This window comes from Papio anubis, chromosome 8, assembly GCF_008728515.1.
Source record: "Papio anubis isolate 15944 chromosome 8, Panubis1.0, whole genome shotgun sequence".
Taxonomy (NCBI): domain Eukaryota; kingdom Metazoa; phylum Chordata; class Mammalia; order Primates; family Cercopithecidae; genus Papio; species Papio anubis.
Genome location: NC_044983.1, coordinates 138,718,192 through 138,783,089, shown reverse-complemented (window position 1 = coordinate 138,783,089; position 64,898 = coordinate 138,718,192). Strand labels below are relative to the sequence as shown.

Below are 64,898 nucleotides of genomic sequence, written 5' to 3'. Positions count from 1 at the left end.
GTGGTGTGATCTTGGCTCACTGCAAGCTCCACCTCCTGGGTTCACACCATTCTCCTGCCTCAGCCTCCTGAGTAGCTGGGACTACAGGCGCCCGCCACCACGCCCAGCTACTTTTTTTGCATTTTTAGTAGAGATGGGGTTTCACCATGTTAGCCAGGATGGTCTCAATCTCCTGACTTCATGATCCGCCCACCTCGGCCTCCCAAAGTGCTGGGATTATAGGCGTGAGCCACCACGCCCGGCCATGCCTGGCCAATTTTTAAAACGTGTTTGTAGAGACGGGGTCTCACTATGTTGCCCAGGCTGGTCTCAGACCCCTGGGCTCAAGCAATCTTCCTAACTTGGCCTCCCAAATTGCTGAGACTACCGGCATGAGCCACCATGCCCAGCCAACTGTCCTTTTAGAGTAGTGAGTTTTACTGTCCCATGGCCAAAACTTTAAAATCAAATCCTTAAAGTCTTTATTTGTGTCTATCTGCATTATATATACATGTATACAAGTTTGTATACTGTCTATATGGTACCATTGACTGATAAATAAAGGAGCACTCATCAATTAAATAATCAACCCAAATGCTTTTCAAGTTCATGTGACTTCAGAAATCTTTCATAAACGAAGATAGTTTTTAAATTATTGGTAAAATAAAATAGAAATGTGTTCAGAATTTAATTTAGACATTTTCCTGGGTCTATTGGTCAGTCCTGTTTATACTATTTCTGCTAGATGTTTTAAAATCATAAAGCTATCAGTTTTATGATATTTTTTGATACTTGTTTAGTTTGTGAACTTATATCCTTGGATTTGAGCCTTTAGATTTTGAGGTTTAGACAAGTGGCCATCATGAGGCCTGGGAACAATGCCTGGGCCCTTTCCTTTCTGATCCAGCTGTGCCTCTTGGCCATGCTGGGAGGGGTTGGAACCTTCAGGCTTTGTCTTTACAGCTGTAGTTTGATCTGCCTAGAATTCAAGTACATACTCAAAATTGCTTATTTCCTGTGGTTTTCACTGAAAACTGGGGTTACTAAGAATTAGCATTGTAATTAATACATGTAATTTTTGAGACGGAGTCTGCTCTGTCTAGGCTAGAGTGCAGTGGCCTGTGGATCTCCAGTTCACTGCAAGCCCGCCTCCCCGGTTCACGCATTCTCCTTGCCTCTAGCCTCCCCCGAAAGTAGCTGGGATTACAGGCTTCCACACTCGCCTGCAGGCTAATTTTTATATTTTCTAGAGACTGGCTCACTGCAGTTGGGGTTGTGATGGTCTCGATCTCCTGACCTCGTGATCCACCCGTCTCGGCCTCCCAAAGTGCTGGGATTACAGGCTTGAGCCACCGCGCCCGGCCAATACATGTAATTAAAACTACTAGGTATAAGAGAAACAATTTTAGGCCAGCCGCTGTGGCTCATGCCTGTAATCCTAGCATTTTGGGAAACCGAGGCAGGCAGATTACCTGAGCTCAGGAGTTCAAGACCAGTCTGGGCAACATGGCAAAACCCCGTCTCTACTAAAAATACAAAAAAAAAAAAATTAGCTGGGCGTGGTGGCACGTGCCTGTAATCCCAGCTATTTGGGAGGCTGAGGCACAAGAATTGCTTGTACCTGGGAGGCGGAGGTTGCAATGAGCCAATGTCATGCCACTGCACTCCAGCCTGGGTGACAGAATAGAGAGAAACAATTTTATGTACATAGTGTGTAAAGAAAGCAGAAAAGATTGAGCAATTTTTTTTCTTTTTCTTTTTTTTTTTTTTTGAGACTGAGTCTTGCTCTGTCGCCCAGGCTGGAGTGCAGTGGCACAATCTCAGCTCACTGCAACCTCTGCCTCCCAGGTTCAAGCAATTCTCCTGCCTCACCCTCCCAAGTAGCTGGGACTACAGGCACCCGCCACCACACCAGCTAATTTTTGTATTTTTAGTAGAGATGGGGTTTTACCATATTGGTCAGGCTGGTCTCGAACTCCTGACCTCAGGTGATCTGCTGACCTCGGCCTCCCAAAGTGCTGGGATTACAGGCATGAGCCACCGCACCCGGTGTCTCGTTCTGTTGCCCAAGCTGGAGTGCAGTAGTGTGATCTTGGCTCACTACAACCTCTACCTCCCAGGTTCAAGCAATTCTCCTACCTCAGTCTCCCGAGTAGCTGGGATTACAGGCACCTGCCACCAGACCCAGATAATTTTTTATATTTTTGGTAAAGGCAGGGTTTCACCATGTTGCCCAGGGTGGTCTCGAACTCCTGACCTCCCTGAACCACCCACATTGGCCTCCCAAAGTGTTGGGATTACAGACATGAGCCACTATAGCCAGCCAATTTTTTTTTCTTTTACATAAGATAATTTTGTGATTTGCCAATAAATGAAGCTGTAAATTATCAGTGAAAATAAATAATTCAAAAATCTAAGCTGTTGAAACTCTATTATTTTAAGCCTTAAAAGAATGATTATGAGCCCCCACTCAGTGCCCACTGCCCGTGCCTCTGCCACAAGGCGCCCACCACTCCATGGCCTATGACTGCCCTTTCACCTTTTGGTGGCTTTGCTCAGGCTGTTCCCTATTCCTGAAATCCTCTTTGCTTATTCTCTGCTTATAAGTCCAGGTGAAACATTCATGCTTGAGGGGTTTTCCCAAGGCTCCTTCCAACTCCCTTCTCTGGCCTCCCAGGCTCTCGGTGGCCACTGCATTATGGCCCTATTTCAGTGCAAGTGGATTGTCCCCAGCAGATCACGGTGGAGAGTGCACCCATGTTGGGGGCCAGCCTGAAGATGCAGCTGATGACTGTGAACCAGCAGCGTCAGTTGCTCAGGATAGACCTGCTTCAGTGCAGTGCACAAAGCACAGGTGGCAGCCTGACCATGCAACACTGGTGCCCACCCCACCTCAGGCAAGTCTGGCCCAGTCTCACTGCCCAATAAGACAGAAGAAGAAACGTGGCCAGGCACAGTGGTTCACGCCTGAAATCCTAGCACTTTGGAAGGCCGAGGCAGGCAGATCACCCGAGGTCAGGAGTTCAAGACCAGCCTGGCATACATGGCAAAACCCCATCTCTACTAAAAATACAAAAATTAGCCAGGCGTGGTGGCAGGTGACTGTAATCCCAGCTACTCGGGAGGCTGAGGCAGGAGAATTGCTTGAACCCAGGAGGCGGAGGTTGCAGTGAGCCGAGATTGCACCATTGTACTCCAGCCCTGGGTAACAAGAGTAAGACTCTGTCTCAGAAAAAAAGAGAATAAAAAATGTGATGGGGGCCGGGCGCGGTGGCTCAAGCCTGTAATCCCAGCACTTTGGGAGGCCGAGACGGGCGGATCACAAGGTCAGGAGATCGAGACCAACCTGGCTAACCCAGTGAAACCCCGTCTCTACTAAAAAATACAAAAAAAAACTAGCCGGGCGAGGTGGCAAGCACCTGTAGTCCCAGCTACTCGGGAGGCTGAGGCAGGAGAATGGCGTGAACCCAGGAGGCAGAGCTTGCAATGAGCCGAGATCCGGCCACTGCACTCCAGCCTGGGCGACAGAGCGAGACTCCGTCTCAAAAAAAAAAAAAATGTGATGGGAGTAGACACAAAACCTCGAGCCCCTCCAGGCAGGGGCCCTTCCACTGGCTCTTGCAAGATGAAGAGATGTTTGTCATTTGGATATTTCTGGGTCCCTTGTTAGCTAGTTCACATCTACTTTGGTGTTCTGCACGCAACAAGGGGCATCCTCTTTCTCTGCAATATAAATGCCCAGTGTTCTTGCGGCCCCTCCACGCTAAGTTTTGATGGAAGCTGGAGCTTCTCAGGACACAGATCAGGATTTCCCCAGCACAGTTCTCACCCATGCCTTAAAGATGACCTTCTCAGTAGAGAGAGGGGAGGGGAGCACACAGGAAGGGGGCTTACTGTCTGCAGAAATACAGTGCAAAACAAAAGCCAGAAAGCTTCTCAGTCTCTGAATGTAGTTTGGGATAGTGTAGATTCCTCCAAACTAAGTCCATTAGAATTTATTAGGCACCAGTCACAATGATAATACTTTGAGCTGACACGCCCTAATGGGGTAGGCACACCCAAAGGTGGCTCCTATGAGTCGCGTACCCATATAATCCCCTCCTGTTGGGTTTAAGCAGAACCTGCCTTGCTTCTAAGCCATGGAATATGATGAAGGTGATGGCATGTCACCCCTTGATGAGGCTATGTTATACAAGGCTCTGTCTCAGCACACTGGACAGAACCATTACCCCTCACTGGCTTTGAGGAACTAACCTGTTATGTTGTGGGAGGGCCAGATGGCAGAAGTAGGTGTGGCTGATAGTTGCTGAGAGTGGTCCCCAGCAAACCGCTAGCAAGAAATGAGACTCTTAGTCACACAGACACCTGGAAATGGGGTCTGGAAACAACCTGAACAAGCCTAGAGGTGGATTCTTCCCTAGTCATGCCTCCAGATGAGAACACAGCCCTGCTGTCACCTTGACTGCAGCTTTTTTTTTTTTTTTTTTTTGAGACAGAGTCTTGCTCTGTCACCCAGGCTGGAGTGCAGTGGCACAATCTCGGTTCGCTGCAGCCTCTGCCTCCCAGGTTCAAGCAATTCTCTGGCTCAGCCCCTGAGTAGCTGGATTACAGGTGCCCGCCACCACGTCTGGCTTTTCTTTTTTTTTTTTTTTTGTATTTTTAGTAGAGACAGGGTTTCACCATCTTGGCCAGGCTGGTTTTGAACTCCTGACCTCGTGATCCACCTGCCTCAGCCTCCCAAAGTGCTGGGATTACAGGTGTGAGCCACTGCACCCAGCATCTGCAGCCTTGTGTGACCCTGAGCAGAGGACCCAGCTAAACTGTCTCCAGACTCCTGATCCACAGAAACAAATGTGATAATAAATGTGCACCGTATTGGGAGCAAGCCCCCCAAAATCTGGCCATAAACAAAATCTCTGCAGCACTGTAACATGTTCATGATGGCCCTAACGCCCAAGCTGGAAGGTTGTGGGTTTACCGGAATGAGGGCAAGGAACACCTGGCCCACCCAGGGTGGAAAACCACTTAAAGGCGTTCTTTTTTTTTTTTTTCTTTTTTTAGACGGAGTCTGGCTCTGTCATCCAGGCTGGAGTGCAGTGGCCAGATCTCAGCTCACTACAAGCCTCCAGCCCCTGGTTTATGCTATTCTTTTCCTGCTCAGCCTCCCCCAGTAGCTAAGCTGGGATTACAGGCTTCCACCACCGCCTCCCTGCCAGTTTGTATTTTTATAGAGATGGGGTTTCACCAAGTGTTAGCTGCCAGGATGGTCTGGATCTCTGACTCCTCGTGGATTTCGCCTGTCTCGCCTCCCAGTGCTGGGATTACAGGCTGAGCCACCGCCACCGCCATTGGGGTGTGCTGGGGCATTCTTGTCATTGTAAACAATAGCAGAGGGATCTGTGCCTTGCTGACATGTCTGGCTGTAGAAGTAGAATCATCTAACCTATTCTTTTTAATTTGGCTCCATCTCTTCTTATTTCCTATTTTATATATCGTAATATCTGTAGAAAAATGTTGAATATTATTTGTTGTTACTAAATACATGGGTAAATTGTTTGGGGCTCTCAGTTTGAAGGCTGACCCTGATTTCCTACTTCATACTCTATATTTCTGTGTGTGTGTGTCTTTAGTTCCTAGCTAGCGCCACTGTTAGGTCTCCGGGACCGAAAATGGTCTCAGCACACTGTTTTGTTGTTAAGGTGTATGGTGTGTCCATCAGAGGACTCACCATTTGCTGTAGCTGTAGTCTTACATGTGTAGCCAGACTTCTTTCTTTTTGAGATGAGTCTGTTTCCATCCTCTTCAGGCTGGAGGCCAGGAAAGGATCTCTGGCTCACACTGTAAGTTTCTCCTGGGTTGCTTATAACGATTCTTCTAAGTTTTCAGCCTCCCGAGTAGTTGGGACTATAGGCGCCTGCCACCTCGGGCCTCTTCCTTCTGGCTCAGTTTTTGTATTTTAGCAGAGATGGGGTTTCACCGGTTACCAGACGGTCTCGATCTCTTGACCTCGTGATCCGCCCGTCTCGGCCTCCCAAAGTGCTGGGATTACAGGCTTGAGCCACCGCGCCCGGCCCAAAATGTATTTCTTAAATGTAAAGACTTGAAAGTCAAAATGACTCCTTGACCCACGGGCTGCAGAAGGGATGTTGTGTTAGGAGGTGTAAGAACAACATAAATCGGGGCCGGGCGCGGTGGCTCACACCTGTAATCCCAGCACTTTGGGAGGCCGAGGCGGGCGGATCACAAGGTCAGGAGATCGAGACCACAGTGAAACCCCGTCTCTACTAAAAATACAAAAAATTAGCCGGGCGCGGTGGTGGGCGCCTGTAGTCCCAGCTACTCAGGAGGCTGAGGCAGGAGAATGGCGTGAACCCGGGAGGCGGAGCTTGCAGTGAGCTGAGATCGCGCCACTGCACTCCAGCCTGGGCGACAGCGCGAGACTCCGTCTCAAAAAAAAAATAAAAAATTAAAAAAAAAAAAAAAAAAAAGAACAACATAAATCTCCTTGTACATCTCCACCAGAGCACTCAAGCGACAGGTGCATTAGTCCCTTAAGAGAGTCAGCATGTCCTTTGTAGGTCTGAAGCTTGGCATTGACTTCTCCTCTGTAGCTAAGAAAGTCCTAGCTGGCATCTTCTTCCAGTAGAAAATGCTTCGTCTACATTGAAAGTATGTCATTGAGTGTAGCCACCTTCATCAGTGATCTTAGCTAGATGCTCTACATGACTTGCTGCAGCCTCTCCACCGGCACCTGCTGCTTCACCTTGCACGTTCTTGTTATGGAGACAGCTTCTGTCCTTGAACTGCACACCATAGATAGAAACTCGGGATGAGGAAGTTTTCCTCTATTTCTAGTTTGTTGAGTGTTTTTAACATGAAAGAGTGCTGGCTTGCCGGGCGCGGTGGCTCACACCTGTAATCCCAGCACTTTGGGAGGCCGAGACAGGCGGATCACGAGGTCAGGAGATCGACATCATCCTGGCTAACCCGGTGAAACCCCGTCTCTACTAAAAAATACAAAAAAAATTAGCCAGGCGAGGTGGCGGGCACCTGTAGTCCCAGCTCCTCAGGAGGCTGAGGCAGGAGAATGGCGTGAACCCGGCAGGCGGAGCTTGCAGTGAGCTGAGATCCGGCCACTGCACTCCAGCCTGGGCTACAGAGCGAGACTCCGTCTCAAAAAAAAAAAAAAAAAAAAAAAAAGAGTGCTGGCTTTGGGTCAGATGCCTTTTCTGCATCAGTTGACATGATTATGAATTTTTTCTTTCATTCTACTAATGTGGTGTATTATACAGATACTTTTTTGTGTGTTAAACCACACTTGTATTCTGGGATAAATCACATTTGGTCATTGTGTATTATCCATATAATATGCTGCTATATTTCTTTCACTCTGTGATACGGTTTGGCTCTGTTTCCCCACCCAGATCTCACCTTGAATTGTACTCCCCTAATTCCCACGTGTTGTGGGAGGGACCTGGTGGGAGATCATTTGAATCATGGGGCGATTTCCCCCATACTGTTCTCATGGTAGTGAATAAGTCTCACCAGATATGATGGCTTTATCAGGGGCTTCTCCTTTTGCATCTTCCTCATTTTCTCTTGCTGCTGCCATGTAAGAAGTGCCTTTTGTCTCCCGCCATGATTCTGAGGACTCCCCAGCCATGTGGAACTGTGAGTCCAATTAAACCTCTTTTTCTTCCCAGTCTTGGGTACGTCTTTATCAGCAGAATAAAAACGAACTAATACACTCTGCAACTGTTTTTTGTTTGCTTGTTTGTTTGTTTGTTTTGAGACAGAGTCTCACTCTGTTGCCCAGGCTGGGGTACAGTGGCACGATCTGGGCTCACTACAACCTCGACCTCCTGGGTTCAAGTGATTCTCCTGCCTCAGCCTCCCGAGTAGCTGGGATTACATGCATACATCACCACACCCGGCTAATTTTTGTATTTTTAGTAGAGATAGGGTTTTGCTGCGTTGGCCAGCTAAACTCCTAGCCTCAAGAAATCTGCCTGCCTCAACCTCCCAAAGTGCTGAGATTACAGGTGTGAGCCACCGTGCCTGGCCCTGCAAGTATTTTTATTCCAGCTCTTTTGTCTTCCTTGGTGAACACTCCACTTACCACCCAGCACTGTAAAGAGAAACCCAGGTTATCAATCAGGGTTCTCCAGAGAAACAGAATTAGGATAGACAGATAGATAAATGATAGACAAACAGACAGATACATATCAGTTACCGATACACATACACGCACACACACATACACAATTATTACTATTATTATTATTATTTTGAGACAGAGTCTAGCTCTGTCACCCAAGCTGGAGTGTAGTGGCGTGATCTCGGCTCACTGCAACCTCCCCTTCCTGGGTTCAAGCGATTCTCCTTCTTCAGCCTCCTGAGTAGCCGGGATTACAGGCACGTGCCACCAGGCCCAACTAATTTTTGTATTTTTAGTAGAGACGGGGTTTCACTGTGTTGGCCAGACTGGTCTTGAACTCCTGACCTCGTGATCTGCCTGCCTCAGCCTCCCAAAGTGCTGGATTACAAGCGTGAGCCACCATGCCCACCATATATATATATATATATATATATATTTTTTTTTTTTTTGAGATGGAGTTTCATTCTTGTTGCCCAGCCTAGAGTGCAATGGTGCCATCTCAGCTCACTGCAACCTCTGCTTCCCGGGTTCAAGCAACTCTCCTGCCTCAGCCTCCCGAGTAGCTGGAATTACAAGCATGCACCACTATGCCTGGCTAATTTTGTATTTTTAGTAGAGATGGGGTTTCTCCATGTTGGTCAGGCTGGTCTTGAATTCCCGACCTCAGGTGATCCGCCACCTCAGCCTTCCAAAGTGCTGGGATTACAGGCATGAGCCATCGTGCCTGGCCTATTATTATTATTTTAACAGGGCCTAGCTCTGTTGCCCAGGCTGGAGTGCAGTGGCGTGATCTCCCCTCATTGCAAACTCTGCCTCCTGGGATCAAGCCATCCTCTAGCTTCAGCTTCCCAAGTAGCTGGGACCATAGGCATGTACCACCACACCTGGCTAATTTTTGTATTTTTTGTAGAAATGCGGTCTTGATATGTTGCCCAGGCTGGTCTCAAACTCCTGGGCTCAAGTGATCCTCCCACCTCAGCCTCCCAAAGTGCTGGGATTATAGGCAAGAGCCACTGCACTCGGCCTGTGACTGACTTATTTGACTTAAGATAAGGTTCTCAAGGTTCATCCATGGTGTAGTAGGTGTCAGAATTTCCCTCCTTTAAGGCTGAATATTCCACATGTGTAGATGCCACCTTTGGCTCTATCCCTCCATAGACACTCGGGCTGCTGCCACCTTCTGGCTCTGGTGAATAACGTTGCTATGAACATGGATATACACAGATACCTGTTGGAGTCCCTACTTCCACTTCTTTTTGGAATATACTGGGAAGCAGGATTGCTGGATCATATGGTGATGGCAGCCACACCATTTTACATTCCAACAGCAGTGCACAAATGTTTTTCCATATTCTTGCTAGCACTTTTATTTTCTTTTTTCTTTTTTTTTTTTTTTTGAAAGACAGTCTCACTCTGTTGCCCAGGCTGAAGTACAGCAGCGCGATCTTGGCTCACTGCAACCTCCGCCTCCTGGGTTCCAGTGATTCTCCTGCCTCAACCTCCTGAGTATTGGGGACTAAGGCACCCGCCACCACACCCAGCTAATTTTTGTATTTTGGTAGAGAAGGAGTTTCACCATGTTGGCCAAGCTGTTCTCGAGCTCCTGACCTCAAGTGATCCGCCTGCCTCAGCCTCCCAAAGTGCTGAGATCACAGGTGTGAGACACCGTGTCCCGCCCCAACACTTATTTTCTATTTATTTATTTATTTTTGAGACAGGGTCTCGCTCTGTTGCCCAGGCTGGAGTGCAGTGATGTGATCTTGGCTCACTGAAACCTCTGCCTCCTGGGTTTAAGTGATTCTTGTGCCTCAGCCTCCCCACTAGCTGGGATTACAGGCACCCGTCACCACGCCCGGCTAATTTTTTGTATTTTAATAGAGACAGGGTTTCATCAAGTTGCCCAGTCTGATCTCAAACTCCTGACCTCAACTGATTCGCCCACCTCGGCCTCCCAAGAGGGAGGCACACCTGCCGAGATTACAGGTGTGCATCACTGCACCCAGCCATTTTCTCTATCTGTCTATTTATTTATGTGAGACAGAGTCTTGCTCTGTCGCCAGGCTAGAGTGGAGTGGTGTGATCTTGGCTCACCGCAACCTCCACCTCCCAGGTTCAAGTGATTCTCCTGCCTCAGCCTCCTGAGTAGGTGGGATTACAGGCAGGCGCCACCACGCCCAGCTAATTTTTTTTTGTATTTTTAGTAGAGACGGGGTTTCACCATGTTGGCCAGGATGGTCTCGATCTCTTGACCTCGTGATCTGCCCGCCTCAGCCTCCCAAAGTCCTGGGATTACAGGCATGAGCCACCGTGCCCGGCCCAATTTTCTCTCTTTTTAATAGTAACCATCTTAATGGGTATGAGGTATAAATGTTTGGTTTCAAAACTAAATTTTCAAAGTCCTTTTATATTTATCCATTTTGCTGTGTGCTTGATAGTCCTTTGCTCTGCAGTCCCTCACCCCTCAAAACAGACACTACCATAAGATAAAGACTTTGGGGGTATTGGCCAGGCGCAGTGGCTCATGCCTGTAATCCCAGCACTTTGGGAGTCTGAGATGGGCTGGTCAGAGATTGAGTTCATCCTGACTAATATGAAACCTGCCCTACTAAAATACAAAATTAGCCGGGCATGGTGGTGGGAGCCTTAGTCCCAGCTACCCGAGGCTGAGGCAGGAGAATGGCGGAACCTGGGAGGCGCTTGCAGTGAGCTGGAGATCCCGCCACTGCACTGTGACTGGGCAACAGAGGGCAACAGAGTGAGACTCCATCTCAAAAAAGAAAGGAAGGAAGAAAGGAAGGAGGGAGGGAGGGAAAGAAAGAAGAAAGAAAGAAAGAGAGAAAGAAAGAAAAAAAGAAAGAAAGAAAGAAAGAAAGAAAGAAAGAAAGAAAGAAAGAAAGAAAGAAAAAGAAAGAAAGAAAAGAAAGAAAGAGAAAGAAAGAAAGAAAGAGAAAGAAACAAAAAGAAAGAAAGAAAGAAAGAAAGAAAGAAAGAAAGAAAGAAAGAAAGAAAGAAAGAAAGAAAGAAAAAGAAAAGAAAGAACCAACTTAACATGGAGGTGGCTCACGCCTGTAATCCCAGCACTCTGGGAGGCGGAGGCAGGCAGATCATGAGGTCAGGAAATCAAGACCATCCTGGTTAACATGGTGAAACCCCATCTCTACTAAAAATACAAAAATTAGCCAGGCGTGGTGGCACGCACCTGTAGTCCCAGCTACTTGGGAGGCTGAGGCATGAGAAACATGCAAAAAAAAAAAAAAAGAAAGAAATTATGGATTTCTTTGATAATTTCAGTTTCTACTGACTCAACAGAAAAGAGTCTCCAAATTGAATCTTTTTTTTTTTTTTTTTTTTTTGAGACAGAGTCTTGCTCTGTCACCCAGGCTGGAGTGCAGGGGCAGGATCTCAGCTCACTGCAACCGCCACCTCCAGGGTTCAAGTGATTCTCCTGCCTTAGCCTCCAGAGTAGCTGGGATTACAGGCATGAGCCACCACGCCCAGCTAATTTTGTATTTTTAGTAGAGACATTATTTCTCCATGTTGCTCAGGCTGGTCTCGAACTCCCGACCTCAGGTGATCCACCCACCTCCGCCTTCCAAAGGGCTGGGATTACAGGCGTAAGCCATGACAGCCATGACACCCTGCGGAACCAATTTTTAAAAGAAAAGTACAAGCCGAGTGCAGTGGCTTATGCATGTAATCTCAGAGCTTTGGGAGGTGAAGGCAGGAGGATTGCTTGAATTTGAGTGATCAGAACAGGAATTTGAGACCAGCCTGGGCAACACAGCAAGATTGCATCTCCGAAAACAAAAAAGAAGTACAGGCCTGGTGTGGTGGCTCACGCCTGTAATCCCAGCACTTTGGGAGGCCGAGGCAGGCGGATCACGAGGTCAGGAGATCGAGACCATCCTGGCTAACATGGTGAAACCCAGTCTCTTAAGAAATACAAAAAATTAGCTGGGAATGGTGGCGGTGCCTGTAGTCCCAGCTACTCCAGAGGCTGAGGCAGGAGAATGGTGTGAACCCAGGAGGCGGAGCTTGCAGTGAGCCAAGATCACGCCACTGCACTCCAGCCTGGGCAACAGAGCAAGACTCCCTCTCAAAAAAAAAAAAAAAAAAAAAGTATAATGACTTAAGAAAGATTGTGTAATTGGACATTACGGTCAATAGAATACAAATTATGTGATTTTTTAATAACATAATTAGTAACTGCTGAAAAGAAGACAAGAAAACAATTTTTATGGAAGAAACATATAATAATTTAGAAATTATGAAGTCTTCACTAAGCAACGCTGCCTGCCCATCACCAGAGCAGGTGGACATGCCCAGCAGCGACTCACTTCAGTCATCTCTAATGTTTTGCTGACTTCCGGTCAGATAAAAGCCATCGCTTTATGGATGTCTTTTTTTTTTTTTTTTGAGATGGAGTCTCGCTCTGTTGCTCAGGCTGGAGTGCAGTGGCACGAGCTTGGCTCACTGCAAGCTCTGCCTCCCGGGTTCAGGCCATTCTCCTGCCTCAGCCTCCCGAGGAGCTGGGACTACAGGCGCCGCCACCACGCCCGGCTAATTTTTTGTATTTTTAGTGGAGAGGGGGTTTCACCGTGTTAACCAGGATGGTCTCGATCTCCTGACCTCGTGATCCACCCGCCTTGGCCTCCCAAAGTTCTGGGATTACAGGCGTGAGCCACCACGCCCGGCCTAATTTTGTTTTTTTATTAGATACTGGGTTTCGCCATGTTGGCCAGGCTGGTCTCGAACTCCTGACCTCAAATGATCCGCCCGCCTCGGCCTCCGAAAGTGCTGGGATTACAGGCCTGAGCCACCACCGCACTTGGCCGTGACTCCTTTTAAATGCTTGCACTTCGATGGAAGACGTTGACGGGGGCCTCCCGATGCCAGGGCCGGGCTGCCACCCTCTCCCGCCCCAGACAGCAGGACTGGGCTCTGAGCCGAGGGCAGGAGCAGCTGGCGGCTGCCAGCGCGACCGTGGGACCTACTGTGAGCCGCCACGACCCTCCTTGACTCGCCGTGACCCATCGTGATCCGCTGTGATCCTCCTTAAACTGCCGTGACCCACTGTCACCCATCGTGACCCGCCGTAACTCTGGGGTTGTTTGCTGCTTGCTGCCCGAGCCTGGGCGTCCCCGTGGGCGCGGGTGACAGCGCACGGGTTTGGGACGACAACCCGAGCTCCTCATCGCGGCCGGAATCCAGGCGGCTGCAGAGCGAGGTCTGCGGATTCGGGGGTGGAACCCTGGGAGGGAAGGGGAGCCCAGGGAGACGCCGCAGCGTGAGCCCGCCTGGCCCCAGCGCCCACGAGGCTCCCCCTGACGCCGTGGGCAGCCGGCGCGGCGCTGCCTTCCGGCCCTCGTCTCATGTGCTCCAGCCGCCCCAAGCAGGGCCTGGGCCCAGCGCCCGGCGGGCTAAGGAGGTTGCGGCTCGGAACCTCCCCCGGGTACCCTCCAACGCTCGGCCGGCGGGAGAGACGGCGCTTCCCAAGCGGCTTTGCGGCCGCGGACTCCAAGTCCCAGAGTGCCCCGCCCCAGCTTCCCCGACCCCGCCCCCCACCTGGCGTCGCGCGTCTCCGGAGCACACCCGGCCGGAAGCCGCTGTCGGGGAGCCGGCGGTGGCGCTGGACGCAGGTGAGGTGGCACCGGAGTCAGCCTCACCCTGGGCCCTGGATGCTCCGTGAGAGTCAGGGAACGCTGTAGGGGTCTGGGATCGAGGGGCGTGGGGGCAACCTGGGGCCGTGGTAGAGGGTCCGGCTGCGGTGAGGTCTCCTCGCGTGCTTGGGAGCCGCGCGATGCCTGCGCAGGGCCCCCTCCCGTAAGGGCTGGTCCTGGGGCCCTGCCGCGGAGCCCGAGCAGGTTTTCGGCTTCCAGTATAGGATCCTTGGGGGTGGCTGCGCCCCAAGGCCTGTCCTGCCCTGGAGGAATCTGGCTGGCCAGGGCTCTCCAGGACCAGCCCGCCTCGAGTGGGCGTGGGCTGCACACAGGCGCCGCCTCGTGCCTGTCCCTAGCATGCGGGCTTTGGCTGCAAGCCGTGTTAACGACTTGCGCCAGAAGCCCCAGTCCCAAGGTTGTCTGCCTCCCCTCTTATCAGCCAGAGGGGAGAAGAATGTACCTTTTATCGGCCCAGTGGGGGGTCGTGGGTTGGGAACAGGTGCTCTGGGCTGGGTGGTAGCTCAGGACCCCTGAGTAGGGTGAGAGCTCCCTGGGGAACAGGGCTGCGACGAGGGGGTGCCTCTGTCCAGCTGGGTCTTTCTGGTTGCCAGTGGACTATGTCCCCACCCTGAGGGCCTCACTCTGTGCCAGTTGCCACAGAAGAGTGGGGCTCCAAAGGATGGGAGTATAATGGCCTCAGCCTCCCACAATTTGACACTACAGGTGCAACTGACATGGGTGAACCCCAGGGGTCCATGCGGATTCTAGTGACAGGGGGCTCTGGGCTGGTAGGCAAAGCCATCCAGAAGGTGGTAGCAGATGGAGCTGGACTTCCTGGAGAGGACTGGGTGTTTGTCTCCTCCAAAGACGCCGATCTCACGTGAGTGAGCTCATCCCGAGATCAGCCCTCCTCCCCATCCTACCCCTGACCCCAGAACTAAGAGCTCCAGGCTGGGCCTGTTCCTGAGTCTAGCAGTAGCTGTGTGTCTGGGTCCTTCCTGCTAGGTGGCTGGCCTGGCCTGGGTGTGCTTGGCTGTGTTCCTGGGCAAACACCCTCCCATCTCTTCCCGGAAGCCTGCACCCTCACACCAGCCAGGCCCTGGGGCCACCCTCCCTTTTGACTGTTCCTCCTGCCATAGTCCCACCCAGTCCCTGCACTCAGCACCCAAACCTGGAGTGCTGGTTCCCTCCAGAGCCTCCTGACAGCCTGGCTCCCCACAGGGATGCAGCACAGACCCGCGCCCTGTTTGAGAAGGTCCGACCCACGCATGTTATCCATCTTGCTGCAATGGTGGGGGGCCTGTTCCGGAATATCAAATACAATTTGGACTTCTGGGTAAGTGAGGGTGGCCCCAGCAAGCACTGGAAACCAGGATCCCAGGTTCTGGGAACTTCCTGGCGGCCTTCCCACTCTCACAGGCCCACATTCCCACCCCAGGAAGTCCCTGAGGATCAGGGCTTGGCACAGCCTGGTGGGGGCAGCCCCTGAGGGACCCCTAGTCACTCACACTTGGTACTGTGGACAGAGGGGCAATGCAGGTGGGCCTGGAGGCACTTGGCCCAGAAGGAAAAGCCGTGGAGCTGACCTGTAGCATTGGGAAGCTGAAAGGAGCCAGAGGCCACGTGGGACTGGGAGCTGGTTCGTGCCCCCTGAGTCCCCAGGGCCTCTGGAGCCTCTGGCTCCCAGGACTGTGCTGGCCCAGCTCCCCTGAGCTGGGCCCACTGCACACTCCGGGGTGCAGGGGTGTAAACAGAGCTCTGTGCATCTGCTGCCTGTGACTGGGGGAAGGGGGCGTGGTATAAGGGCCCTGCCATGGCTAACTGTGTCCGGGAGGGTTGACCCCACAGGTCTGTAGGCAGCAGCCTTACCTTAGCTGGCTTTGCTAAGTGTAGGAGGCACTAGGGTCAGCAGAGGCTCAGACCAGATTCTGCCCAAGAGCCCTGTCACCCCAGAGCCCTCCTTGTCGGTGTCTCGGCCTTCCCAGCAGGCTGCCTGGCCACCACCTCTCCCTTCTCCCAAGACCAGTCCCAGTGCTCCAGCCATGCCATGTCTAGTTCATGCACAGGAAGTGGGGCTTGCGGGGGGGACTTGGCAAGGGCAGGCTTCATTAATCCTGGGAGGTAGAGCCAGATGGGAGCTCCTCCAGGGTGGTGAAGTAGACTGCCCCGTTCCCCATGTAGTGGGAGCCCCAGCCCAGCCCAGGGCCAGAGTGGGCTCCTTCCCAGCCTCCACTACCTGCCCGGACCTCAGCAGCCTCCTGTGTGGGGTCCATCCCTGAGCTGGGGGTGTGGTTTTCTCCTCACACTGGAAGGCAGAGCCAGCCCCTCCTCCAGCCTTGGTGGGGCTGGAGAGTCGTGGTGTCTGTAAGCCCAGAGGCTTCACCTTGTCCCGAAAGGGTTAGGATGGGCAGGTTTGGGTCCTACCATGGCTGAAGGGTTAGGGTGTATCTCCACTTCTGCATCTGGAGGAGCAGGGAAGGGCTAGGATCTGAGCTGGGGAGCCTGATTGGTCCCCCCCTCACCCCTGCAGAGGAAAAATGTGCACATCAACGACAACGTCCTGCACTCGGCCTTCGAGGTGGGCGCCTGCAAGGTGGTGTCCTGCCTGTCCACCTGTATCTTCCCTGACAAGACGACCTACCCGATAGATGAGACCATGGTGAGGGGCGGGGCCTGGCTGTGGGCGGGGCTGGGGAGCCTGTGGGCGGGGCCAGAAAGTAGTGGCCTCTGCCTCTCCCGCCCCTGCAGATCCACAATGGGCCACCCCACAGCAGCAATTTTGGGTACTCGTATGCCAAGAGGATGATCGACGTGCAGAACAGGTCCTCACACCCGTCCTGCTGAGGCCCAGCCAGGAGTGGGGGAGAGGGCCCCCAGGGGCGGGTGGGGCCGGCCGGTGGGGTCTTCGTGCCAGCCTCAGTAAGAGGCCAGCAGCAGCGTGGGGTGGGATCGCGGGCCCAGGACGAGGGCAGGAGACACTGTGCCTCCGCAGGGCCTACTTCCAGCAGTACGGCTGCACCTTCACCGCTGTCATCCCCACCAACGTCTTTGGGCCCCACGACAACTTCAACATCGAGGATGGCCATGTGCTGCCTGGCCTCATCCACAAGGTGCACCTGGCCAAGAGTGAGTGCGTCCGCCCGACGGGGTCCCGGGGCTCAGCTCGAGAGGAGGTTACTCAGTGCCTCTGACACCTGCTCCCTCCCCGAATCTGCAGGCAGCGGCTCGGCCCTGACGGTGTGGGGTACCGGGAAGCCGCGGAGGCAGTTCATATACTCGCTGGTGCGTAAAGGCAGGCATAGCTCTCCCCAGAGAACCTGCCCCATTGAGCCCTGGGCTTGCCCCTGCTGGGCTGTCGGGGAGGCGGTGCAGGAGGGAGCCTCGGACCAGGAGAGAGTCTGGGCTGAGCTCCGAGAGGAACCATCTCTGGTTCTCGTGGAGGCCCCATAGCGTCCTGTTTCCAGGAGTCACTGGTGTAGCTCTGAGCTCCGAGGGAGAAAGGAGGGACCCCTGGTCCCCAGGCTGAGCCCCCACTGAACAAGGACAACAGTATGGACTCCCCGGCAAGGGTGTTTGGGAGAGGGGACCTGTGGCTATACCCATGGTCTCTTGACCCTGCCTGTCTGACCTGTAGGACCTGGCCCAGCTCTTTATCTGGGTCCTGCGGGAGTACAATGAAGTGGAGCCCATCATCCTCTCAGGTGGGCACCTCAGCCCTCAGCCCCCAGCCCCCTTTCTCCATGGTGGGACAAGATCCAAGGCTGTCCTGGGAGGCTGGCTGAGGGGTGGGAGCAGGAATATTCATGAGCAGTTGGGGGGCAGCAAGGGGAGGCCTGACCCGGTGGCTCCCCACAGTGGGCGAGGAAGATGAGGTCTCCATCAAGGAGGCAGCCGAGGCGGTGGTGGAGGCCATGGACTTCCATGGGGAGGTCACCGTATCCTCTGGCTCCAGTGCTGGGGGTTGGGCAGGGGCCCCTTGGCAGGCTCCATGGCCTCCCGGCACAGGGCCAGCGTGGGTGGGACACTGTGGAGGGAGGATGCCCACCCTGGCAGGCGGAGGAGCTCTGCTGTGGCTCCCTGGGAATGGCAGAGGTTCAAGGACAAGCTGCGGGGGCTGGGAGTGGAGGTGCTCCTCTCGCTGTGGCCTTGACAAAGCATGCAGTTTGATACATCCAAGTCGGATGGGCAGTTTAAGAAGACAGCCAGTAACAGCAAGCTGAGGACCTACCTGCCTGACTTCCGGTTCACACCTTTCAAGCAGGGTGAGCCCTGACCCCACAGCCCTCCACTTGGTGGCCCCCACACCTGCTGGCCTGCCCCAGCCTCTCCTTCATGCTCCCTACCAGGGCAAAGGTGAGGCGCCCCCCTCAGAGCCTATACTGCCCTGGAGGTGGGACACCAAAGCTCAGAGGGGTGACTTCGCTGTCCCTGGGACTCCCCCCACTTCCTCCCATGTGGCCCTGGCCCTCCCTGCCCATGGCCCTCACCTGCCCGCCTCTGCAGCGGTGAAGGAGACCTGTGCTTGGTTCACTGACAACTACGAGCAGGCCCGGAAATGAAGCTGGAAGGCAGGAGCAGGTGCCAGCGGACCATCGGCTGGCAGAGCCACCACCCATCAACCCTGCCAGGAGCTGAGGGCACCACCTGGGCCCACATTCCGTCCGCTCTGCAGCCCCAAGCATCTATCCAGTGGGGCCCCCATTCACATCAGTCCTCAGGGAAACCAGGGCCCGGGCAGGCCCAGTGCTTTGCTCCCCACACTGGCCCCCGGCCTTGCGTGTGTCCACTCTAATCCTGTGTCCCACTCCCTGGGAGCCAATAAAGTGCATTTTCACAGGCCTGGGCTTGGCAGCTCTGTGCTGAGCCATGCCCCACACCGAGGTACTGCCCCCGAGCCTGGCCAGCCCTGGTACCCACTGTCCCCCTGGCTTGCTGTTCAGCCCCCGAGAGCTGGTGACTACTCCCTGGGGTGGAAAGGCTGCAGAAGCTGGAGATGGGAAGGCACACGTGTGGGCAGGCAGCAGGCAGGCAGCAATGAGACTGGCGTGGACAAGGATGTGCAGGACAGGGCCAGTCCTAGCCTCTCCTCGTGGCCACCTGCAGGCCTCAGTAACTTGAGCTCACTAGGGCCTCCCTGCCTCAGCCTGAGAGCTCTGGGGACACTGGTCTAGTGGGCCGGAAACATCTAGTGAGCCAGCCAAGCTGGGCCCACGGATGGATCTGAGGGCAGGCTGATGATTCGGTGGCTCAGGCTTCCCCTGGCCTGGCCCCTCGTCTCTGTGGCTCTCAGGCTTGGGTGTGGGTCCCCACCTGGCCCGTCCCATGGAGAGGGACAGCTGCCTGCTGGACAGGTCAGCTCCAGCTGCCAGAGGTGGGGTGTCATTTCCCCCCCCCATTCTCAGAGCGGAGACAGCAAAGTCCAGAATGGTTCCCGGGATGGTGCCTCACCCAGGCAGGGTGGTGCTGGGGTATGGACCAGGAGCACTTTGCCCGTCACCCCCTTTCTCAGCGCCTTGTACAGAGGGGGCCTCTAGGCTAGAACCCTCTGGTCCTTCACGCCCAGGACCCAGACACCCTCCCTGGCTCCTGGCCCAACCCTGGGCTGGCCTCTTCTCAGGGTCCCTCTCCTGGGCGCCCTGTGCTGTCTTCACGCACAGGATGCCTTCTGGCTGCAGGTAGGGCTTCCTGCTTCACTTCTTCCTTTGTTAATTTGGGCAGCACTGGTGTGTCCTCCCTGTCCCGGCACTGAGTCCAGACCTGTGTCCTGCACCCAGCCAACCACTCACCTTATCTGTCACTGCCCCTTTGTGTCAGGCAAGCCAAGGTGTCCTCTAGGCCTCCCCTGAGACTGGCCTCCTCTTGGGTCAAGGCCTCCCCACATTTTAGGCCTCAGCTGAGGTGGCCCAGCCTCCAAACACCTTCCCTGACAGCACCATCTCAGCCCCTGTCTGAGCATCCACCCTGCCCTGCTGGAATTATTTGTCTGCAAACTTCTGGGAGTCCTGCCTCAACCCCCACCCCTCATGCCAACATCCCAGGACCTGGAGCTCCAGGAGGTGGGTTGGCCTCGTTCACAGTGTATCCCCTGGCACCAGCCCTTTGTGGATAAAGGCTCTGCCCATGTGGGGGTTCAGGAAAGGCCTCCTGGAGAGGGTGGTGCCTGTGTGGCCACTTGGATCCGCCAGGTGAGGAACAGTGGGAAGAAGCCCAGCCAAAAGCAGAGGTGCCCTGGACACAAGCCATGGGTGGCTGGGTGTCCAGGTCAGCTAAGGGCTCCCAACGGATGCTCAGAAGCCTGGCCCGGCATGGGACGGAGAAGCTGAACAGGACTGGGCCTTCTTTTACTCACTGGGGCCCTGGGCACTCGGCCAGCAACCCTCCTTCACCTCGACTCGGTGTACTTGTTTATGATGAGCTTGTCCTTATGTATGATGGCATGGCACTGGATGCCTCCGGTCCCTTTCACCTCCCCATAGCCTGGGTCCCAAGCCGTCACTGGCCCAGGGGGCCTGGGAGAAAATCCAGGGGGTCTGTGTGGGAAGGGGCTGGCAGGATCCAAGGTGGCAGGAGAGACAGCTGCTGACAGTGTGCTGGTGCAAAGTGTGCACCACCCACATTTCTTGGCCGCGGTGGCCGAAGCAGCCTTGTGGTGGCTTTCTATCCCTCTCTACGTCATTTGCTTTAGAACCTTGACAATCTGGCCGTCCTGCGTGTGTGCTGACTGTAGTCTGTCTATACAGCCAACAAGCAGGGCTGCAGGGTGGGGTCCAGTCTGTCCCATCTGCTGCTGTGGGGTGGACTTGCCCAGGCCCAGAGCAGGGCCCAGAGGCTGCAGCTGCACAGTAAATGTTGAATCAATGAGAGGATTTCATAACTGAAGAGCTTAGAAAACGTCAAAGGCTTCAGAAGAAAATAACATTGGTAACATGCAGCCTTAGATTAGATGATGAAAACAAAACCGCACTCAGATCTTCAAGCCTTATTTTCCTTGTGTCATTAAAAATGACGCCCCCCCTTTGCGACTGTCCCCTCCCCTTCCCGTCGATCTCAGGCCCCTGGACCCGGCCAGCTCTCCGTGACCTGGGCCTCCACCGCCTGTCGTCGGCGGGGCCTCAGTGACCGCACGCTCCGGACCGGCCCCGCCAGCCGCTTCCCGAGCCCTCCCGTCCGGAAAACCAAAATCCGGTCCTCGCACGCCCGACCGGGACCCCTCCGCGCTCCTCCGGCCCCGCCCCAGTTTCTCTCAGCCAATGGACAGTGAGGGGCGGCCTGGCCGCTTCGGGCCAATAAGCAGCGAGAGGCGGGGTCCCCGCGCCCTGCGAACCAGTAGAGTGCGGACAAAAAGCCGGCCGGAGCGGGGCGACAAGATGGCGGCTGCGGGGCCGGCTACGCGGCGCGTGGGCTTCGTGGGCGCGGGCCGCATGGCGGGGGCCATCGCGCAGGGCCTCATCAGAGCAGGTGGGGCGGCGCGGGGCTGGGCCTGCGGCCTGGCGTGGGAGTAGCCCCGTGGGAGGTGTCCTGTCGCGAGAATGGGGCCGGAGGCGCGAGCCCAGCCACTCGGGTCTCAGCTTCGCTGGGTGCAGCCGGAGTCACGCCTTTTTCCTCTTACTTTTTTGACATGGCTGCGGGAAGATTTGAGTTACACGTGGCTAGGTGCTGCTTCCGCGGCCGGCTTCCTGGCCGCGTGGCCTTGGCCAGGCTCACCTCTTCCAGCCTCTGATGTTCTCTTTGCGCGCCAGCCCCTCTCCGAGCAGCAGGGCTTCTCTTCCAGACGCCTTAGCTCTAGGGACACCTGGGCCAGACCATCCATCCTGTGCCAGTAGCACCCCCCACGTTGTGACAGCCAAAAAATGCCTCCAGACACTGCCGAATGTCCCCTGGGTGGCGGGAGGAGACAGGTAAAGTCATCCCCTGTTGAGAAACACTGCTTTATGGCCGGGATATTTATGCTGACCATATACTTCTCCAGGCATTTAGAAGCCTCTCTGCAGATTGTGGGTAGGGAGAGCTGGGTGACTCTTGGCTGTCTGCCTTCAGCCATACTTCAGGGTCCAGAAGAATCAAGATCCATCAGGAAATAGCTTACTTTGAGTTTTACCTGTGAAACCCGGCAGTACCACATGCCTCCCAGAGCTGTATTGGTTAAATGAGACAATATGTCTAATGTTGAGCCTAGTACTGGTGTGTATGGGTGGCACTGTCATGATTAATTGCTGTGTTTAGGTTGTAGTGTACACTTCTGTCTTCCTGTTCGACCTTACCAAAATCTAACCCAATCTCTCCACCCCTGTACCCCACAAAAGCAGATGATTTCTACCAAGTAGGCATTTAGCCTCTTGGACATCCCAGCCAGACTCTCCCTCCCGAGGACCCTGGGCCCCCCTTGGGCCTTCTGTGGCCAATCAGCTGCCTTTGTACCCACCACACTCCCCCAAGGCCTGGTGTTCCTCTTCTGCTCCAGGCAGCCTTCCCTTCCCTGGAGACAGAGGCCCCAGGGATGTGTCCTTACCAACGAGGCCAGCTCCTGGCCTCCACACCCAGCAGCAGTCAGGGGCGTTGACTGCCAGGTAGAATCAATGGATATGATTGCCTGGGCCCAGTGAATGGTGCATCCCGCTTTGGGTCCCTGAGGCCAGGAGGGGGCCCATGATGGGCCCGGCGTGGCTGAGCCTGAGAGGCCAGGTGAGCTCCTCCCTCTCCTCACTGCCATCCTATCCCACCCCCCTCACCAACCCCTCTTCCTTTTCCTTTCTTTCCAGGAAAAGTGGAAGCTCAGCACATAGTGGCCAGTGCACCAACAGACAGGAACTTATGTCACTTTCAAGTGAGCATAGAGCCTAGGTTCTTCATACCCTCCAGAGCCCAGGATAGCTCTTGACTCCTGTCCCACTAAGACACCTATTAGAGCCAGAGATGGGTGGTTTATGTAGCTGAAGTTTGGAGACTGGCTGGTCTGGGCTGGGGAAAGGGAGATGAGAGGCCAGGAGGAAAGTAAGGTTGTGGAGGGCCAAAGCAAAGTGTTTGTGTGTGTGTGTGTGTATGCGTGTGAGTGCATGCATGTGCACGTGTGTATATGTGAGTGCATGCTCACATGTGCATTTGCACGTGTGGTGTGTGTATGTCACTGCATGTGTGTACGTGTGTGTGAGTGCATGCTCATGAGTACATGCATGTGCATCTGTGTGGTCGTGAGTGCATTCGTGTGCACGTATGTGCTCGTGTGTGTGCGTGCACATGTGTATGAGTGCGTGCGTGTACACGAGTGCATGCTCATGAGTGGGTGTGTGTACACGTGTGTGCTCGTGAGTGCATGCGTGTGTATGTGTGTGCTTATGAGTGCATGCATGTGCACGTGTATGTGTGCTCGTGAGTACATGTGTCTGCACGTGTGTATATGTGAATGCATGCTCGTGAGTGCATGCATGTGCATGTGTGTGTTTGCATGCTGGGGTGGTGGTCACAGACATTCACTGCGGATGGAGGGCTCAGGGCTTGGGGAGGCGCTGACATCAGGATGGCCTGTGAGGAGCAGGGTTAGTCTGGGTGAGTCTTGGGCATTGGAGAAGTTGGGGTGGTCTAGACACTTGCAATGGGAGAGACCCTGGGACCCATGGGAATGTGTGGCCTCCAGCAGGAAGGGCTGTGGTGGAGAGGGTGTGCCGCTCACACAGCCCCTGAGGCCTGGTCCTGGTATCCCTGGCACAGGCTCTGGGTTGCCAGACCACCCACTCCAACCAGGAGGTGCTGCAGAGCTGCCTGCTCGTCATCTTTGCCACCAAGCCCCACATCCTGCCAGCTGTTGTGGCAGAGGTGGCTCCTGTGGTCACTGCTGAGCACATCTTGGTGTCCGTTGCTGCTGGGGTGTCTCTGAGCACCCTGGAGGAGGTGAGTGTCCCTTGGGCTAAGGCCTTGATCCCAGCATAGGCTCTGCTGGCCGGGCTTGGGTGGCAGGCAGCCCCCCAGAGAGCCTGAGGTGGCCGGGTGGCCCACCTGGGTCAAGTGTTTGGGCTTAGGGTTCCCTCCTGGTGCTGTACCTGGGAGGCAGATGCTGGAGGCCTCCCAGCAGGGCCCAGTCCTACAGACTCCCTGATTCTGACCTCTCTCTGGCCAGCTGCTGCCCCCAGACACACGGGTGCTGCGGGTCTTGCCCAACCTGCCCTGTGTGGTCCAGGAAGGGGCCATAGTGATGGCGCGGGGCCGCCACGTGGGGAGCAGCGAGACCAAGCTCCTGCAGCATCTGCTGGAGGCCTGTGGGCGGTGTGAGGAGGTGCCTGAAGCCTACGTCGACATCCACACTGGCCTCAGTGGCAGTGGCGTGGCCTTCGTGAGTATTGCCTCGTCCATTCCCCGCCCCACCCTTGGCAAAGAGGGGCCCACCCAAGTCCCTCTGACAGCCTCTGCCCTCAGAGTCCAACCTTGAGGCCTGCATGGTTGGTCTCCAGGCCCACTGGGAGCTCTGCTTGTCCTTGGGACTTCACTGCCCTGGGGATCTTCGAGGCCAGCCCCTTTGCAGACCCTTGGGCTCAGGCCTTAGTTCTGGCCATCCATGGCTAGTGCTCTGGGCCTTGTTCCTGAAGGTTCTGAGCCCCCAGGCTTTGACACCTATCCCCCCCACCACCATGGTGCTGCTACAGGTGTGTGCATTCTCTGAGGCCCTGGCCGAAGGCGCCGTCAAGATGGGCATGCCCAGCAGCCTGGCCCACCGCATCGCTGCCCAGACCCTGCTGGTGAGTGAGGGTGGCCTCTGGGGAACATTGGGAAGGCCCAGGCCTGTACCACTTCCAGTGGGCAGGGAAACAGCAGGCTCTAGAAGCTGGGGCCAAGGTTGGGGGATGCAACAAGGGCAGGCCGCACAGTGGGGACTGGGCTACCTCCCCCGGTCACCAGGCTCTAACACTCTCCTCAGGGGACAGCCAAGATGCTGCTGCACGAGGGCCAACACCCAGCCCAGCTGCGCTCAGATGTGTGCACCCCGGGTGGCACCACCATCTACGGGCTCCATGCCCTGGAGCAGGGCGGGCTGCGAGCAGCCACCATGAGCGCTGTGGAGGCCGCCACCTGCCGGGCCAGGGAGCTCAGCAGAAAGTAGGATGGGCTCTGGCCATCCTTGCCTGCCTTCGTGCCCCCACCTCTCCCTGTGCCCCTTCCCCTGAGGACTGTGGCTCCCTCCCTCCTGCACGAGGGTCTCCTATCACTCCTTCTGCCCCCGCACAGGGAAATGCAGGGGGCAGGACTTGAGAGGTTCCAGCAGGCAGGGGAGCCCTGACTAGTGGGGACACTCCTCCTTCCCTGGTGAGCAGAAGGCACCGTGGTGGTTGCCCTGCCCCTTGCTGCCGTGAGCCCTCCTCGCTGCAACATACGTTCTGAGGGGCCCAAGAGATGGCATCTTGGTCAGTTGCCCACATGGTTGGGCTGTTGGTCGAGGCCATGAACAGAACTTATGGTAACAGGCACGGCTGGCCCAGTGCCTGATCTGGAACCGGGGCTTGCCTTTGGCTTTCCAGGTGGCTCCATGCAGCTACAGCCAGGCCAGCTGCCTCATCTCAGCTCTAGGGGGCACGAGCCATATGGGGTCTACACAAGAGACCCTCTCCCCAACAGTAAAGCCAGGGGCCCTGGCCTGCTGTGGGTGGGGCCCCCACAGGGAGCTGGAGCCTGCCCTGCAGCCCAGAGAAGCAGGTGCCTGTGGTGGGTGTGCTCGTCCTCTGCTAAAGAGGAGGAACTGCTGGCCAGGTCTTCAGCAGTGCTGGGGTGGCACCAGGCGGGCAGTGGTAGGTGGGGCAGCTTGAGGTCTGAGAGGGTGGCCCTGGCCAGCCAGGACAAATGCAGACCCCTGGCTTTAGTTGGGATACAGTCTCCCTCTTTCCTCCTGATCCTAAGCTCCTGACAAGTGGCCAGGTGGCTCTGGGCCCTCCTGCCCCTCACCTAGGTCAGGGGTCCTGGAATGCCCCGTGGCTCTGGCACCACCACACTGGCCTCTGACGGTAGGACTTGTCCCCTCCACATGTCCCTAAAAGGCAGCAAGTCAGGAAAGCCAGGACTTGGGGGAGAAGCAAAGCTCCAGGATTGAAGGCTAGGGTTCTAGGGCCTTTGGGTGGGGAGGGCCCAGGCCAGGCAGTCTTAGCTCCATCCCCTGCCCCACAAGATTCACCTGGGCCTCCAGTCCCATGCTGGCCCCAACTGCTGCAGCGCTCGGCTTCCATCCAGCAGCCTCTGGAGGAAGGCGGGGAGCATGCCCTCAGCGAGGCTGGGCAGCGGGTTCTGCTGTGCCATCTCCCTGTGTGCCTGGGCAGATCAATCCCCCAGTGCAAAACAGGGCTAAGGGCACCTGCAGGACAGCAGCACGCTCCATCCTTCATGCTCAGCTGCCTCTGTGGCCACAGACTTCTGCCCTCCACCTGCTCTCTCTTACTCCCCCGAACCTAGCCCATCCGTAAGCTCCCTCCCCCGCCTGGTTCCCGGGGCAGGCTGACTCAGTCGACTGCTTGGTCCAAGCCTGGCCCTGGCACTTGTCACGGTCAGCCTAAGAAGATGGGAATAAAGATGCCGGAGAGCACCAAGTGAGCTTATGTTTCACCAGAGGTGAATAAAACCAAGTTCCAGGCCAGGCCCAGTGGCTCACGTCTGTAATCCCAGCACTTTGGGAGGCCAAGGCGGGTGGATCACGAGGTCAGGAGTTCAAGACCAGCCTGACCAACATGGAGAAACCCCATCTCTACTAAAAATACAAAATTAACCGGATATGGTGGTGCGTGCCTGTGATCCCTGCTATTTGAGAGGCTGAGGCGGGAGAATTGCCTGAACCCAGGAGGCAGAGGTTGCAGAGAGCCAAGATTGCCCCACTGCACTCCAGCCTGGGTGACAGCAAGACTCTGTCTTAGGGGGGAAAAAAAAAAAGGTCCAATGCCTGCCCCATCTAAGCTGAGGCCCACAACCTTGGTCAAGGACAGGTGTCAGGTAGTGAGGGTGCAGGCACTGTGGACAGCAGAGGTCTCCCCATGCCTGCTGCAGGCCTCTACATCACCTGGGGGCTTTGTTAGGCATGGAATTGTCTCCCCTGCACAGTCACCCCAGGGGACTGTGTGCCAAGCCTGGGCAGGTCTGGGAGCCTGGGCAGGTCTGGGAGCCTGGGGTCTGGCGCAGGTGGCTCCCTAAAGGAACGTGGACAGCCCTTCTGAGGGCCACCTGCATTCACACTGAGCCCATCTGCAAGGAGAAATCAATGATTTTGAGCCAACACCTGTCTCCCCCGGGACCCCTGACAAGCCCTAGGTACTAGGTGAGCTCAGTTCGGGAGGTGGAGAGCCCAATCCAGCCACTCCTGGCCCAGCTGGTGAGGGCCTGTGACAAAGACACAGGCTTAGGTTCTCAGGGCACTGCGGGGAGCGTCGTGGTCAGCCAGGCCTCCCCTGTACCTTTTACTGCCAGGCAAAAACTGTTCTTTAAGATAGAAAACGATGGATATGATTACGGTATCTTTAATCAGTGTTGCACTTTTATGCCCTGTGCCCTGACTGTTAATCTAAGGGGTATTCCTGATCCAAGCATTGGATCAAGAGTTAAAAAATACGACTTCAAAACAGAGATGCTCATGAAGCGGACATGTCCGGCCTTTATTAGATAAAGCCACTGGGCCCATCTGACCAGGCAAGCTCAGCTGTAAATAAGCTCGCCAGTTAGAGGAAGGGCCCTCAACAGAGCATGACCCTGCAAGCCCAGGGACTCTGATGTGCCATTGGGGTTGCTCCCCACGGGCATCTCAAGTAGGTAGGTAAGGGGCTGGGATCCCTGCAGGACCACCCCCTAGTCTGGGGGTGTCCCCCTTCCTTTCCCACCACATTGTGATGTTTCATCCGCAGCTCAGCGGACATCCAGGGGGTCCCCCAAGCCTGCAGGTCCCTGGGCCAAGGCAGTGGCCTCATCCCCCTGAAAATGCAGGTCGGGTGGTTTCAACAAAACCGCTCATCTTACCCTCCTCAGCACCTTCCCTTCTCCAGCCCCGCCAAGCCCAGGAGCTCTGACGATGACACTGACACAGGGATCACTAACTGGAAGAGCAGTGAACAGGAGCTGGGGGCTCTTGTGGGCCATCCGAGCTGAGGACAGCTGGCTGCACCTCCGAGGCCACAGGCACCCCTGCCCACCCCTGTGCCTGCAGGGAATGTGCAGAATCTGCCAGTGAGAGGCCAGGACCCGCAGGCAGCCATGGCTGTTACAGGAAGTAGATGCAGCCTCACCCCAGCCCACCGTCTGCCCACAGCCAGGACCCCGCAGGCAACGGCACCCGCGCAGTTTTGGGAAAGAACACTTGGTCTCCCAAAGGGTTCCACCGCCCCCGGGGTCCACTACAGCCACCAACCCTGGGGTCTTCCCATCACTTCAGACACTAAGCAGAACCCAGAGAGGGTTAGTGAGCTGCAGGTAGGGCTGGGACAGGGCCCCAGGTTCCAGCCCAGGATAGCAGGGATCCATGGCTGGCACTGCCCACGGGACCAGGCGTGGGCAGAGCAGCCTTCTCAGCAGCAGGGCCCAGCAGCTGAGCTTCTGCCACACAGCACCCTATGCTAGCACACCCCATACTAGGGAGATGCTTTTTAAGCCCTCTTTAGGGGGTGTTCCCCACCTAGTAAATGCCAGCAGGCAGATCCACTCTTGGTAGGCTTCTGGTGTCCCCACCAGCTTGCACCTGTTTTTTTTTTGTTTTTTGTTTTTTGTTTTTGAGACGGAATCTCGCTATCTCCCAGGCTGGAGTGCAGTGGTGTAATCTCGGCTCACTGCAACCTCTGCCTCCTGGCTTCAAGCATTTCTCCTGCCTCAGCCTCCCAAGTAGCTGGGGTTACAGGCACCTGCAACCATGCCCAGCTAATTTTTGTATTTTCAGCAGAGATGGGGTTTTCACCACGTTGGCCAGGCTAGTCTTGAACTCCCGACCTCAGGGGATCTACCCGCCTCAGCCTCCCAAAGTGCTGGGATTACAGGCGGGAGCCACTGCGCCCGGCCTCTTTTTTCTTATAGCAAAAATTAGTGCTGCCTTATTTATAGAAAGTGACCGTCCAGGTACTGGGGGACAGGCCAGAGCCACCCCGATGAGAGGAGCGGGCCTGCCAGCACCGATGCCAGCGTCCTGGGACCCGGGCCAACAAAAGGGCTGAGATGGGAAGAAAGGTTGGAGATGAAAACCTCGCCAAAGATGCAGCGGCAATGAGTAGCTGGGCTGAGGGGCAGCACCAGGAGCTGCCCAGGCTGCAGACAAGGCCCAGGTGTGCAGCCCTCGCTGGCACTGCGACCAGTGAAGTCAGCTCCTCCTCAGAGCCTTGGAGGCAGGCCTGGCAGAGCAGAGGTGGTGTCCCCGCCTTGGGTGCCTGAGCCCCTGGAAGGTGCTGGCCCAAATGTGTCAGGCTTTTTGCAGCCCATCCCCAGCAGTTCAGGCCAGAGGCTCTTCCTGTAGGTGGGGGTGGCCTGATGGGCTCAGCAGGCGCGCCTGGAGCTGCTGCCCTGAGCTCTGCTCAGGGAGTCTGTTTCTTCTTCCCAAAACTTCCACACCCTCAGCTGAGCTCTCAGATTTTGAGATATAGATATATACATATATATGTATATATTCCTTGACTTGGGGACAGGTCCAAGGAACTGCTTGTTCTTGGACCTGTATAGAAGTCACTTTTGGCCGGGCGCGGTGGCTCAAGCCTGTAATCCCAGCACTTTGGGAGGCCGAGACGGGCGGATCACGAGGTCAGGAGATCGAGACCATCCTGGCTGACACGGTGAAACCCCGTCTCTACTAAAAAAAAAAAATACAAAAAACTAGCCGGGCGAGGTGGCGGGCGCCTGTAGTCCCAGCTACTCGGGAGGCTGAGGCAGGAGAATGGCGTAAACCCGGGAGGCGGAGCTTGCAGTGAGCCGAGATCTGGCCACTGCACTCCAGCCTGGGCGACAGAGCGAGACTCCGTCTCAACAAAAAAAAAAAAAAAAAAAAGAAGTCACTTTTGGGGGACATTCCCTGCAGTTGCCCCACTGACAAGCTGGTGCACAGCCCTTCCCTTCCCTGTGCAAGCCTCCAGGCTACCCCTGCACTCCATAACTCCGGGTTTTCAAGGTTCCCACTGCTAGGACACTGGAGGCAGGTGGGGATGAGGGGCCAACACCTGGAGGCAAGCAGGCCAGCTCCCTGCCTCTCACACCAGCTCAGGCAGCATCTCTGCAAAGGCATTTCCCACCCTACCTGGGGAGGCATGGGCATCCCTGGCCCCAGTCCAACCAGGACTCTAGGTCTAGACCTGGCTGGAGCAGAACAGAACCAGGGTTGGACAGGCCCTGGGACCCTTTACTCCTTTCAGACTGGGCCTCCCAGGAGCAGCTTGTCAGCCACATCCTTGGCAGTCTGGGGAGAGGCAGAAAAGTCTGAGGGCGGGGAGAAGAGCCCACAGAGGGTGGCACTGCGTATCGGCCTGGGGCTGTCAGTGCCAGGGCCTGCTTCCAGGTATGTCACGTGGCTCCGGACCCTGGGACTGGAAAAAATGGTCTGTGGCTGATGAGGAAGCCGGGGAAACTCTCCTGCCATTGGCCAAGTCACTAGGGCGCAAATCCAGGCAGCTGCCAAATCCATGGCGTAAGAGATCTGTTCAGACCAGAGTTTTCTTCGGGAAAACTAAAAATCCAAGGAAACCGAACTCCACATCTCCCTGTTGCACCCGGAACCTATGGAAACCCCAAATACGGGGCTCTATCCCTCCCCACTCCACAGTGATGCTCCAGTACTTCGGGCCTCTGACCTCCATAGCAACCGCAGGGCGGCCCGAGACCAGCCCACCTGGCCCCTGTTCTCACGGCCCCTCTGAAGAGTATCTTTAAAAACAGATTTAATGTGTTTAAAAAAAAAATAGAACCAAGTGGTGTGCTTTGCCACTGAGATGACTGCGCTGTGGCTCTGGGGCCACGTAGCACCAGGGCTCGACAGCAGACAGGAGTGTCGGCCCTCATCCAGTGCATTCGACTGGTACAGGGGCAGAGGCCCAGCCCCACGGGGGCCAGAGCGGGAACACAGTCACCTGTTCCGACAGGTGCTGTGCCTTGTATGCCCCGCATACATGCCTGCCCTGAGAGGAGAATGGGCCAGGCCTCTTCCAGCTGGGCCCCCAGGAGACTGGGGTGCCAGTGAGGCAGGGCAACCTCTCACCAACAGAGCTCCTCCAAGCCAGGCTGGACTTGGATTCCTGGAACCCCCTGTACCCATGGGGTGGGCCACCCCGGGGGAGGGGAGATGGGAGACTGTGTGTGTCCCCTCCCTCCAAGTGCAGCAGGAGAAAGGTCACTGGGCTGGCCTGGTCACACACCGTCATATGGGCCTGCTGGGGTATGCCCGATGCCCCCCAGCCTCCGGGCCATGCTGATGAGTGAGCGCAGCTGCACCAGCCTCAGTGGCCCCACCTCTCTGGGGTCCTGGCTCTCCAGCCACCGCAGAGCTGTCTCTAGCCCGCGCACAGCCTCCCCGGCAGTGGGCACCGAGGTCCCTCCGTACTCGGTGGCCTCCTCCTCCTCCTCTCCTCCCCCAATGGCAGAAGGCAGGCTGGCTGGGGCCGGAGGGGCTGCAGGGGGCAGGGCTGGGCCCACCTCCTCCCGGCAGCCCTCGGGTGGACCCCCATCATCGTCCAGATGCAGCCACTCTGCAACCTCCTCGGGAGCCAGGCACTTGTAGGCCAGAGCCGCCAGGTGAGTGAGGTCGCTGAGCACCCTGCTGTGCTCAGCAGCTTCCTCAGCCTGGGCCGGCTGCCCAGCACTGTCCTCGCCCGGCCGGGGCTCGAAGGCGGCCCTCAGGCCCAGCAGCCAGCAGCGCTCAATGCTGCCCGCCTGCACCAGGTCCCAGGAGAGGCCAGCCAGGTAGAGCATGTCCTTGAGCATGAAGCTGCGCATGAAGTCCAGCGGGGAGCCGCTGGCGCAGGACACAGCCAACCGTAGCAGCTCGCGCTTGTACAGCTGCTTGAAGGCGGCCACCACGCCCTGCTCCAGCGGTGCGGGAATGTGTGCCCGGCTGCTGCCTTTGGACAGGAACAGCACCCGCACAGCGCCATCCGGTGTCTGCAGCTCCTCCGGAGGGCCGAGGGGCTCCGGCCTGCACCGCACGGGGGCATCCTCGCTGTCCTCCAGGGCGGGCATACTGGCAGCTGGGCTTGGGCAGGGCGGGTGGGCCACCAGCAGCACGGCCTTCTGCTGCAGGCAGCTTCGGCGCAGGTAGCGTTTGACGCCCGGGACAAATTCCTCAAAGAACCAGCCCCGCAGCAGCGGGCGGCTGAGCCAGGCGTCGGGGCTGTAGCGGTAGGAGGCCGGGAACTTGTCCTGGTTATGGTGGCGCAGGCTGGGCGGGTCCGGCAGCCGCCCGATGACCAGCGGCTTCAGCTTGTGGCTGCCGGTCAGGTTGGCGGCCAGCAGCACCGTTACGCGGTCGCCCCGCCATCGCCGGCCGCAGCCCCCTGCTCCAGGGTCCCCTGCGCCCGGGGGCGCAGCCTGCTCCGGAAGCAGCTTCCAGTAGAGGCCGGTGACGTTGGCGTTGTAGATCTGCTCGTCGCCGTAGCCGCCCTCGGCGGGGGGCGGCGGGGCCGGGGCGCGGTCGGGCAGGGGGCCGGCGCCGGAGGGCAGCGTGGGCTCCTCCTTGACCGGCGGGCCGGGCGCGGGGCCCGGGGCGAGGGGCCCGGCCTCGCCGTAGAAGCGCTGGCTGGAGATGCCGTGGCGCTTCTGCCAGCGCCAGAACCAGCCGTGGCTGGCCTTGAAGGTGCACTCGGGCCCGTAGATCTGGCGCGCGAAGGCCTCGGCCTGCGCCTGGATGAGCGGCCCAGACAGCGGCACCCCGTGCTGGCGCAGTGCCAGGAACCAGGCGTACACGGCGCGGTCGATCTCCTCCTCGTTGGCCAGCCGCATCTTCTTGCGCTGAGTGCCCACCTCGCCGCCCAGCTGCTCCAGGAACCAGCGCAGCTTGGGCTCGTCCTTGAGCCAGCCGCGCAGCGTCCCACCCGGCACGCCGAAGTCGCGGCACACACTGGCCTGCCGCTCGCCGCCCTTGACGCGCTCGATGGCCTGCAGCTTGTCCTTGATGGAGTAGGCCTTGCGGAAGGCCATCTTCACGGCCACGCGGGGCCGCGGCCCGGGCGCGGGGGGCGGCGGCCGTGCAGCGGGGACGGGGGCCGGGGCGGGCACAGAGGGCCCGGGCGGGGGACGGCGGCCGCGGTGCGGGACCGGGCCGGCCGGGGGACCCGCGGGGTACATGGCGGCGGCGGCGAGACCGGCGCCGCGGGTCGCGGGAGCCACACGCCCAGCCGCTCGGGGCGGGGCACTCGGGGGCGGGGCCGCGCGGGTCCCTCCCCTTTGTCCCGCAGCTTGGCGGGCGCACGCGCGCTGACCCAGGCCGGCCCGGCCCCGCCCCGCGCCTGCGCACTGGCCGCCTCGTGCGTCACTCGGCGCGTGCCGGCCTCCGGCCCCGCCCCACCGGCGACACCACTGGCCTCGAGACGCAGGGGGGCGCGCGCGCAGCCGCCCGTGCCCGGCATTTGTGCAGACTCCTCCGCTGAAGAGCGGCCTCCGCAGTCGTCTCCAACGGAATTCTGCCTTTGAAGTGTCGGGGCGCAGCGCGTCTAGGGCCCCGGCGGCCAGGCGGAGCGTGTGCAGGGGCCACGTCCCCCCCTGGGCCCCCGGCCCGCGGCTCTTGGTAGAGCCCAGTGCTTCATTTCCCGTGCGCGGCCTGGCCGGCCCTCCCTTTCTTCAAGCATCCCGCGTCCGCCGATTCCTCCTCCCTGGTCGCCGCGTCCTTGGCTGGCGTGTGAGTACCGCTGCCCCTGCCGGAAGGAGCCGGGCGCGTCAGAGACGCCCGAGAGGCCGGGAGGGCGGGCGGCCCGGGCTGCACCAGAAGCTCGCGCCGTTAGGGACTGAGGCGCAAGTGCGCCAGCGCCGGCTTAGGGGACGTGGGCCAAGTACGGCTTTTGGGGCGAGCGCAGAGGGGCGGGGCGACCGAGGCCACGTGGCCGGCCTGGAGGGCGTCCGCGGGCCGGGGGTGCTGGGAGCACTGGCTCACGGCGCATCCCGGTCGTGGGAAGCCCCTCGGCCAGGCTGCTGGGGCCTAAGGCCTGTGTTCGCTGCCGTCTCCGTGGGAGACCAAACATCTGCCCCAGCTGTTCTCTGGCCTGCAGACCTTCATCCACCACGTGTTTATTAAGCACCAGTTACTGCACGCATCAGCTGAGCACGGAGGGGATAAGCACGGACGCAACACTCTTGGAACTTAGACGCTAGTGAACACAGAAATGAATAAGCCTGTATTGTGACTGAGTCAAACTTTATGTCTCTTGATTTGGAGATAGGGTGGTCGGGCAGCCTCTGAAGGGGGCGGGGATGGTGTTGCTAAGTAGTAGTACTTTCAGAGGCTTTAAGTGGAAGAAGGCAAAGGGGGCGGAGTGGGTTGGGGACCTGATGAGACATCAGGATTGGTTTCCAGAATGAAGGACTGCCTGGCAGCAAAAGAACTGTGTAGCTAAACCTGGGGTCGTCCTTGCCTGACAGGGCGGCGTGCTTCTTAAGTTGACACTGCCTGTGGCTCACCTCCCAGGGAGGCAGGCCAGGCCATCTCACCTGAGCAGCCTCCTTCTACAGCTCCGACCGTCCTGTCATCTGGACCCCATGAGCCTTAAGCAGCTGGCTCGCAGGCAGTTGGTTACTTCCGGAGCCCCTGTGTGTGCCCAGCCGTGTTCTGGGGGTGGGGGATGTACTCGGAAGGTGTGGAAGGAGCCCCTGAGTGTCCTCTGAGGAAGTGGACGCTCACCTTCGCCTTCTCACCAAATGCCTCCGGCCTAGCCAGGCTCCTAGACCTGTCCCTGTAGAGGCTTTCTGGGCGCAGTGCCAATCCTGTGAGACAGCAGCATCTCCCCTGGGCTGCTGCAGAGTTCACACGTGGTCAGTGCTGGCAGAGTGCGCGCCCAGCCAGCAGAGCCCCTGCTGCCTCCCGCCCTCTCTGGAGGACTAGGCCCTCTGGGCTTTGCTTCTGGGTTGCTGGGTGAACCTGCTGCAGGGTTTAGCACAGGTGGGCACACATGCTTGATGATGGACAAAGAGTATCGGGGCTGTGCCGTGCACTGGCATCAGCCTTCTGGGGGCTGGGGACAGGAAATGTGGCATTGAGCATTTGTGTGTCATCATCCTGTGCCAGTGTTGTGAGGTGACAGCAGCGTGTTGGAAGCTGGTGGCAGTGTGTTATGCTAAGTGCTGGTGTAGGAGCCTGTCACAGGGCTCCAGCTCTCCCGCCTTGCTGGCAGCCAAGGGTGCCGTGTGAGGTGTGGCGTGGGTCTTGTATTGTCAGGGGTTCCAGAAAGCCTGTGCAGTGCTGGAGCCACCCAGGAGGCACGGGGGCTGCACTGGGCAGGCAGGGTTGGCCAGAGTCCCGCAAGCAGGGCTGGACGTGGAGCTGACCTGCAGTGGCTTTTCAGAACAGACATGGTTGGGGTGGGGCTTGGCCTGGGGCAGGGTGGCTTGGGTAGCTACAGTGAGCGCTCTGAGGTATGCAGGGCAGGCTGGTGTTTCCCAGTAGGGCTGGAATATCCAGGGGTCAGACAGGAAAGTGGCTGAGTGGGAATGTGGAGCTGTGGAGGTTTTTTTTTTCTTATCTCTTGAAAAGACCAAAGGCGGCTGGGCGCGGTGGCTCACGCCTGTGATCCCAGCGCTTTGGGAGGCCAAGGCGGGCAGATCACGAGATCAGAAGATCGAAACCATCCTGGTCAGCATGGTAAAACCCCATCTCTACTAAAAACACAAAAATTAGGCCAGCCGCGTGGCTCATGCCTGTATTCCCAGCACTTTGGGAGGCCAAGGTGGGCAGATCACCTGACGTCAGGAGTTCGAGACCAGCCTGGCAAACATGGTAAATCTCTGTCTCTACTAAAAATATGAAAAAAAATTAGCTGGCCATGGTTGCACGTGCTTGTAGTCCCAGCTACTTGGGAGGCTAAGGCAGGAGAATCACTTGAACTGGGGAGTTGGAGGTTGCAGTGAGCCAAGATCACGCCACTGCACTCCAGCCTGGTGACAGAGCGAGACTCAATCTCAAAAAAAGAAAGACCAAAGGCCTCCACGCAGGAAGACATTGATCTGTCCTGTGCGCTGCCCTGCTGTGCGGTGGCTCTGCCTAAAGACCCACTTCCTCAGGGGCTCTAGCCTCATTTTAAGGGCTAGTCGTTGCACCCTTTGGGCACTGAAAACACTGAAAGTTGTATCAGGCAGTGCCAGTCCACAGACTCCGGCCAGCCAGGTGGGCCAGAGAGAGGTGCTGCTGGGAGGGGTGGGCATGCACAGGCCGAGCCGGTGGCTGACCCCATCCCCTGCCCCCTCCCTGACTTCTCCCGGTGGAGGCTGGACAATCTGGGACCCCATCCCCTGCCCACCTCCCTGACTTCTCCCGGTGGAGGCTGGACAATCTGGGAACCTGTCTGTGTGTACCACTGTGATGGGGTGGCTTGGAGGGCAGGGCCTGGGAGCCAGCTCCTCCCAGAAAGCTTCCGTTTGCCCAGGTGTGTGGAGACGTCCAGGCTGCAAAGCACCTTGATGGCCACAGCTCTCCAGGACGTCCTCGCCTTCCTCAGGGCCCTGCCCTCCTGACCTGGAGTCTTCTGGGTAGGAGCGTCCTTGCCGGGGCTGCTCCCAGGACAGGGACGGGGAGGCTGTGAGAGCCATGGCACTGCACTGGGTCTTGCTGGGTGCCACCTGTGTCACAGGCCCTGTTAGCTGGGTGGAGCCTTCCAGAGCCAGGACCCCACGGTACCCTCAAACTCTGGGCAGCTGCCAGAGGCTCGGGTGTTCGGCAGACACTGTCTGCCCCTCAGGGAAGAGCCTTGGTGGTGAGCCTGGCCTGCTTCTAGGAGCAGAGTAGGGATACTTGGGCCATTTCCCTCTGGGGCCTGACTCTGGCGTTTCCAAGACTGCTTCTCTGACAGCTGGCTGTCTCCCTGTGTTCTCTTTAGCAAGCTCCTCCCGAGCTTGGGTAAACTGCAGGAGCAAAGGGGCTGACTGTTTGTAGGGATGCAGTTGAAAAAGTCGTTGCGTCTACTCCGGGCTCTCCTGCTGGAGGAGACAGGCTTGCATGTGCCTGTCGGCGCAAGCGTTGAAGCTCAGACTTGATCTTTTAGGAGAGATGGTGCGTTCCGTCCGGCAGGTCCTCTCGTGCTTGGGAACACAGGAAGCGGGGAAATGAGGAGGTGGGCTTGGAGGTGTGGGGAGCTGTGCTGGCTGTCCTGGGAGGCTGTCTGCCCGCTGTCAGTGGCCAGCTCCCCGGGTGATGGGCCTGGCCTCCAGGTCTCCAGCATGGCTCACTGTGGTGTCTCCTGAGAGCTTCCTCTCTGCAGGGAAGCCCACCCAAGACCCCTCTTACTGGTCCTATGGGGCAGCTGCCTCCGTAGCATCCTCATCTACACCTGACCCCTGCAGGGTGCCCGGTTCCTCCCAGCAGGGTGCTCCCTGCTGCAGTGTGGGGTGCACAGAGGTGGGCAGGGCCCTGGGGCCAGAGCTCCGGTTGGTGAAGGAAGACAGATCCCAGCCAGGGCTCCTTGGATTGCTCAGCAGTAGGAGGTGGCCCCTCCTGCCCAGTCCCACCCAGGACACAGGCTGGTGGCTGGGCTTTCAGCTGTGCCCAGCTACCCTTCCCAGAGCTTGCAGAGTTTATGAGCTGGCTCTTGTGAGATTAGGAGCTGGACACCTAGTGTCTCCAGCTGAGGAGTAAACGGGGTGAAGGTCCTGTCCTTGTGTGCACACTGTGGGAGAGTGAGTCTGGGAGGCCTTTGTGGCTTGTGCTGGGGCCCTTGGGTGCCAGCCCTGTCTTGATGGTGGCTCCTGCTGAGAGAGGCCCTGCACCAATGCGGGCCCTGGGCTGCCTCCCCCTTAAGGGTCCTTGTCATCTTCTGGGCTCCTTCAGCCGAGCGGACACAGGGGCAGTGCAGGGGAGGGGCTTGGGGAGCTCCTTGGCAGCTCCAGGGGATGCTTGTGGGCGTTGGCTTACCTTGTCTCAGGCTGCCTTGCTCAGGTGACGACAGGGTGGGTGGATTTGGGAAAGGTTGGCTCAGATAGTGGTCCCTGCTTGTCCCCCAGGGCCTGCCTGGGCTCCAGCTAACAGTAATCCCAAGAGCTCCCCTTTCAGGGGATGACGGAGTGATGCCGCCTCGAGCGTGTGGACTCAGCTGCCACCTGGGACTGTGGTGGTGGCGGGTCTGTCTGGCGCTCAGCTTCCGTCTCCATCAATGTCACCTCCACGCCACCTCGCCAAGCAGCTTCTGGAAAGGCCTTCTGCCGGCTTGGGCTGCCCTGCTGCTGTGTCTGACCCGGTTAGTCTTTCTGTCTGCCTCTAACCTTGCTGCTTTTCCTTCATGCTGTCCTAGGAGGCCAAAGCAAAGTAAGTACCCACCTGTCCTCATGCCCCATTCCCCTTCATTTGACCAGGGAACCCCCAGCCATCACTGTACCCAAGGGAACCCCAACACCACCTGTGCATGACCCAGCCTGCCCAGAGGGGCTGCGGTTTCCCATCTGTAAAGTGGAGGAATTGGGTTTTCTGGATGGGGCAGCAGCAGGTGGGCACCCTATGTGGCCCTAAGCAGGGTCCTGGCCTGGGCTGGCAGGTCAGCACCCGACACGCTGCTCCCTGTGGGGAAGTGGTGGCAGTGCCAGGTCTCGGTAGGAGCCTTAGAAGTGGCTTCCCCTCGCTGAGTGGCAGCTTCTGCCCGGAGCCCCCAAGAACATAGTCTGAGGCCACCTTGGCCAGTAAAGTCTGGTAGGGCATTGGCACTGGGGGCCAGCTTAGTGGCACTGCTGATGGGACCTGCACTGCTCCGTGGGATCAGAGAGACTGGCAGGGGTCTACCGCACGATGTCACAATGCCCTGTCTCCTGGGCTCTTGCTCCCACCTCCAACCCCCAACCCCCAACCCCCAACCCCTGCCTCTGCCCATCAGCCTGGTCTTGGTAAGTGCTGCCCCAGCCTGGGGGAGGAGTGAGCAGGGGAGCCGAGGGGCTTCTTCGTGGGCCCTGTGGCCTCCTGGCCCTGGTTCCTTGTTGGTGCCATTAGAACTCATTGCTGGGACTGAGGGATTCTGGCTACATGCCTGGAAAAAACTCCATGTTCCACTTAAGAGGCTTCAGAGTGCAGTGCGGGGGGCTTCCCAAAGGTCCTCCCCGCCTGGGTGGAGTGTAGACAGCTCAGCACCCCACTGGAGGCATTGGAACCTGCCTTGGTTTTGTTGAGTAAGGATGTTAGGAGAGGGGTGTAGACCCGTAGCCACTGGTGTGAAGGGTCTGTTCTTGACCGAAGGCTGCCTCCCTCTGGGTGAAGACCAGGCAGGTGGTCCCAGTCACAGCCACGTGCCCTGAGGCCACTGGGTCTGCCTTCAGGCTCCACTAGACACATCTGCGGAGGCAGCTGACTAGCAGCAGTGTCCGTGAGGGGCGGCTGCACGCCCCCTCTTGAGGGTGCTCCTAGGTGTTGGTTAGACCCAGGCGTTTCTGCTTTTGGGGAGCAGAGCCTGGAGTCGGGCATGGCTGGGGAGGAAGATAACGCAGGCCGAGCGCGGGCTGGGGCGCTGACCTGTATCCCAAGAGCAGATTTGCCCCTGGCCTTCTGGGTCTGTCCTTTCTGTAACACCACACTGGACACCTGGGAGCAGAGCATGCCCCCAGCAGGATCCCACATGGCTGCTGGAGCACTGGGGCAGCAGATGACTGAGGTTGCCCAGAGCTTGAGGGAGCACCTCATCCAGGGAGGAGGCTGAGGCTCCCAGGCCTCACTGGGGGTAGCAAGTGGGGGTGGAGCCTCACAACCTGCCTCCCACCAAGATGGTCCCTCTTACATCACACAGAACCCAACCTGAGAGGGGACCCTGATGTCCTGGGACTGTGAGATCCCCATGATGCCCCTTTAGCTTGGATGGACCCAAAGATATGGACTCCAGTTGGGAGGCCACGGCGGCTGATAGAGAGCCCAGAGCCGTCTCAGTGCTCCAGGCGCTTGGCCCCTCCTTTCTACACACTGGTCACCAGCATCCTCCCTGGCGAGTCCCGTTGATGTGACCCTTCATGAGTGGGCACTCCACCCTCTGCCCAGTCACCTGGCCCTCTCCCGGGGAGGACAGTCAGGCCCACAGAGAGGCTCCCCCCCACCCGGCTTTTTTTTTTTTTTTGAGACGAGTTTCCTGGAGTGCAGTGGCGAACTCTGCTCACTGCAAGCTCCGCCTCCCGGCTTCACGCCATTCTCCTGCCTCAGCCTCCGAGTAGCTGGGACTACAGGCTCCCACCACCATGCCCGGCTAGTTTGTTTTGTGTGTGTGTGTGTGTTTAGTAGAGACAGAGTTTCAACGTGTTAGCCAGGATGGTCTCAATCTCCAGACCTTGTGATCCATCCGCCTAGGCCTCCCAAAGTGTTGGGATTACAGGGGTGAGCCACCACACCCGGCTGAGGCTCCCTCTTTTCTAAGACCTTTGAGTGTGCTCTGGGTGTGGTACTGGTGTGGCCAGGATAGCCACAGAGGCCATTCTGTAGGATGGGAACACCAGCCACCACAGTGGGGTGGCCAAGCCTGTCCTATGCAAAAATGCAGAGAAAGCCAGTTAGCCAGTTAAAGCCTACTTCAGACAAATGATGAAAAATTTTATAGTATGAGTATGTCTCAGATATTTCATGGGCATTACGTTCACTTTAAAAAGGTATGTATTGTTCATGTATTGGGAGGCACTTGGCCTCCCAAAGTGCTGCGATTACAGGCATGAGCCACTGCACCCAGCCTGTTTTCTGTTTACAACAGAGCATCCCCCACATGGGCTTGACTTTCAAGTCCTTGAATGTCATCTCATGAAAGCCCCTGGGGAGCATCCTCAGCCCCTGCCCTGGGAGGGCAGCCACAGGGAGGGTGGGCACGGGGCCACAGCCACCCGCAGTGTTGCAACTCTGCCCTCTGCTTGCTTTTTATCGCTGTGTCCGGAAGATGAGGAGCGGGAAGGCCTCCTGCACCCTGGAGACCGTGTGGGAAGACAAGCACAAGTATGAGGAGGCCGAGCGGCGCTTCTACGAGCACGAGGCCATGCAGGCGGCCGCCTCTGCCCAGCAGCTGCCAGCCGAGGGGCCAGCTATGAATGGGCCCGGCCAGGACGACCCTGAGGACACTGATGAGGCAGAGGCCCCTGACGACAGTAGCAGGAGTGATCCCAGGAAGAGCCAGGACGGCAGGAAGCCCCTGCAGAAAAAGAGAAAGCGCTCCCCCAAGAGTGGGCTCAGCCCGGCGGCCCCGGCCCTCCTGGGGCTCTCGGCCGAACGCGTGTGGCTGGACAAGTCACTTTTCGACCAGGCAGAGAGCTCCTACCGCCAGAAGCTGGCAGACGTGGCTGCCCGGGCAGCCCAGCCTCCTGCCTTGGCCCCTTGGGGTCCCTGCACCCATGGAAGCCAGGTGGCCTGCCACCACGTGACCTGGGGGACCTGGGTCAACAAGTCCTCCTTCGACCAGGCTGAGCGGGCCTTTGTGGAGTGGTCTCAGTCCCTGTTGCTGGCTCCCGAGGGTGGCCGCAGGCAGGGGACTCCTGACACAGGCCAGCAGGCGGCTGTCCCCAACCCGGCCCACCGGCCCAGCCCACCAGTCAATGGCCAGCCCCCGCTGGGCAGCCTGCAGGCACTGGTCCGGGAGGTGTGGCTGGAGAAGCCCCGGTATGATGCAGCCGAGAGGGGCTTCTACGAGGCCCTGTTTGACGGCCATCCCCCGGGGAAGGTGCGCCTGCAAGAGCGAGCTGGCCTGGCCGAGGGTGCCCGGAGGGGCCGCAGAGACCGGCGGGGCCGCCACGTCTTAGGGAACAAGCGGGCTGGGCCGCGGTGGGCCGACGGGGAGGCCCCCTCCTCCTTGCCCTACTGTTACTTCCTGCAGAAGGATGCAGAGGCCCCCTGGCTCAGCAAGCCTGCCTACGACAGCGCTGAGTGCCGCCACCACGTTGCCGAGGCCCTGCGCATGGCCTGGTGCCTCGAAGCTGCCTCCCTGTCTCACCGACCCGGTCCTCGGTCTGGCCTGTCCGTGTCCAGCCTGAGACCCAAGTAGGAGAAACGTGCTGGGTGGGCACCCAGCCTGGGCTGTGGGCACAGGGACAGCCGTCCCAGGCTGGGGCTCCTCCAGCTTCCTCCCCTGCCCACCTGGGGTGGGGGCTCCCGGAGACCTTGGGCCCAGCTGAGTTGAATGCAGCAGCAGGCTGAGTAAAGGTGGTGCTGTGCTTGGGCAGTGTGGGTTCCAGGGACACTGCTTGGGGTTACAAAGTTCTGGGCTGTCTGGATGGGGGCAGGGAAGGGGTCAACACAAGGCAGAATCTCTGCCTCGCCCAGGGTCCCTCTTGGGCTGGGAAGCTCCCCGAGTCCCCTGTGGCTGTCACATGCCAGGGCTGAGAAGACAAGGCTACCCATAGGAGCAGGAAGCATTGAAGCTGGTTTCTGGCCCTAGCGCTCCCCTGTGATGAGATGTGGGAGCCAGTGTGTCCCTGCCTGCCCGTCCTGGGCACCCCCAGCTTTCTTTGTCACCTGAAACTACCTCTGAGGGAAGGTGGTGGTATCTCAGATGCATGGGCATGTGGCTGGTCAGGTGGCCCCCATCCCAGGGTGCCCGGTCTGTGTGACCTCCCTCTAGGTGCTGGGGGCTTGCTCCAGGGTGCAGGTGCAACCCCAGCAGCGGTCTCTGGGGCCAGGCAGGTGGGTAGGCGATTGGACGTGGAAGGGAATACAGAGGGCATGCAAGTGGCGAGGCTGGCCTGCTGGCGAGGGCGTCCTGGTGGTGGGGCGGGCTGTGTCAGCGAAGGACTCTGAAGGTCCCAGCCGAGTGTCCCAAGCTGCTGCCTAAGCCCCCAAGGAAGTGGTGCCAACCTTGGACCCCCAGGGGTCTGGATTTGCTGGTTGACAAGATCACTTGAAGGCGGGACCCCATGGGGGATTGCTAACCTCCTGCCCTTCCACCTGCCCTGGTATTCACGGTGGCCTGGTCCCTCCTCGCCAGGAGAGTGTCCCGGGTGAGGGACGCGGAGGAGGCTCACAGACTCCAGCCCTTTGTTAACAAGAGGACACTTAACGAGGTCCAGCGATGGTCCGGAGTCCACACACAGACTGGCGGCAGAGCGGGATGGGGCCAGTTCTGATGCACTTGGTTGGACAGTAGGAGGGTCTTGGCCAGTCCAGGGTGGGAGGCAGCAAACTCCATAAAGAACCAGAGGGTCTGGGCCCCAGCCACAGAGTCGTCTGCCCAGCTCGTCTGCTGCCGGCCAGTGGGAGGAGCACGAGGTGGGGCTGTGTGCCAGTAAAACCACGGGCTGGGTTTGCCTGTGGGCCATAGTCCCTGTCTAGGGCACCCATTCTCGACCTTCTTGCTCTCAGGACCCCAAACAGCTTTCATTGTACCTATTGATTTTTACCACATTAGCAATTAAAACTGAGAAATGGGCCGGGCGCGGTGGCTCACGCCTGTAATCCCAGCACTTTGGGAGGCTGAGGCGGGTGCATCACCTGATGTCAGGAGTTCAAGACCAGCCTGGCTAACATGGTGAAACCCCTTCTCTACTAAAAATACAAAAAATTAGCCAAGCACAGTGGTGCACACTTGTAGTCCCAGTTACTCGGGAGGCTGAGGCAGGAAAATCGCTTGAACCCAGGAGGCGGAGGTTGCAGTGAGCTGAGATCGCACCACTGATTCCAGCCTGGGCAACAGAGTGAGACTCCCTCTCAAAAAAAAAAAAGAAATGCTAAGTGTAATTATTTGTTGAAGAAGAAACTCGTTACATATTACTAACTTTTTTTTATGAGAAATACTTTTCCCATAACCAAAAAATTCAGTGAGCAGAATGGCCTTGCTTGAGATTTTTGCAAATCTCTTGGGTGTCTGGCTTAGTGGGAGGCAGCTGGGCCCTTGTACCTGCCTCCGCACTCCAGCTGTTTGACATAAACCCAGCTTCATGTGAGTGAAAGGGTAGGGCCTTGGGACCCCCAGAGGTTCTTGGACCACACTTTGAGAACCCCTCGTCTGGAAGACAGGCCTGGGGACGCCATGTGGGGTGAGGGCTTACGGGCTTGGTGTCGCTTTGTGGAGAACCACTGGTGTTTGAAGTGGGTGTCAGCCCTGCCGCACCCTGGTGCTTCTGAGCTGTTCTGACGGGGGTCTCTGTGGGGAAGGGTGAGGCCAGGGCTGTCTCAACCCCACTTCCCAGCCGTGTTGACTTTGCCTCTTTCCCCTCCCAGCAGAAAAATGGCTACAAACTTCCTAGTACATGAGAAGATCTGGTTTGACAAGTTCAAATATGACGATGCAGAAAGGAGATTCTACGAGCAGATGAACGGGCCTGTGGCCGGTGCCTCCCGCCAGGTGAGGGCTGCATGTGGGGTGGCTGGGTGGCTCTGCTGCCCGACAGGAGTGGCTGGGGCACACGAGGAGGGTTCAGCCAGGTTAGGAGGGCAGAGGCACCCTGGCCCAGTGGCTCTGCTGTGGGTGCTGGGCGTGGGGTCTTGGGGCAGGCGGCCTTGGCTGGGCCCCCGGGTCTGGGTCTGCTCAGGGCCCTCCTGCTGGTGCCTGTGCAGGTAGCATGGGGCCAGGCCTGGCACTCGTTCCCCGCAGACATGGGCGCCTGTGCCTGTCATCACAGCCTCAGGCACCTCCCACTTTTCTGGCCCGCTGAGCTCTCGTTCTGTGCAATACTTTCTTGCTGTCTCTATGTGAGGGTTCATGGGATTTTTTGGTTTGTTTTTTAATTAAATTCTTTTTTAATAAAAAAAAAAAAAAGACTGGTTCTTTCTGCACTGTCTGCAGGAGAATGGCGCCAGCGTGATCCTTCGTGACATTGCGAGAGCCAGAGAGAACATCCAGAAATCCCTGGCCGGAGTGAGTACCCGCGGCCCACGGACCCGCGGGCTCCTGCTCGGCCAAGTAGCATGTCTCATTTTTCCTGATGCTGCTGGTGGTTTGGCTTCACAGCAGAGTCAGGGCGGAGTGCACAGCGCTGTGCTCCTGGGGCGTGTGGCTCTGTGGCCTCCAGGCCCGGACTGCCATGGACAGTGTTCTTACTCTCGCGTCCCTTCTGTGCTTACCTCTTGTCTGCCTGCTGGCGGTCACACTGGCCGTTCCTGCGGGGCCGGCTGGGAGCTGAGTGGTGCCATTCGCAGGGTGTGCTGTGGGCGCCTGCTGTGAGGGCCTGTGCTTCCCTGCTTGCTCCCCGTGGCAGGACTGTGTGTCTGCCAGGGCTTCCTGCGTTCCCTCTTAGATCTTGCCTCACTGGGGACAGAAGTAGTGGTTCTGCAAGGTGCGAGGCGTTCTGAGCCTAGAGTTGGCACCATCTTGAGTTGGAGACCCAGAGAGGAGCCCTGTAGCCCTGCTTGGCCTCCAGGCCCCGGGCTGAGATCAGGAGTTGGAGGCAGTGGCTGCAGCCTGACAGGCTGGTTGGGGAAGGGTTGTCCTCTGGGAGGTGGCAGCCCTGGTATTCCCAAGGAGTTGGGGCTGCGTTCTCCCTGGGTTGGGATACTGTCCTGGCCCCGAGAACGGAGTCAGTGTTTCTGTGGCTGCTGCTGTGGCTTTCCACAGCTTCACACTGGAAACAGTACATATGTATCATGCCGGGTTTCCAGGCCAGAAGTCTGAAATGTGTCTCAGGAGGCTGACCCCAGTGTCAGCAAGGTTGCCATCCTTCCCAAGGCTCAGGAGGAGTCTGTTCCTTTGCCTCTCCCAGATTCCAGTGGATGCCCACATTGCTTGTTTCGAGGTGGCCAGCAGGCAACCTCGTCACCCCCGCCTCCACTTTCATCTCACGCCTCTCTCTGAGCCTCCTTCCTCCCTCTGTCACTTACATGGTTATTGTGTTTGCTTTGGGCCCGCCAGGATCCCAGGTCCAGGACGTTCCCCACCTCAGAATCCTGAGTTTAATCATATTTGCTGATTCTTCTTTTTGCCACGTCAGGTAGTGGATTTGCAGGCTCTGGGGGTTGGGACGTGGGTGTTGGAGATTCTCATTGCCTCATTCGTAAGGTGCATTGCTCTCCACCAACATCTGCAGAAGCCTGGGTCCCCCACAGTGTCCCTCCAAAGTCCAGAATCCCATCCAATCAGGCATGGGGGATTGCGTGGTCCATCCTGAAGCAAAATTCCTCTCCATCTGTGGACCAGTGAAACTGGAAAACAAATTATCTGTTCCCAAAATACAATTGTGGGACAGGCATTCCCTTTAAAAATGGGAAAAAGAAGGAAACAACAGGGTGTCACTAGTGTCCGGCAGTCACAGTCCAACCCGCGGGTCGCATGAGGTTTGAAGGGCGCACTCCTGTGTGGCCCATGGTCCCCCCCACTGTCATTTTTTAACATCCCTATTCCTACCAACAGCATGTTCGTGGCGGTTTAGGTTTAGGTTGTTCTAGAAGATGATGTGCCCTGCTCCTCACCTTCTCTGAGTTTTCACTGAGGGGCTTAGCATCTGAATCCTGTCAACAGTGTGCTCAAGATAGGCTAGGGTTTTTCTTTTGGCAGGGGTGGGTGGGTTGTGGACAGAATCTTGCTCTGTCGCCCAGGCTTGGAGTGCAGTGGCATGATCCTGGCTCACTGCAGTCTCCGCCTCTGGGGTTCAAGCAGTTCTCCTGCGTCAGCCTTCCAAGTAGCTGAGATTACAGGTGCTTGTCACCAAGCCCAGCTGATTTTTTGTTTTTCTTTTTTTTTTTTTTTTTTTTAGTAGAGACGGGGTTTCGCCAGGTTGACCAGGCTGGTCTTGAATTCCTGACCTTATGATCTGCCTGCCGTGGCCTTCCAGAGTGCTGGGATTACAGGCGTGAGCCACCGCGCCCGGCCAGTCTAGGGTTTTTGTGTCATGCTCCTCGGAGTTCTTCCCGCCTCACCACTGCCCAACTCCAAGGCCACCTCCATATTGTTAGGCATTCCAGCAGCACCCCACTTCCTGGGCCAAGATCTGTGTTGGTTTCCACTTGATGTTGCTGTAACACTGTCACGCTTCAGTGGCTTAAAACAGCACAAGTTCCTCACCTTACAGTTCCAGAGGCCAGAAGTCTGAGATCGTCTTATGGGGCAAAATCGAGGCTGTGGTCCTTCTGGTATCTCTATGGGGAGAATCCGCTTCCTTGTCTCTTCTGGCTGCTGGAAGCTGCTCACAGTCCTTGGCCCGAGGCTCCTAAACAGCTGTCTCATCACTCAGCCTGCCTTTCCCTTTCCTCGCTCCTGCTGCCTCGGGTGGGCCCTTGTGATGACAGTGTCCCCGCCTGGGTGATCCAGCATCTTCTCTCCATCTTGAGATCCGCTTAAATTAATCATATCACATCTGCAGAATCGCTTTTGCCATGGGAGACTATATTTACAGGCTCTGGGGACTTGTATGTGGACATCTTTGCGGGGGCCATGATTCTGTCCGCCATAGTCACAGCCAGCTAGGGGTGTGCTGGCTCCCGAGCCATAAGCTGGGCATCCCTGGGTGGGTGGGCCCAGGAAGGGCTGCCACTCCTGTCTGCCAGGTGGGTGCTTCTTCGTGCCTTGCGTTCTGTCCAGATCCCAACCCAGCACCCCTAGCTTGCCCAGGCACCTGACCAGGTCCAGGCTAGGCAGACACGAGATAAAGCTACCACAGATTTTTGCACCCAAGTCAGGCATACTGCCCTCCAGTGCCCAGAAGGCAGTGGTCAGGGGCTTGGCCCTGGGGCTGCAGGAACTCTTCAGCCCTGGCTGTGTAGGGTCAACCCCGAAGTCACGGTCTCTGGGACAGGCAGGTATTCACACTATTAGGGCTTAGGGACTGGTTTGCTGCTCTAACAAAGTTCCATAGACTAGGTGACTTAAACCACATGTGTTTTCTCACAGCTCTAGAGGCTGGAAGTCCATGATTGAGGTGGCAGCAGGGCTGGTTTCTCCTGAGGCGCCTCAGCATGTAGACAGTCTTCTCCACATCCTCACACAGTCATCCCTCTGAGTGTGTGTCGTGATGTCTTCTTATTAGACACCAGTCGGATTGGATTACCCCCTACCCCTCAGTGACAATTATCTCTGTAAAGGCCTTGTCTCCAAATAAGGTCACATTCTAAGATACTGGGGGATAAGACTCCAGCATGTGGATTTGGAAGGACATTATTCAGCCCATGGCAGGGGCCCAGTCTCATCTTGGATTTGGGGTGGGAGCGCTCAGCAGACACTGGGGTTTCAGAACTGCAGGGTTTCTGGGAATGTGGTGCTGGCACAGGGTTTACTGGCATGGGTCTGGCTCTGAAGTATTTGCCTTTGGCATCCCCTAAGTCCCTGAGGGGCTCTCTGAGGCCCGCTCTGATTGCACTGGGTGACCTGAACCTGCCCCATTGAAGCTGTGCTCAGGGACTCTGATGCCTAGCGTCCCTAGTCCCCCCGAGTCAGCATCAAGGGAGGGGGCTGCCCCTCTGGCCTGAGTGCTGTGGGCTGTGGCCTAGTGGCCTAGGGAGGGCAGTGGTGAAACAGTCCCCACTGCTCATCATGCAGCTCGGGGCCAGTGCTGACTTAGTGCCTCTTCCAAAGGGGACCTTTTGCTTGTCCTTGGGCCTGCTATGTGGGGTGCATGAGGCCTCAGGTGCCCTGGCCCTGCCACTCACGGATTCTGGCCTCCTCAGGACCCAGCCCCACCCCCTCAGGAGGTCTGCTGTGATTCTCCATGCCCCCTGACGCCCCACAGCCTGGCCCTCCCATGCTCCAGCTTCTGCCCCAGAGCTTGTCAGTTTCTGCCAGTGCCTTCCGCACCCCCACCACCATTCACGTGCCCCTGCCAGCCTGGCCTTTCCCTGCCCATTTCCTCCTGTGCCAGGTGGGCCTCCTGGGCCACAGTCTTGGCATTGTCCATGATCTGTGGGCTTAGCTCCCATACTCTCCAGATACATAAACAAGCATTCCCCACAGCGTGGCCCCAAGGACTGTGGCAGGAGGGCCCCAGGGCTGGTGCTGCACGTTGGGCAAAGGCCTGAGTGTGTCTGCCCAGCTGCTGCAGGCCCCTCCTCACAGAGAGGGAGCCCCGGGGAGCTGCCAAGATGGGGTTGGCTGAGAGCGCCATGCAGCCAGGTACACGCTGTCCTTAGAGCCATCGTGTTGGGTGGGCAGGCTAAATGGCCCATGCCTGCAGGTAGATGCATAAGGACTGGCTACTGTTAAGGGCCAGGAGGCTAGGAGCCTGTCTGGGCCCCAGGGCATCAGTCTGAGCTATGGCGGAGTATGAGGTGGGCTTGGGGCCCTGGGTCACCTAGAGACTAGCTTGCTGAGTGAGATGGCAGGCATGAGGCCCATGGAGACAAAGCTCTGGGTGGCTGCTGTCCACACAGGTGGGCTCCTTCCTCCTGCCCCCACTGGGCCCTCAGCTGCTCCTGCCTCCCATTTCCAGTGCTGCCTGGTCCCCTGAGGCCTGCCCCAGGTTGTCCCTAGGACTGTGAGTCCTTCACCATCTCCCACCCAGCCTCTGAGCCTGACTGCTCAGCAGGATCCTGACGGGCAGCAGCAGCCATGGTCCAGCTCCCCACAGCTTCCGTGTTTGGGGCACCAAGAGCTTCCTGTCCTGGACTTTGCCTGGCTGAGAATTTCACTGTGGTCTGTGGCGGCCACCATCTCCAAGGTCATATGTTTGAGCTGGGCATCAGCAGGGGGTACCTCCTGCTCTCCTGAGCCAGAGTTTTCCTCCTCTGAGTTCCTGCAGTCCTGAGCATGGCAGGGGGACCTGGTGGAGCTGACTGGAGCCTCTGAGGGGACCCCAGGAGCAGGCTGGGCACTGAGCCCTCCCCTCCTCCTGCCTTGCAGACCGCAGGCCCCGGGGCCTCCAGCGGCCCCAGCGGAGATCACAGCGAGCTTGTCGTCCGGATCGCCAGTCTGGAAGTGGAGAACCAGAGCCTGCGTGGCGGTGAGGCCCCGGGCCAGTGGGTAGGGGCTGTCCCTGGCCCCTGCCATCTAACCGTGCTCCCCTTGCCCCCACAGTGGTACAGGAGCTGCAGCAGGCCATCTCCAAGCTGGAGGCCCGGCTGAACGTGCTGGAGAAGAGCTCGCCTGGCCACCGGGCCACGGCCCCGCAGACCCAGGTGAGTGCTCTCCCCACGCCTGACACTGCAGGGACCACGTGGCCCTGCTGGCTTCCATGTCTCCATGTACACTGGCTCCAGCAGTGATGAGCTGGCAGCCAGAATACTGGAGTCCTCAGGTCCCCAGGAAGGTTTACAGTTAGGCCTGCACTAATCCCCTGGGCAGGTAGAGGCAGTTCTTGTCTTTCCTGGGGCCTGCATGTGGGGAACCACAGCAGGGGTGCACAGGGGCTGCCCTTGCTCCGGTCGAGGGAGGGAGGAGGGCCTAGGAGGTGGCCAGGCAGCTCTGGGCCCTGGTTGGGGCGTCTCAGCCATGCCTTCTATCCCCTCCCCTGTGGCAGCACGTGTCTCCCATGCGCCAAGTGGAGCCCCCGGCCAAGAAGCCAGCCACACCAGCAGAGGATGACGAGGATGATGACATTGACCTGTTTGGCAGCGACAATGAGGAGGAGGACAAGGAGGCGGCACAGCTGCGGGAGGAGCGGCTGCGGCAGTACGCGGAGAAGAAGGCCAAGAAGCCTGCACTGGTGGCCAAGTCCTCCATCCTGCTGGATGTCAAGCCTGTGAGTGGGCAGGGTGGAGCTTCTGGGAGCCGGGCATTGCCCTGGTGCCTGCCCAGCTGGCTCAGCCTGTGACCCTCCCTCCCCTGCTCTCTCGGTTCTGGGGAGACTTTAACGCCAAGTTGAGAAGTCTTGGGATAAACACAAACTTGGAGACAGGAAGGTGTGAATTTGGATTTTCTGAGGGCCCTTTAAGGAGACAATTGTACACACAGTGGGTAGGGGGTAGGGGGCACGCAGGTACTTCCTGGGTGTTCTGAGAGTGGCTGACCCCAGCTTTTCCTCCCCTTTCCCCACAGTGGGACGATGAGACGGACATGGCCCAGCTGGAGGCCTGTGTGCGATCTATCCAGCTGGACGGGCTGGTCTGGGGGGCCTCCAAGCTGGTGCCCGTGGGCTACGGTATCCGGAAGCTACAGATTCAGTGTGTGGTGGAGGACGACAAGGTGGGGACAGACTTGCTGGAGGAGGAGATCACCAAGTTTGAGGAGCACGTGAGTGGGCTGGCCGGGGAGAGGAGACTGGGGGCCCTGGCCCATGCCCTGCACTGGGGCAGTGGGGAGCGAGTCCCAGAGTGAACCCCCCTCAGAGGAGGCTCCTGGCTCCGAGTGGGCTGTAGGGGAACAGCCCTGACCATCGCCCTCCACTTCTCAGGTGCAGAGTGTCGATATCGCAGCTTTCAACAAGATCTGAAGCCTGAGTGTGTGCGCGCGCGTGCCTGAGGCCCTGCCACGATTAAAGACTGAGACCGGCCCTCTGGCTCCTGTCCTGGTCATTTCCTGCTCGTACCTGGCCTGTCTCCCTCCCTGTCTCAGCCCCGTCTCCGCCCTGCTGCTCCCACACAGTCATCTCAGCTGCTGCACCTTCTGTGGCCATGTGACCTTGCCCCCAGCAGACCTCTGCCTGTCCCTCCATCTCCTGGCCACTCCCTCCCAAAGCTCTGGCCCTCCGTCTTCTCCTTTCCATTGCAAAAGCAAGTCGAATTCATAGCGGTTTAAAAAGCCAGAAACAAACTGTTAGCTCACTATCTGGAGAGCCCACCACCCTACCACTCTGCCTCCTGTTGGCACTGTCCCCATGGGAGCAAGCGTGCAAGCCTGGAACTGTCCAGGAAAGAGGTCCCAATGGCTCCCGGCCCTGCTGCCATGCCCTTTGTCATGTGCTGTCACAGCCCTCCCCTCACCTCATTCATTCCTGGAAGCCCTGCCCCCTTGCTCCAGGGACTGTGCCCCTCCCCTGATGTTCTGGGGTGGCCGGAGTGTGGCTGCCTGGGCTCTGTGGAGCTGTGCCTCAACAACCTGGCAGCCCCATGTGGTCAGCATGCATGGCCACGCTCCCTCCCCTGGACCACACATGTCTGCATTGGGGTGAAAAAGGATGGGGTGTAATTACTTGATTATTTCTGGTCAGACGGTGTCCTCAGGGCCCCAAGCCACAGGGGAATGGATTCCCCCTGGATAGTGGCCTCTGACTTTGCCCTCAAAGGTTTAGAAAGTTTCCTGTGGGGCTTGGAGTACAGGATCCCATAAAAGCCACCACTGAGGGACACTGGGCCTTCATAGCCACAGAAGGTCTTTTGGTGCCAGTCAACAGTGGGCCTGTGCCCCCCTGCCCCACGCCTCCCTTTCCTGGGTGCCAAGCTCTTTCCAAACGACATTTGCGTCCATCTGGGCTCCCTCGTCCTAGCCTGGCTGCTCAAGCTCCAACTAAGGCAGCCTCTGGCCTCCCTTCCCAGGCCCAGGGCAGAAGCTGGCTGCTGGCCAGCGGTTGTCTTCTGGGTCGGTGCGGGTGGAGTCTGGCTGGTCTGTCCTCCACCCTTTCCGCCTCCTGGCAAGTCCTGAGCTGCACCTCATTGCCCGGCCAAGGGGCGGAGACACGAGCGACTGGGGGCACCTCCGGTGACCAGGACGGGGCTGCGCTCCAAAGATGCCGTTGGGCCTGGAGTGGGGTTGGGGGTCCGAGAAGAGTTGAGTGACATCTGCCACCCCATCCCGGGTTCAGCTGTTTCAGCCCCTCTCAGCGCACGGAGACTGTTAGACCCTTCCCGTCCTCCAGCGCGTCCCGTGCCGCTCCCAAACCGCACGATAAGCCCCACCCGGAGTGCGCCATAGGCCGGGGTGCGTCACGGGGCCGGGGCGGGGCGGGCCGGGCCAGAGTCCGGACGTCGGGAGCGGGATGGCGGCGGAACAGGACCCCGAGGGGCTCGCGGCGGCGCGGCCGCTGCTCACCGACCTCTACCAGGCCACCATGGCGTTGGGCTATTGGCGCGCGGGCCGGGCGCGGGACGCCGCCGAGTTCGAGCTCTTCTTCCGCCGCTGCCCGTTCGGCGGCGCCTTCGCCTTGGCCGCCGGCTTGCGCGACTGTGTGCGCTTCCTGCGCGCCTTCCGTCTGCGGGACGCCGGTAGTCCCCCTGCCTGCGCGATGAACCCCCCACCCCGGGAGCCCCCCACGCCCGACGAACCCCTCACGCCCGACGGAAGCTCCCACCCCGGGAGCTCCCCACCACGCCCGACCGAAACCCCCACCCCACGATCCCCCCCACGCCCGACAGACGCCCCCACCCATGGCCGGTGCAAGTCCCTGCCCCGCAATGGAACCCCGATGTCCCACGACTGGTCTGTCCCCACGCTGGTGTCAGCGCAGTTACCTCGTTTCCAGACGTGCAGTTCCTGGCCTCGGTGCTGCCCCCAGACACAGACCCTGCGTTCTTCGAGCACCTTCGGTCCCTCGACTGCTCCGAGGTGACGGTGCGAGCCCTGCCCGAGGGCTCCCTCGCCTTCCCGGGCGTGAGTAGTGGTGACCGGGCGGGGCGGTGGCCACGGGGTGCTGGGCCGGGCGCGGAGCTGACTTCGCTCCCCACAGGTGCCGCTCCTGCAGGTGTCCGGGCCGCTGCTGGTGGTGCAGCTGCTGGAGACACCGCTGCTCTGCCTGGTCAGCTACGCCAGGTGGGCTGCGGGCCGCTGGCAGGGAGCATGGGTTTGGGATGGGCCCCCAGCGCTGGGGCTGCGTGCTGGACTGTGGCAGCAGGGCTGGCTGCCCAGGGTCCCAGGGCTGGCCTCCCACCCCCACTGTGTAGGGTGTAAGGAGGGGTTGGGTGAGGGTGGGGTTCCCGGGTTGGAAGTTCCAGGCCCCAGGTCACCGCTGTCTTGGTTGGCCTGGTGACCCTCACCCTGGGCCCCGTGACTCTTGTCTCCCTACAGCCTGGTGGCCACCAATGCAGCGCGGCTTCGCTTGATCGCAGGGCCAGAGAAGCGGCTGCTAGAGATGGGCCTGAGGCGGGCTCAGGGCCCGGATGGGGGCCTGACAGCCTCCACCTACAGCTACCTGGGCGGTGAGGGTCTGGTGCGGGGGAAGGCAAGGGCCGGGAAGGAGGAGCCCCGTCCTGGCCCCAAGGCCCCCAATCCCACACCTTCCTCCCCAGGCTTCGACAGCAGCAGCAACGTGCTAGCGGGCCAGCTCCGCGGTGTGCCAGTGGCGGGGACCCTGGCCCACTCCTTCGTCACTTCCTTTTCGGGCAGTGAGGTGCCCCCTGACCCGGTCAGTCCCTCTTCTCAATCCTGCCGTCTCCAGGCGACAGGCCTCAAGCCAGCCCTTGCCCTGGGGAGAGGTGTGCCACCCAGGCAGGTCACCCCAGTGCTGTCCCAGGAAGCTGGCACAGGCTGCGTTACCTTTGCCCTCAAACTAGGGTGTCCCTGGCTGCCCCCGGGCCTCATTCTGCATTCCTGGCCCCCATTCTTCACCAACCCCATTCCACAGATGTTGGCGCCGGCAGCTGGTGAGGGCCCTGGGGTGGACCTGGCGGCCAAAGCCCAGGTGTGGCTGGAGCACGTGTGTGCCCACCTGGGGCTGGGGGTGCAGGAGCCACACCCAGGTGAGCGGGCAGCCTTTGTGGCCTATGCCTTGGCCTTTCCCCGGGCCTTCCAGGGCCTCCTGGACTCCTACAGCGTGCGGAGGTAAGCCCAGGCACTTTAGGAGTGGGCTCAGCAGAACCTCGGCAGCCCCTGACCCCCTTATCCATTCCTGCAGGAGTGGTCTCCCCAACTTCCTAGCAGTCGCCCTGGCCCTGGGAGAGCTGGGCTACCGGGCAGTGGGTGTGAGGCTGGACAGTGGTGACCTGCTACAGCAGGCCCAGGAGATCCGCAAGGTGTTCCGAGCTGCTGCAGCCCAGTGAGTTTCCTGGGGAGGAGGTGTGCCTGGTGGGAGACCCCTGGGGAGCCAGGATTTGGGAATGGGGCAGGGAAGGACAGTGAGGCACTCGGCTGTAGTTTCAGAGGTAATATTGCAGGCTGTGGCAGGGAGGTAAGGGGTGGGGCTCCCTAGGAGCTCCCAAGCAGGTGAGCGTAGGTGTCCCTGACTGAGGTGGGAGGGGAGCGGGGGGACACTGGGGTGAATCAGGAAGACCTGAGGGGCGGCCCCCACCCCTTCTCCACCCACGCGGCAGGTTCCAGGTGCCCTGGCTGGAGTCAGTCCCCATTGCAGTCAGCAACAACATTGATGAGGAGGCACTGGCCCGACTGGCCCAGGAGGTGGGGTGGATGAGGGGGTAGGCAGAGGGTGGCTGGGGGGTTCCTGGGGGCCCCTGCAGGTTCTGGCTGGGCTCACTGCCACCTCCTTTCCCCTACCCAGGGCAGTGAGGTGAATGTCATTGGCATTGGCACTGGCTGGGCTCACTGCCACCTCCTTTCCCCCACCCAGGGCAGTGAGGTGAATGTCATTGGCATTGGCACCAGTGTGGTCACCTGCCCCCAACAGCCTTCCCTGGGCTGCGTCTATAAGGTGGGAACAGTGTTGGGGGCCCAGGTGGGGGCAGGTCTGAGGGATGGTGCTGGGTGGGGCATGAGGACCAGCCAGCTCAACGCCTTCTCCCTGCAGCTGGTGGCCGTGGGGGGCCAGCCACGAATGAAGCTGACCGAAGACCCCGAGAAGCAGACGTTACCTGGGAGCAAGGCTGCTTTCCGGCTCCTGGGCTCTGACGGTGAGACCCTCCCATGCCCCCGCTGTCTACCTTCAAAACACCAGGGCCCCCCCTTATTCTTGCCCCCACCCACACAGGGTCTCTACTTATGGACGTACTGCAGTTAGCAGAGGAGCCAGCGCCACAGGCTGGGCAGGAGCTGAGGGTGTGGCCTCCAGGGGCCCAGGAGCCCTGCACCGTGAGGCCAGCCCAGGTGGAGCCACTACTGTGGCTCTGCCTCCAGCAAGGACAGGTGGCTACCCCACTGCCCTCACCTGCCCTCCAGCCCCAGTAGAGCCCTGACCAGGAGCCAGCCCCAAGCTTCTCTTTCCTTGCCTCTTCCCTGCAGCTATGTGAGCCGCTCCCATCCCTGGCAGAGTCTAGAGCCTTGGTCCAGCTGTCCCTGAGCCAACTCAGCCCTGAGCACAGGCGGCTGCAGAGCCCTGCACAGTACCAGGTTGGAGGGAGGCCTGCCCTGTCATTCTGCCCTGTGTGCCCCTGCCCTTACCATGCCCACCGCTCTCCTTCTCTGCTCCCTGCAGGTGGTGCTGTCTGAGAGGCTGCAGGCCCTGGTGAACAGTCTGCATGCAAGGGCGTCCCCCTGAGACTGCCAGCTACAGGCCCCAGTGGACAGTCTGCGTGCAGGGGCGTCCCCCTAAGACTCGGAGCGGGGCTGCCTGGAAACAACACGAATCGCTCACTTCTCCCCACAGCTTGTCCTGTGTTGTTTGTGTCATTTGTTCACCCAGCCCACACTCACCTGGCCCCAGGGCCTCCCGGGCTGGGGCTGGGCTGGAGTCGGGAATCTGAGCTTTGCTAGAGGGAGCAGGAGGGTTTGCATCCCAGTGAAAGCACAGGCCCTGCCAGGTTGGGAGACAGCCCTGTACTGAAGCCTGAAGGGCAGTGAGGAGTTCCCCGACTTGGGGTGGGCTGTGGGGAGTCAGATCCCACAGTAGAGCTGCGAGCGCACAGGCAGGGAGAGGTTTGGTGTCTGCCTTGAAGTTGAGGGAGTTGCCGCGGAAGACCTTTCCTTGCTAGAGGCAGGCTGGGGGCGGGACAGGATGGGGGTCAGTGCCAAGTAAGAGGGTCCAGCCGTGGCCCTGGGCTTCCACGCCTGCCTAGGCACCGTCCCCCAGGCTCAGGGTAAGTGAGAACATCTCAAACTCCCCGTGCCAAAAGGGAGAGCTCAGGTGTCTCCTGCCACTGCTGCTGCCAACCCGGCACCCCCCTGGCATCTGACCTCAGGGACATAGCTCCTGACCCAGCAGCCCACGGAAGGAGAGGAAGAAGGGGGAAGAAGTTGAAGCTCCAGGAGCTGACTCAGCCCCAGACACCTGACCGGAGTGGCACTGCATGTGGCTGTGTGCTGGGCTGGCCCTGCCTCTGTGCCAGCAAGTTCCTGATCTCAGGGTTCCACCAGTTTGGGCAACACGAGCTTCAGAGGAACTGCTTGGGAGAGGGGTTATAGGCTTGGCAGGAAGTGGAGGCTGGGGGCCTGGGCCTCTCTTGTCCAAGCAGCCTGAGGTGGCACAGAAAGGCAAGGGCGTGGGGGGAATGCCGACCGCCTGGGGTGCGTCAGGGGCACTTCCGTCTGCCAGGCATTCCACAAGACCAGCTCATCTGGCTCCCCGGGGCTCAGGATGGGCAGCATCCACTGTGTGGTTGGCTGAGGGTGGAGGGTGGGGACTCAGAGCAGAGGTCCGGTCCAGCCAGCCCCGGGGAGTACCAGCTAGGACAGAGATACAGACTCACAATCACTGGACAGAACACACCACACCCCAGGCCCACAGGGCACCCGCGCACTCCGAGGGGCCCAGCCACGGTGGCTGTATTCCGTTCTTGCACTGCTGTAAAGAAATAGCTGAGACTAGGGTAATTTCTAAGGAAGAGAGGTTTAATTGGCCCGTGGTTTCGCAGGTACAGGAAGCATGGCTGGGGAGGTTTCAGGAAACTTACGATCTTGGCGGAAGGGGAAGCGGCAGGTCTTACATGGCTGGAGCCTGAGAAAGGGGTGGGGCGGTGCCACCCGCTTTCAAAAAACCAGATCCTGAGAACTCTATCATGGGGACAGCACCGAAGGGGGAAGTCGCCCCCAGGATCCAGTCACCTCCCACCAGGCCCCACCTCCAGCACCGGGGATTACATTTCAATGTGAGATTTAGCCAAGGACCCAGGACCCAGAGGACCTGCACAAGCTCTGGAGGGGCCGCCGCTCCTCTGGCATCTTCGCTGCCCGCTCCACCCCTCCGGACTGCCCCAAGCTCACCCAGTCATGCCTGTTCCAGGGTGTCTGACAGAGCCAGCGTGCAGGGGGCAGGGCTAGCCTCTAGCCCCAGGCCCAGTGGGGAGCTGACTGCCATTTGGGGGCTGAATCAGGCCTCCGCTCACGGTGGGGCGCAGACTTCTGGACCCTTCGAGGACCTCCTCAGAGCTGTCCACAACTGCCCTGAGCCCCCTGGTCAACAGGAGCTGGTAGTCAGGGTGAGGGTCCTTCTCCCCCTTTCTTTGTGGATCTGCCAGCTTTTGGGGATCCTGTTCCCAGGGCCCTGGTGGGTAGAGCCACACCACAGGCACTCAGGCTCCAGGTGGCCACTCCCCTCCAGCAGCCCAGGCAGGGGGGCCCCTCAAAGGCCCATTGTAGGCACCTCCGTGTGGCTCCCCAGCCCCCACAAGCTCACGCTCGCACACGCGCCACCACGCCCATCCGTGGTCCCGCCTGTGGTCCCGCCTGGGCCAGCTTCTAGGTCAGTCCTGGGCACAACTTCCCAGGAGGAGCAGTGACAGGTGCTGCAGGCAAGGGCCGCCATGGCTGGGGGTGTGTGGGGCCGGGCCCGGGAGGCTCCCGTGGGGGCTCTAACCCTGACAGCACTGACTGAAGGAATTCGAGCCAGGCAGGGGCAGCCCCAGGGACCCCCTTCCACAGGCCCTCAGCCCAGGTCTTGGGAGCTCAAACCTGAAGCTGAGCCACAGACCCAGGCACTCACTGCCCCCTCTGAGGCTGAGCCTGGACGTGGGGCCACCGTCCCTGAAGCTGGCAGCGAGCCCTGCTCCCCCAACAGTGCCCTGGAACCAGCCCCTGAGGGGCCTCACCAGGTGAGGGGTGAGGGAAGGGATGTTGTGGGAACCGGTTGGGGGATCCTGTGGATGCTAGGTGGAAGGCGGCAGCGGGGGGCGGGAGCGGTGCTGGACCTGGGGGAGGTGAAACAGGCTGGCGAGCAACAGAGGAGCAAGGGATTTTGTAGGAAGCCAGGTGGGAGGCTGAGAGACCAGGAGGAGAGCTAGGAGAGGTTTGGGCACTTCAGACGCCCCACCCTCCTGCCCTAGGTTCCCCAGAATTCCTGGGAGGAGGCAGTTCTTGCCGACCTCGCATTGTACACGGCTGCCTGCCTGGAGGAGGCTGGCTTTGCAGGGACGCAGGCGACAGCGCTCACCCTGTCCTCAGCCCTGGAGGCCCGAGGGGAGCGGTTGGAGGACCAGGTCAGCCTCCACCCACTCCATGCTCTACAGACTCCTGCCGGTTCACGAACCAAGGTGGTGGGAGGGGCCTGGAGAGCGCAGCCTGACCCCGCCACCTTCAGGCTGCTCCTGCCAGGTGGGATCAGGGTGGGGGTGGAGGTGGGGTGCAGGCCAGAGGGGAATGGACGGTGGAGGAGGCCTGACTGCTGAAGTCTGCACTCCTCCCCATCAGGTGCATGCTCTGGTGCGTGGACTGCTGGCGCAGGTGCCCAGCCTGGCGGAGGGGAGGCCCCGGAGGGCGGCCCTGAGAGTGCTGAGCGCGCTGGCCCTGGAGCATGCGCGGGACGTGGTGTGTGCGCTGCTACCCCGCTCTCTGCCCCCCAATCGGTAACCCAACCGTCCTGGTCCTGGCCCTGCGGTCCCCACGCGGCTTCCTTCCCCCTTCCCGCTTGGCGGTGGAGTCTGGCCCCAGAAGAGGGAGCTGAAAGGGGGCCTCCTTATTCCAGCCCCGTGATGACTCGTGCCCCATATCCATTCCCGGTCCCCTCACTTTTAGCTCTGCAAACTCCCCCCCGACCCCCGCACTCCTGTCAGAGTTTCTGATGCTGGGCTCCTCTTTTGGAGCCACCTTCTATCTTCGGGTGGTCTCCCCTGGAGACCATCCTGGGGTTGGCTCTGGAGTGGGGTGAATGAGGCTGGGGGGCTAATGTGCCTGGACATCCTGGCTCTTTGGTTAATTTGCCCCAGAAGTTATCTTTGGTTTTATTCTCTGTGGCGATTTTTTTTTTTTTTTTAAATAATGCCAGGTTTATTTCACTGTCGCTGACCCAACAGGACTCCCAGTGGGTCCCCACCCTGCAGCTCAGTTTGAGACAGGCTATGCTGTGGTCTGCACAATTAACACTTCATTTGTTTCTCTGGGATTTGGGGATGGGGAGAGATGGGGGTGGTTGTTTCCTGCCCCTCCCCTGCTGGAGTCCTACTGGCTGCCTTCACCCTGGCTGTGGACTCCCTACATATCCCCTTGACACCCACCCCTGCACCCATTCCTTGTCTCACACCAGCCCCCTCCAAACCCTCAGGGCAGCAGCCGAGCTCTGGCACAGCCTAAGCCGTAACCAGCGTGTAAATGGGCAGGTGCTGGTGCAACTGCTGTGGGCGCTGAAGGGTGCTTTGGGGCCTGAACCCCAGGCGCTGGCGGTAGGTGGCTCCAGCCATCACCACAGGGCAGGCGCGGGGGAGGAGGGGGGGGGAGGGGGGAGGGGAGGGGAGGAGGAGGAAGGGGAGGGGGGAGGGGGGAGGAGGGAGGGGAGGGGAGGGAGGGAGGGAAGAGGGTGGGGACAGGGAGTTTGCACCTAGGTAACTGCTCCTGGAATGTCCCACGCATGTCTGAGGCTTAGTCCCTGTCCTGTTGAGGGCATGCCTGTCCCTCTGCTGCCCAGTGAAACTCTGGGCGCGCCCCAGGCCTAAGTGGGCCACTTGCTCCGTAGGCCACGTGGGCTCTGAGGGAGATGCTGGCTGTTTCAGGCTGCGTGGGAGCCACGAGGGGCTTCTACCCACATCTGCTGCTTGCGCTGGTCACACAGCTGCACAAGCTGGCCTGCAGCCCCCGCTCCCCCGACATGCCCAAGATTTGGATTCTGTCCCACCGGGGGCCACCACACAGCCATGCCAGGTGAGAGGCAACACCAGGGTACGTGGGGTGGGCCAGCATGCTGTCACCCTCTCAGCCCCCACTGCCCGCCTGCTCACTGTCCCCACCATCAGCTGTGCCGTGGAGGCGTTAAAGGCCCTACTCACCGGGGATGGAGGCCGCATGGTGGTCACATGCATGGAGCAGGCAGGAGGCTGGAGGAGGCTGGTGGGAGCCCACACCCACCTGGAGGGTGTCCTGCTGCTGGCCAGGTGAGGAGGGGCCCCAGGAAGTCACACCAGGAAGAGACTCGTTGCTAGCCAGGTGCTGGCCAGGGGGACAGGGAAAAGGCAGGGGCATGAGGGTGGTGTTGGGATGGCGTCTTCTCGAGGAGTAAGGCCGCCAAACGGAGCGAGAGCTCCCATTTCCACCCACCCCAGTGCTATGGTGGCACATGCCGACCACCACCTGCGAGGCCTCTTCGCAGACTTGCTTCCGCGGCTGCGCAGCGCGGACGACCTGCAGCGCCTCACGGCTATGGCCTTCTTCACCGGGGTGAGCCTGCTTCCCGGATGGGTGGTGAAGGGTGACCCTGGACTTGATCCCTGAGTCGCAGCGGCTTGCACGGGGACCGCGGGCGTGCTGACCCCGTGTGCCTCACCTAGCTGCTGCAGAGCAGGCCCACCGCACGGCTCCTGCGGGAGGAGGTCATCCTGGAGCGACTCCTCACCTGGCAGGGAGACCCCGAGCCCACCGTGCGCTGGTTGGGCCTGCTGGGCCTGGGCCACCTCGCGCTGAATCGCAGGAAGGTGAGAGAAGGGGAGGGGTAGAGAGAGTCCTGACCGGGTCGAGGCGAGGTCTGCAGGAGGCTGAACTCGAGTCCCAGCAGGTGCGGCACGTGAGCACACTGCTGCCGGCACTCCTGGGCGCACTGGGCGAAGGCGACTCGCGGCTCGTGGGTGCAGCGCTGGGCGCCCTGAGGAGGCTCCTGCTGCGGCCGCGGGCGCCTGTGCGGCTCCTGAGCGTGGAGCTGGGGCCGCGCCTCCCTCCGCTGCTGGATGACGTGAGCAAACTCCCCGCCTCCGGTCCCCGTCCCTCCGGCTGTCGTCGCACCCCAGGCTTCCCATCCAGTTTCTCACCTCCCAGGCCCTGTTCCCTGTCCCCAGATCGCACTGAGTCAGCAGCCTTCCCTAGACCCCCGCTTCCTCGCTCCGCGCTGGCCACCCCCTCCCACCCTTGCAGCCCCTCTCATGCTCCGCCCGCCCTGACGGCGCCCTCCCACGCAGACACGGGACTCAATCCGCGCCTCGGCGGTCGGGCTCCTTGGGTCTCTGGTGCGCCGGGGCCGGGGCGGGCTCCGGCTGGGGCTCCGTGGCCCCCTGCGGAAGCTGGTGCTGCAGAGTCTCGTGCCGCTCCTGTTGCGCCTGCATGACCCCAGCAGGGACGCTGCTGAGGTCAGCTGCCCCCAACACCATGCCACCCCTATGCCATCCAACACTCCCCACTCCCACCGTGCCTCCCCTCTCCCACCGTGCCTCCCCTCCGACAATTACAGGTCAGGGACTCCCCCATCCCAAGGACCTCAGGGGTAGGCGTCACGGGCGACCAGGTTACTACTGCTCTTCCCTTGAGATTCACTCCGGGCCCCTGCCCTGGGCTCTTTTGCCCCTCACCTGATGCCCTTGCTCCCCCTCTTCTCACCCCCACCTTTTGCCTTTCTACTTCCTGGACCCCTGACCCGGCTCCCTTCCCCTATCCCAGAGCTCAGAGTGGACCTTGGCACGGTGCGACCAGGCCTTTTGCTGGGGCCTGCTGGAGGAGATGGTCACTGTGGCCCACTATGACAGCCCCGAGGCCCTGAGCCATCTCTGCCACCGCCTGGTCAGTAGGGGAAGCAAGCCGACCACAAGGGGGTATGATCAGCTGCCCACTTGTTCCAGGGTTCACGGGGGCCCCCAAACCGTTTCTACCGCAGCCAAACCAGATAGTCAGGCTACTGGTGGGACAAGTCCAAGGCCTCAGACCATGCCACTTGCCTTGGGGGGCTCCCCTGGAACCCCGGCCCCTGGATTCAGCTCTGCAGCCTCCTCCACACTCAGGATCACCCTCCTGTCCTGCCACTAGCCCTTTTGTCCCCAGGTTCAGCGATACCCAGGCCACGTGCCCAACTTCCTGAGCCAGACCCAGGGCTACCTGCGGAGTCCACAGGACCCCCTGCGCCGGGCAGCTGCCGTGCTCATAGGTGAGGCCGCCCGGGGTCACACTGCCCCTGGCACCAGGGCTGTGGGAGCTGGGCCAGTCCCGCCCTGTGGGGCTGTGGGGCCCGCAGTCATGCATCTGCTGTGGTCCAGGCTTCCTTGTCCACCACGCCAGCCCCGGCTACGTCAACCAGGACCTGCTGAGCTCCCTATTCCAGGGTAAGGCCCCACCTTGCCAGGGGATGGTGTTCTGGAGAGGTGGCTGGTGCTAGGGCGGAGTGGACAGGAGCGGTGGGTGGAGGGCCCGGGGCCCGGGCACTCGGCCTTCCTGGGCTCCCCAGCCTGAGCTGCGATCTCTTCGCAGACCTAGGGCGGCTGCAGAGCGACCCCGAGCCGGCTGTGGCCGCGGCAGCGCACGTGTCCGCCCAGCAGGTGGCGATGCTGGCCCGCGCCCGGGGCCGCCCCCGCGGGCCCCGCCTCCTCCGCCTCGCCCCGCGCCCCGCACGGCCCCCACCCGTCTTCGCCGACAGCCCCTTCCAGCGCCCGAGCCTGGCGGGCCGCTGGGGCTGCTCCGGACCCCGCCGAGTTTGAGGCTGGGGGCTGGGACCCGCGGGCCAGGATCCGACTCGAGGACCCCACGGGCACAGCAGCCCGTCCCCACCCCGACGGAGGGGCTCCCTGGGCCTGGTGCTGGATGCCAGTGCCCGCACCCACCCCCCCCCCCCCGCGCCCCCTTTTCAGGCACCCACCACCCTGATGGCGACCCAGAGGGACAGCCGGCACCCATCTGTCCCCGTCAGGGCTCTTGTTCTCACAGCCCCCTGGAGCGTGCCCCGTGCCCCACCTTGGGCCTGGCTCCTGGCCCAGATGGCACCTGGCCTCTTGAGTCTGGTGGGGGACCCCAAAGCTGGTGGTCCCATAGGCTGCCCTCCTGGGTCTCCACCGTGGCCTGTCCGGGCCTTGGCCGGCCCTGCAGCTGCACCCCCGATCCTCATCCTGCAACCCATTCCTTGCCAGCATCCTGAGGCTCCTGGCGGGCATCCTCTCTGCTCAAGAGTGTTGACCTGTCTCCCGGCCGCACCTGCTGTGCCCCCTCAGCCAAGCCATCATCACCCCCCTTCATCATGTCAGGCCTCATAGGAGCCAGGCCTTCTCCAGAAGCTGCCCCGACCTCCCCCCAAGCTGGACCACGTAGGCCCTCGATCACACCTGGGGGTTCAGATGTGGGGGTCCTGTGTGCACGCCCAGTCAGACTGAGCACTCATGACACTACCCCAGCACCTCTCCCAGGGTTAAATGAGGAACGCGCCACTGGACACATGAGGAAGAGGCTGTTCTGGGAGCCGGCAGTGCTGTGCCCTCACCTCTCTGACTTTGTACAGCAGGTTCCTGCACCTAGGATGCCTGCCTGGAAATGTCCTCACATTCAAGGCCTCCTTTGCAGCCTCCCCCTCAGTGAAGCCTCCACACATGCACAGGGTGTGTGCACAGCCTTGTGAAGGGCTGGGACCATTTCCCCAGACTGGGGCCTCAGGAGCAGGCATGGGGTCCTACTGACCTGTCTCCCCGGCTCCCATACAGAAAACATCTAAAATAAACACACATGGATGGAAAGCGTTGAGCATCTGTTTCTTTCTTTTTTTTTTTTTGAGGCGGAGTCTCGCTCTGTCGCCTGGGCTGGAGTGCAGTGGCCAGATCTTGGCTCACTGCAAGCTCCACCTCCCGGGTTCACGCCATTCTCCTGCCTCAGCCTCCCAAGTAGCTGGGACTACAAGCGCCCGCCACCTCGCCCGGCTAGTTTTTTGTATTTTTTAGTAGAGACGGGGTTTCACCGTGTTAGCCAGGATGGTCTTGATCTCCTGACCTCGGGATCCGCCCGTCTCAGCCTCCCAAAGTGCTGGGATTACAGGCTTGAGCCACCGCGCCCGGCCGCATCTGTTTCGAATGTGGTTATGGGAGCTGACCCTGGTCCAAGATCTGGCTCAGGCTGGGGTCATAAGCCATAGGCCCCGACATGGCCCCAGGTAAAGGGCCGGTTTGGCAGCAGGGTTAAAGGTCAGGCAGACTCCAGGCACAGGCTACGACCAGGTCAGGTTGGGTTAACCGTAAGACAGAGAAGCTGCACTCTGGTCTAACAGGCACGGAATGGATGGGGTTAGAGCTGTCAGCACTGGGGTGAGGGTCTCTTTGCAGGTCATATGCAGGAAGCTGAGGATCAGGTCAAGGG

The 64,898-nt window shown here is 59.2% G+C and overlaps 6 protein-coding genes across 29 annotated transcripts; 5 read left to right on the top strand and 1 right to left on the bottom strand.

Annotated features, from left to right (window-relative positions):
* Window positions 1-13,666: 13,666 nt before the first annotated feature.
* TSTA3 (tissue specific transplantation antigen P35B) lies at window positions 13,667-18,637 on the top strand. 2 transcript variants are annotated; one of them, XM_003903248.5, is made up of 11 exons: window positions 13,667-13,776; window positions 14,521-14,677; window positions 15,019-15,133; window positions 16,328-16,456; window positions 16,546-16,619; window positions 16,790-16,923; window positions 17,015-17,079; window positions 17,432-17,498; window positions 17,653-17,732; window positions 17,960-18,059; window positions 18,301-18,637. In XM_003903248.5, the coding sequence occupies exons 2-11, from the start codon at window positions 14,532-14,534 to the stop codon at window positions 18,354-18,356; spliced, it is 966 nt and encodes a 321-aa protein (XP_003903297.2). In that variant the 5' UTR covers window positions 13,667-13,776; window positions 14,521-14,531; the 3' UTR covers window positions 18,357-18,637. The 2 variants fall into 2 exon arrangements, 1 of the variants encoding a protein (XP_003903297.2); XR_002524062.2 differs by having other exon boundaries at window positions 13,677-13,776; window positions 17,960-18,150; window positions 18,301-18,411.
* A 2,477-nt stretch (window positions 18,638-21,114) lies between these two features.
* PYCR3 (pyrroline-5-carboxylate reductase 3) lies at window positions 21,115-26,405 on the top strand. Of its 3 annotated transcripts, none has more exons than XM_003903246.4 (6): window positions 21,115-21,255; window positions 22,557-22,621; window positions 23,503-23,682; window positions 23,909-24,121; window positions 24,432-24,524; window positions 24,704-26,405. In XM_003903246.4, the coding sequence occupies exons 1-6, from the start codon at window positions 21,165-21,167 to the stop codon at window positions 24,884-24,886; spliced, it is 825 nt and encodes a 274-aa protein (XP_003903295.3). In that variant the 5' UTR covers window positions 21,115-21,164; the 3' UTR covers window positions 24,887-26,405. The 3 variants fall into 3 exon arrangements, with proteins under 3 accessions (XP_003903295.3, XP_031525678.1, XP_009212023.1); XM_009213759.4 differs by lacking the exon at window positions 21,115-21,255 and adding an exon at window positions 21,268-21,695; XM_031669818.1 differs by lacking the exons at window positions 21,115-21,255; window positions 22,557-22,621 and adding an exon at window positions 21,267-21,695 and having other exon boundaries at window positions 24,704-26,404.
* Window positions 26,406-30,636: 4,231 nt separating this feature from the next.
* Window positions 30,637-33,141, bottom strand: TIGD5 (tigger transposable element derived 5). The gene has a single exon (XM_003919576.3). It carries the CDS (start codon window positions 33,049-33,051, stop codon window positions 31,120-31,122), a length of 1,932 nt encoding a protein of 643 aa, XP_003919625.2. The 5' UTR covers window positions 33,052-33,141; the 3' UTR covers window positions 30,637-31,119.
* Window positions 33,142-33,212: 71 nt separating this feature from the next.
* On the top strand, window positions 33,213-51,183 carry EEF1D (eukaryotic translation elongation factor 1 delta). Of its 9 annotated transcripts, XM_003903244.3 has the most exons (10): window positions 33,440-33,601; window positions 38,193-38,206; window positions 40,788-41,878; window positions 44,054-44,177; window positions 44,619-44,690; window positions 49,596-49,695; window positions 49,770-49,870; window positions 50,212-50,433; window positions 50,730-50,924; window positions 51,085-51,183. In XM_003903244.3, the coding sequence occupies exons 3-10, from the start codon at window positions 40,788-40,790 to the stop codon at window positions 51,121-51,123; spliced, it is 1,944 nt and encodes a 647-aa protein (XP_003903293.1). In that variant the 5' UTR covers window positions 33,440-33,601; window positions 38,193-38,206; the 3' UTR covers window positions 51,124-51,183. The 9 variants fall into 9 exon arrangements, with proteins under 9 accessions (XP_009212015.1, XP_009212014.1, XP_003903293.1 ...); XM_021942724.2 differs by lacking the exon at window positions 38,193-38,206 and having other exon boundaries at window positions 33,494-33,601; XM_009213745.4 differs by lacking the exons at window positions 33,440-33,601; window positions 38,193-38,206 and adding an exon at window positions 38,691-38,775 and having other exon boundaries at window positions 44,057-44,177.
* A 116-nt stretch (window positions 51,184-51,299) lies between these two features.
* Window positions 51,300-56,096, top strand: NAPRT (nicotinate phosphoribosyltransferase). 7 transcript variants are annotated; one of them, XM_009213757.4, is made up of 13 exons: window positions 51,300-52,831; window positions 53,089-53,216; window positions 53,293-53,375; window positions 53,631-53,761; window positions 53,852-53,967; window positions 54,187-54,383; window positions 54,457-54,597; window positions 54,872-54,956; window positions 55,126-55,206; window positions 55,303-55,405; window positions 55,483-55,637; window positions 55,734-55,841; window positions 55,927-56,096. In XM_009213757.4, exons 1-13 carry the CDS (start codon window positions 52,606-52,608, stop codon window positions 55,987-55,989), a joined length of 1,617 nt encoding a protein of 538 aa, XP_009212021.1. In that variant the 5' UTR covers window positions 51,300-52,605; the 3' UTR covers window positions 55,990-56,096. The 7 variants fall into 7 exon arrangements, with proteins under 7 accessions (XP_009212021.1, XP_021798417.1, XP_031525675.1 ...); XM_021942725.2 differs by having other exon boundaries at window positions 55,057-55,206; window positions 55,734-56,094; XM_031669815.1 differs by having other exon boundaries at window positions 53,852-54,383; window positions 55,927-56,094.
* Window positions 56,097-56,221: 125 nt separating this feature from the next.
* MROH6 (maestro heat like repeat family member 6) lies at window positions 56,222-64,285 on the top strand. Of its 7 annotated transcripts, XM_003903245.5 has the most exons (14): window positions 56,222-58,477; window positions 58,709-58,861; window positions 59,073-59,227; window positions 59,923-60,040; window positions 60,331-60,515; window positions 60,608-60,745; window positions 60,914-61,028; window positions 61,139-61,282; window positions 61,363-61,536; window positions 61,760-61,927; window positions 62,235-62,354; window positions 62,613-62,715; window positions 62,825-62,890; window positions 63,036-64,285. In XM_003903245.5, the coding sequence occupies exons 1-14, from the start codon at window positions 58,190-58,192 to the stop codon at window positions 63,260-63,262; spliced, it is 2,154 nt and encodes a 717-aa protein (XP_003903294.2). In that variant the 5' UTR covers window positions 56,222-58,189; the 3' UTR covers window positions 63,263-64,285. The 7 variants fall into 7 exon arrangements, with proteins under 7 accessions (XP_003903294.2, XP_031525667.1, XP_031525670.1 ...); XM_031669807.1 differs by having other exon boundaries at window positions 62,613-62,890; XM_031669810.1 differs by having other exon boundaries at window positions 60,368-60,745; window positions 61,139-61,536; window positions 63,689-64,285.
* Window positions 64,286-64,898: the final 613 nt, after the last annotated feature.

Excerpts from the sequence above, each read along its gene's own strand:
- NAPRT (XM_031669812.1), top strand. The coding sequence starts at position 52,606 with ATGGCGGCGGAACAGGACCCCGAGGGGCTCGCGGCGGCGCGGCCGCTG. Across the intron at positions 54,598-54,871 it reads TTCCGAGCTGCTGCAGCCCA|GTTCCAGGTGCCCTGGCTGG; the intron begins GTGAGTTTCCTG and ends CCCACGCGGCAG. Across the intron at positions 55,207-55,302 it reads CCCTGGGCTGCGTCTATAAG|CTGGTGGCCGTGGGGGGCCA; the intron begins GTGGGAACAGTG and ends TTCTCCCTGCAG.
- TIGD5 (XM_003919576.3), bottom strand. The coding sequence starts at position 33,051 with ATGTACCCCGCGGGTCCCCCGGCCGGCCCGGTCCCGCACCGCGGCCGC.
- MROH6 (XM_031669806.1), top strand. The coding sequence starts at position 58,190 with ATGGCTGGGGGTGTGTGGGGCCGGGCCCGGGAGGCTCCCGTGGGGGCT. Across the intron at positions 59,228-59,922 it reads CGCTCTCTGCCCCCCAATCG|GGCAGCAGCCGAGCTCTGGC; the intron begins GTAACCCAACCG and ends CCAAACCCTCAG. Across the intron at positions 61,537-61,759 it reads TCCCTCCGCTGCTGGATGAC|ACACGGGACTCAATCCGCGC; the intron begins GTGAGCAAACTC and ends CCTCCCACGCAG.
- PYCR3 (XM_003903246.4), top strand. The coding sequence starts at position 21,165 with ATGGCGGCTGCGGGGCCGGCTACGCGGCGCGTGGGCTTCGTGGGCGCG. Across the intron at positions 22,622-23,502 it reads GGAACTTATGTCACTTTCAA|GCTCTGGGTTGCCAGACCAC; the intron begins GTGAGCATAGAG and ends TCCCTGGCACAG. Across the intron at positions 24,122-24,431 it reads GTGGCAGTGGCGTGGCCTTC|GTGTGTGCATTCTCTGAGGC; the intron begins GTGAGTATTGCC and ends GTGCTGCTACAG.
- TSTA3 (XM_003903248.5), top strand. The coding sequence starts at position 14,532 with ATGGGTGAACCCCAGGGGTCCATGCGGATTCTAGTGACAGGGGGCTCT. Across the intron at positions 15,134-16,327 it reads AATACAATTTGGACTTCTGG|AGGAAAAATGTGCACATCAA; the intron begins GTAAGTGAGGGT and ends TCACCCCTGCAG. Across the intron at positions 18,060-18,300 it reads GTTCACACCTTTCAAGCAGG|CGGTGAAGGAGACCTGTGCT; the intron begins GTGAGCCCTGAC and ends CCGCCTCTGCAG.
- EEF1D (XM_003903244.3), top strand. The coding sequence starts at position 40,788 with ATGAGGAGCGGGAAGGCCTCCTGCACCCTGGAGACCGTGTGGGAAGAC. Across the intron at positions 41,879-44,053 it reads GTGTCCAGCCTGAGACCCAA|CAGAAAAATGGCTACAAACT; the intron begins GTAGGAGAAACG and ends TTCCCCTCCCAG. Across the intron at positions 44,691-49,595 it reads TCCAGAAATCCCTGGCCGGA|ACCGCAGGCCCCGGGGCCTC; the intron begins GTGAGTACCCGC and ends CCTGCCTTGCAG.